This window comes from Triticum dicoccoides, chromosome 3A, assembly GCF_002162155.2.
Source record: "Triticum dicoccoides isolate Atlit2015 ecotype Zavitan chromosome 3A, WEW_v2.0, whole genome shotgun sequence".
NCBI classification, from domain to species: domain Eukaryota; kingdom Viridiplantae; phylum Streptophyta; class Magnoliopsida; order Poales; family Poaceae; genus Triticum; species Triticum dicoccoides.
Window position 1 is genome coordinate 273934967 of NC_041384.1, and position 72089 is coordinate 274007055.

General features: G+C 45.2%; 1 protein-coding gene across 6 annotated transcripts; it reads left to right on the forward strand.

The window, feature by feature from the left end:
* The first annotated feature begins 17816 nt into the window (after positions 1-17816).
* Positions 17817-44620, forward strand: LOC119268061 (glyoxylate/hydroxypyruvate/pyruvate reductase 2KGR-like). 6 transcript variants are annotated; one of them, XR_005132845.1, is made up of 3 exons: positions 17817-18348; positions 18426-20164; positions 22379-23182. XR_005132845.1 is itself a non-coding variant. In XM_037549553.1 (3 exons), the coding sequence occupies exons 1-2, from the start codon at positions 19818-19820 to the stop codon at positions 22494-22496; spliced, it is 492 nt and encodes a 163-aa protein (XP_037405450.1). In that variant the 5' UTR covers positions 19599-19817; the 3' UTR covers positions 22497-22508; positions 22689-23182. The 6 variants fall into 6 exon arrangements, 5 of the variants coding, with proteins under 5 accessions (XP_037405450.1, XP_037405452.1, XP_037405453.1 ...); XM_037549553.1 differs by lacking the exon at positions 17817-18348 and having other exon boundaries at positions 19599-20164; positions 22352-22508; positions 22689-23182; XM_037549555.1 differs by lacking the exons at positions 17817-18348; positions 22379-23182 and adding an exon at positions 32330-32559 and having other exon boundaries at positions 19604-20164.
* Positions 44621-72089: the final 27469 nt, after the last annotated feature.

Consider the following 72089-nt stretch of genomic DNA (forward strand, 5'->3'; position numbering starts at 1 on the left):
TCTGCCCGTGGGATCGATCTCCTCCTGGGGTGAGATGCGTGAGCGTTTCGTCGCCAACTTCCAGGGCACTCGCGACTGCCCGCCTGCCGCGGGTGACCTACGACGCATCAAGCAGTAGCCAGGGGAGACCCTGCAGAAGTACATCCAGCGCTTCAACAGCGTCCGCCTCAAGATCCCCAAGGTTTCGGACGAGGCCATCATCTCGACGTTCTCCGATGGCGTCCGCAATGTTAAGATGAAGGAGGAGCTCGCCATCCATGAGGACCTATGCATGGCTTTTGAGATGTTCAACATGGCAACCAAGTGTGTGAGAGCTGAGCAAGGGCGCCTCTCCCTCCTCGAGCTCCCGGCGGCAGACCCAGAAGACAAGAAGGCCAAGGCCAAGGACGTGAAGCGCAACGGGGCTGCCGTGCTCGCGACGGAACCAGAGATGAAGCGCGGCTACGACCACCCAGAATCATCCAAGGGCAGCCATCCATTCTGTGTCTTCCATAATGTACACAGCCGTAACACCAATGACCGTCAGGAGCTCAGGGCCATACGCGATGGGCGCCTCGATCGACACCCCGAGTGCAACGATCGAGGCTACGACCGCGGAGGAGGCAGAAGTGGAGGACGCTGGGATGACTGCGGCCCCTGCCAAGAGTGGTGCGACCAGCCTCGTGAGGACCGTTGGCAAGGCCAGCCTCACAAGGGCGCCTAGAGAGACCAGCCTCGCGAGGACCGTCCTCAGGGCAATGCCGGCCTCCCTCCACTGCCACCACCAGCAAGAAGGAATGATGACCACCACCAGGATGAGGGGGGTGGGGGCTTCCAGGAGCCTCGCGCCATCGCCTGCATCTTGGGTGGTGCTCAGGCCCCAGCCTCCCAGCACATCTTCAAGCAGTTCGCTCGCGAGGTGAACGCGGCCCTCCCCAGGCTCGAGGCCACGCGTCCGCTCAGGTGGTCCAAGTGAACCATCACCTTCAGCTCGTCTGACCAGCTCAAGTGCGCAGCAACTGCTGGCGCCCTCCCAATGCTTTGCTCGCCCGTCATAAGCAACGTCCTTGTCACCAGGACCCTCATCGATGGCGGTGCAGGGCTCAATGTTCTTTCCATCGAGATGTTCGACCGCCTCCAAGTGCCATACGATCAGCTGCAGCCCACCAAGCCTTTCTATGGAGTGACTGGCGGCTCCACCACCCCGATAGGGCAGATCTGCCTCCCTGTCACCTTCGGCCAACGCGACAACTACCACACCAAGCTCAACGACTTCGACGTCGCCCACAGCCGCCTTCCGTACAATGCCATCCTTGGATATCCGGCCCTGTCCAAGTTCATGGCAGTGACCCACCATGGCTACAACGTCCTCAAGATGCCAGGGAACCGTGACATCATCACGATCGCCTGCGAGGAGAACGACGCAGTGTGCTCCCTTGAGCGTGCCTACCAGGTTGCGGCGTTCGAAGACCAAGACAATGAAGGCGCCATCTACCCTCCCGAGGCTGTCTCCAAGAAGAAGAAGAAGAAGAAGAAGCTGCTCCACCAAGAGCCTCGGGAGAGTAGTGTCTCCATCCGCACCACCTCAGGACCTGCGCCCATGGATGGGGCGCCTCCCTCCCTCGCATTGGAAGCCGCCCCCGGCGCCCTCCTTAGGCTGGGCTTGGGGGCTATCTTTTGGAGGTCCTCTGACTTAGCCAACATCACAAGGGAGGCGCTCGGGCACCACATGGAGGCATGCTTCATCACACGCTTCCCTCATGAGGGAACAAGGCACGGGGTGCCAGGTGCTAAGGAGTTCATCACCGAGGCGATCGAGGAGCTTCAAGAGGTGAGAGCCATGCACGGCGACCGCCGCCTACCACCTGGCACGACCCCTTGTCCTGGCGAGGACAATGAGCTGCGCGTCTGCGTCAAGATTCTAGGGTTCAACAGAGTTGCATCCCAGGAGCACTTCTGGCCTTTGTGCGTTGGTCGGTGTGAGGGTCCACCTCACAACTACGTTCGCATGCCCTTTGGTCTACTGAGCGCGGCTATTACCTTCCAGCGCCGCCTATGAAGCATCATGGCGGCTCATGAGGCCAGACACCACGTGGTCCTGGCGGAGATGGCGACGGCTCTTCACGAGCCTCCCAAGCCTCTAGAGCCTCCCGAGGTTCAGGACCTAGGCGGCTCATGAGGAGCAACCTATTCAGCACCCATCTTCAGCTCCTTCAACATCTCTTCAGCAATGATGCTAGGTGATATTTTCCGGTTTATTCAGCTGGGTGCGCCCCTGGAGCTGCATTATCCCCAGACCGCATGGGCCTGTCCCTGCGGCATGTATCTTTCTTGCATCTTTCAGTCGTTCTGTTGGGGGTGCTCCTCGGGCTGCATCATCCCCAGGCCGCGTGGGTCTGTCCCTGCGGCATGTATCATTCTTGCATCTCTCTGAACTAGCTGTACCTCCTCCCATGAGTTGCTTTATGATTATTATATGCCTGTCCGGTACTTCGATCCATGAACGTCGTACGCCCTTGCAAGCCCACGGACGACCGCCTCATGACTAAGGACTGGCACGGCGTCTGTGCTTGGGTCCATCCCTGCAGCGTCGCTAAACCCAAGAGGCTGAGCTCTGGCTCGCAGGCCAGCTCCCGTGTACGTCACCTCCCATGGACCTTGGTGCCTTGTTCTCGCATGAGCTAATCGCGGGCGGACGAGCTAGGGCGCGCGGCTCGGCGCCTCGCCACCACGGGAGCCACGCTGTTGGATCAAAAATATGTCTAGAGGGGGGTGATTAGACTACTTGACCAAATAAAAATCTAGCCTTTTCCCAATTTTAAGTCTTGGCAGATTTTAGCAACTTAGCACAAGTCAAGCAATCAACCTACACATGCAAGTCTAAGAGTATAGCAGCGGAATGTAAATCATTGCATATGAAGGTAAAGGGAGGAGTTTAGAGGGATAAAACACAATGTAGACAAAGATTTTTGGCGTGGTTCCAATAGGTGGTGCTATCGTACATCCTCGTTGATGGAGACTTCAACCCACGAAGGGTAATGGTTGCGCGAGTCCACGGAGGGATCCACCCATGAAAGGCACGCGAAGAAGCAACCTTGTCTATCTCACCATGGCCATCGCCCATGAAGGACTTGCCTCACTCGAGTAGATCTTCACGAAGTAGGCGATCTCCTTGCCCTTACAAACTCCTTGGTTCAACTCCACAATCTTGACGGAGGCTCCCAAGTAACACCTAACCAATCTAGGAGACACAACTCTCCAAAAGGTAATAGATGGTGTGTTGATGATGAACTCCTTGCTCTTGTGCTTCAAATGATAGTCTCCGCAACACTCAACTCTCTCTCATAGATTTAGATTTGGTGGAAATATGATTTGAGTGGAAAGCAACTTGGGGAAGGCTAGAGATCAAGATTCTTGTTATTGTATTGTAATATCTTGGTCTCAACACATGAGTAGGTGGTTCTCTCTCAGAATTGAATGCTGGAAGTGTAGGCACGCTCTAATGGCTCTCTCCACGAATGGAGGATGGGTGGAGGGGTATATATAGCCTCCACACAAAATCTAACCGTTACACACAATTTACCAAACTCAGTGGGACCAAATAGTTAAACTCGGTCAGACCGATTTAGTTCAAAATGTGAACGTTAGGCTTTTCGATGGGACCGACATGTCAACTCGGTGGGACCGGTTTCATTAGGGTTAGGGGATAATGTAATCTCGGTGAGACTGATCACATAAACTCGTTGAGACCGATTTCTATAATAGGCAAATAGAGAGTTGGTCAGGAAAACTCGGTGGGACCTATCGCTCATTTTAGTGAGACCAAAACGTTACAAAAAGGAAACAGAGAGTTTGCATTGCGAACTCGGTGGGACCGATCGCTCATTTCGGTTAGACCGAATTGTTACTAAGGGAAATAGAGAGTTTGCAATCCCATCTCGGTGAGACCGAGATCCCTATCAGTGAGACCGAACTGATTAGGGTTTTTGGCTATGGCTATGTCAAATGACATCGGTGGTGCCAGATAGATCAAATCGGTGGGGCCGAGTTTGACTTTTGGTTTGAGACATATGTGGATATGAGAAAGTGGTTGAGGGCTTTGGAGCATATCACTAAGCATTTTGAGCAAGCAAGCCATTAAGCAACACCTCATCCCCTTTTAGTAGTATTGGCTTTTCCTATAGACTCAATGTGATCTTGAATCATTGAAATGAAAATGTAGAGTCTTGAGCTTGAGCTAATATGTGTCCTTAGCATTTTGAGGGTCCACATTTCTAGTCCATGCCATGCCAATCATTGAACTTTCTAAAATGATCATCTTGAAAGAGCATTACACTACTGGAATCAGCTTCTTTGCCGTCCGCCATGGCTGACGACAAAGGCATAGATCACGGAGGGCAAACTTCTTTGCCGTCCGCTAGCAGACGGCAAACTGTCCGGATGAATGCCTGCCAGCAAAGGCCTTCTTTGCCATCCGCTTCTTAGACACAGACGGCAAAGGATTACACCATCCGCCATTTGAGGCTAGCAGACGGCAAAGACAGCTGACGACAGTGCGATGGCGTGAGAGCCGTTAGGGGGTTAACGACACTCTTTGCCGCCTGCCAGCGGAGGCAAAGTGTCAAAGATCTTTGCCGTCCGCTGGCAGACGGCAAACAGCCCAGCTAGGCAGCACTGGGAAGCTGCCACGTGTCCAGATATGCCGTCCGCCAGCAGACGACAAAGAGGTTTGAATCATTGCCGTCTGCTGGCGGACGGCATAGCTGGTCACTTTGCCGTCCGCCAGTAGACGACAAAATGACCAAATAGGCAGCCAGTGTTCCCAGTTTGCATAGGTGACTGCCACGTGTCCTCTTTGCCGTCTGCTAGCGGACATCAAAGCTCTTTGTCGTCTGCTAGCAGACGGCAAAGAGGCTATATATCCCCTATTTTTATTTAAATCCCATTAATTAGACATGGTTTCAAACACAGATATACATGCATACATATCCAACATATCCAACAGCATCTCCAACAACATATTTCATCCAATCCAACAACATAGTTCAACAAAGTCCAACATATCCATATATACATAACCCGAAACAAGTTTCCAACAACATATCCATATAGACATACATATCCAAACAAGTTTTCATAAACAACAAGGAAGCACCACAAGAATAGTACACTCCATGAATCCAAGCTTCCTCATGTAAAGCAAATCTGCAAATTGGTAAAGATGAAAGTTAGAAGAAGGAGAAGAAGAAGAATACTGGTTAGAAGAAGAATAATAATAAGAAGATTTTTTCTTCTCTTTCTTTTTCTCCTCTCCTCTTCTTTATCTTCTTCTTCTTCTAACTAAGGTAGGTAAAAATGTCATTTTATTGCTAAGCTAGGTAAAAAATGCTAAGTGTAGGTCATTTTAGAGCTAAGGTAGGTAGATAGGTCATTTTGGAGCTTAGTAAGGTTATTATGTCATTTTCGAGGAAAATAAGCTAAGTCTATATCATTTTGGAGCTAACAAAGATTCTCATCCCATTTTTTACCTAAGTATGCTAAGTATGTCATAAATGAATTGAATAAGCTAAGTATAGCTCATTTTTTATCTAACTTAGGTAATTATGCCATTTAGGAGGAAAATAAGCTAAGTATCCATTCATAAAGCAAAACACTAGAGAAAACTTACCCTAATCAAAACATATGTGATGAAGATCGCAACTAAGGTAACAACTGATCCAACGACATAATGATACGCCTCATTATCAATGGCATATTTACTAATCTTCTTAAGCTTCAGGCGCATTGCATCCATCTTCAAGCGCATTGCATCCATCTTCATCTTGTGATCATCGATGACATCGGCAACATACAACTCCAATGTCATCTTCTCTTCTTCAATTCTTTTAATTTTTAATTTCAAATACTCATTTTCTTTTTCAACTAAATTTAACTTCTCGACAAGAGGGTTCGTTTCAAATTCCGGTTCACATACCTCCTAGATTAAAATATCTCTATGTCAACTTGATGGCCATAATTGTCATAAATGCGAAATGCAACAAATAGTTATTAAAGATAATTTACCACATCCGAATCATAAAGCGGGCGAGGGCCGACCGGGACGGATATCAAGACCATGGCACTATGTATAAGAAACAATCATACAAAGTAAGAAAATTATAAATACCAACTATATAAATCATACAATCATACAAATAACTATATAAATCAAGTACAACGTAAAAATTTGAATACCTAATAATCACTATCGGTAATGACGTGCTCTTCATCATCATCATCATCACTATCGGTAATGACGTGCTCATCATCATCATCATCATCACTATCGGTAATGACATGCTCATCATCATCATTAATAAATGCATCATCATGTGGAAGGCCACCTTTACGTAATCGTTCAAGCATTGACAGGTCATCTGCAACAGTAACTTCTTCTTCTTCCGGCTCTTCTTGTTCCGGCTCAGGGATGAAGTTCGATTCACTATCGTTGTCTACTTCAATGTTCTCGAGTGGAGTAGAGCGGTTCTTGAAACGTTTTTTTGGAAAGACGTGTTTCTTGGAAGAATTCTCCTTTGTCATATGTGTCTTGGTTAATGTGATGTTCATAATCCTTTTCATTGGGGGGAGGTGGCCTAACGCGTGGCGGCACTTCATAAACAATGTCCCAACCACTGAGATTTGGATCACTTTGACAGGCCCACGGTAGATAGAAAAATTGGGTTGCCTATTGAGCCGTAATATAGACATCGGGAACATCCAAATGGGTGCTTTGTTTGATTTTGACTAGCCCTATATGTTCATGAGTCCTTCTAGTCTCCCTCGGCTGGAACCAATAACATCTGAAGACTACAACGTTTGATGGGTTTTCACCATAGAATTCAAGTTCATAAATTGCTTCAACTCTTCCATAATACTCGACACCTCCTTCGACGATAGCAGAGACACAACAATTTGTAGACTTTCGGTCGGCCATAGATAGGTCTTTGCCATAGGTACGAAAATGATACACGTTGATGTCGTATTTGTCAAATGAACGGACCTTATAGTCAAAACCATTAGCTACTTGTCTCAATTCGGCACCCATAGTCTCTAAATTAGCCTACAAGTTTAATACGAAAGGATTGTTGCATTAGTCGCAAATTAGCCAAAGAAAAGAAAGGGTCTAATGGAAATTACCATTTTTTGAACCAAGAGATGAAACTAGGAAATTCGGCTCCTTGTTTTGCGAGAAGCTCATACTCTTCGACGGAATCCTTTTGGATCACTGCTCCATACAAGAAAGTAGCGACATATCGACTTCATCAAATATCCAGGAATAAGAGAAGTTCAAAGGAATTCGAAGTTGTGAAACAATGTACCGAGATCTTAGTCGATGTACGGCCGCACTTCTGTTAGGTTGTTGAAGGGATACAACGAAATGGTTTGCCATTCTTCAACATCCAACCTTACTGGTTTCCAACCACCGGTTGGTGCGAGATTCCCTTTGAATAGGCTGACGTTGGATTGACCCTTTTGAGGTTCGTCAGCATTGTACCGAGGCTTCAAATTATTCAAATGACGATTTTTGGCTTCGTAGTGTACGGTCACGAAGTTTGCCGCCTCCTCAGTGATGAATGCCTCCGCCATCGATGCTTCTATTCTACGTTTATTTTTACATTTTTCTTGAAGCGTCTTCTGCATCCTCTCAGTTGAGTAGCCAACGATTTTGCACGGGCCCCCCAATGTGCCTCGGTCGGGAGATGCAAAATCAAGTGTTGCATTGGATTAAAGAAGCTTGGCGGAAAGATCTTCTCTAACTTGCAGATCAACTCCGGCGCCAACTGTTCCATTTCTTCTAGGAGTCCAGGCGATAGTTCTTTCGCACAAAGAACACGGAAGAAATAACTCAGCTCAGCTAGTACTAGGCATTCATCCTCAGGGATGAAGCCACGCAACATCACCGACATTATCTGCTCAATCCATATGTGCCAATCATGACTTTTTAGACCAAATATTTTCAATTTTTGAAGACTCGCTCCCCTCTTTAGATTTGCTGCATACCCATCGAGGAACATCAACTGCATTTCCACCCACAAAATAATTTCCTACATAGCTGGCCTTCCAAGATTGAACCATGCCTTTCGCTTCGTCTAGTTGATCCCCTTTCCTTTCAGTTCTTTCATGTTTTGTAACGGTCTATCACATAGCTCCTCTTGATCGACTCTAGCCTTAGTATTATCCTTTGATTTCCCCTCTATGCCGAACAATGTACCAAAAATGGCTTCGGCGATATTCTTTTCAGTGTGCATCACGTCGATGTTGTGTGGGCAAAGGAGGTTTTTGAAGTAAGGCAGATCCGAGAAGCATGTCTTGTGAGTCCAGGCGTGTTCCTTATTATACCCCCTGAAATACCGTGGACGCTCTGGATCTGGCTCGAGAGCGTTTAACTGATCTAGGGTCTGTTGGCCTGTCAACGCAGGTGGTGCAGAGTGTTTGACAACTCTACCTTTGATGAAGTTCTTCTTGTCTTTCCTGAACTTATGGCCAGGATGTAGAAATGGTCTATGCAAGTCAAAGCAACTATACTTGCGCCCTGCCGTCGGCCAACGAAACTCAAGAGGTCCCTTACATGTGGGGCACGGGAACCTTCCATGCACAGACCAGCCAACGAATAGCGCATACGCCGGCAAGTCATGTGTCGAGTACATGTACTAGGCACGCATTATGAAGTTCTGTTTGCTAAAGGCGGCGTATGTCTTGAACCCATTATCCCAAGCTTCTTGCAATTCGTCCTTAAGCGGCTGCATGTACACATTCATATTCTTCCTCGGATAGTTGGGCCCTGGAATTATCAACGTCAGGAAAATATTCTTTCGTTGCATAAACTGCTCGGGGGGAGATTGAGTGGAATGACAAACACGGGCCAACAGCTGTATGGGGCTGCCATCTGACCAAACACACTAAACCCATCTGGACTGATGGCGACTCGAGGATGCCTTGGATCTGCCATTTTTTCCTTATGTAATGCATCGAAGTGCTTCCACGCTTCACCATCCGATGTGTGCACCATCATCACATTCCCATCTGCATCTAGTTTGGTTCTTTTGCCTGTTTTGTGCCATGTCATCTGTCTGGCCATCTCTTTGACCATGAAAATACGTTGAAGTCTTGGTATGATTGGCATATACCGAAGAACATTAATGAGTATTTTGGTCCGCGTCTTCTCACCCATACCGTTGTCTACCACAACATACCTGGAAGAATTGCAAATGGGACAATAGTTCAAGTCCTCATACTGAAGCCTAAATAAGACACATCCTTTCTCACAGGCATGTATCTTCTCATAGGGCATCTTAAGAGCACGGAGGATTTTGTCTGACTGGTACAGATTTGGAGGTAGCACATGGCCTTTGGGTAGAAATCGGCTGAATACTGTCATCATCGCGTCATAGCATTCTCTGCCCAAGTTGAATTGAGCCTTCAAAGCCATTATTTGTGAGATGGCATCCAGCTGACAAAGCTCAGTTTGCTCATAGAGAGGACGTTTTGAGGACTCCAACATTTCAGTGAAGGCCTTTGCAGATTCCTCCATCTCCTCGTCCGAGTCCCGAGCATCGTCAAAGTCTTGCACCATGTCTGCGGTCCCGGTACCATGCTCGTCGGTGCGACGACGAACCTCGGCTCTGGCACATTGGGCACACTCACCATGTAATGTCCAGACTGTGTAACCAGGCGTAAAACCGAACTTTTGCAGGTCTTTACTCATTTTAAGCTCGTCCCTCTTTTTATAGTTGTCGCAACGGGCACAGGGGCACCAGCTAAATTCCTGGCCATTTGCAAATGTGGCTCTAACAAACCCCTTGGTTCTTGTTAACCATTCCTCGGTCCAAACTTTCTGACTAGTGTAACCGGTGTACATCCATGCACGATCACTCATATTGACTTCATACTGGACACACAAGAAATATATACATAATTAAGCAAACCATATCCATCAGTTAATGGAGTTTGTTAGTTTTATTACGTCCATGCAACCTACATGCTAATAGGTAAAGATAGGTCCTAATCCCACCCGAGTATGTGTAGATCGGGTTCGTTTTCCCATGCTCTGCTCCGGATCCGATGCAAAATTTCGGCAGCACCCCCCCCCCCCGCTGTTCTCCTAATACACGTCTTGGCAATAAGCAGAGAGAATGTGTACCCGGAGAACAACAGGGAGGCACCGACGAAATTCTGCATCGGATCCGGAGCTGAGCATATGGGAAAATGAACCCAATCTACACATACTCGGGCTGTCCATGGATAACGTTGGACAATTCGAAAGAATCATGATTATAAATATGCAAATGCATGCATATTTATAGATGTAACCCTTTCGAACGGGAGACGCATAGTGGTTACGCATACTGATGATTGACACCTATAGCTAGCAAGTTTCATCGGCATGAAGACCGGAAAAAAGCAAGTGAAGGGGGGAGGAGGAGATGTCATTTGTGCTCACCAACGAACGCAAGGGCGGAGCTCGTCGAACACTAGACCCTCGCAGTGATGAAATACCTGCATATTTAAATTGAAAGATGAGTAACATAGCAAGTATTCGACACCGACGACCACATGTACCTCGCACTGACGATACTTGCTATTTACGGTACCATCGACATCGAGGAACCCTCTAATCCGCTCGTCCCTGGGTAAACTAAATAGCAACTACCATCGGTGCAAGGTACATGATGCGATTGGCGTTGAACACTAGATCAACATCCCACAAGTGAATCCAGCGCCTGGCGTCCCGCAACAATAGTTCTGGTGGCCGATGACGGTCGAAAACCTTGGCGAATTTGTCTGGCAGCCTCTGTGATGAGGCTTAATGCCAAGGTTTGAAATTTCAAACAACCAAACTGACTTGAGTTAGTTTGGGTGTTTCAAGTTTCAACACTTAGCTTTCAATCGTCATCTCTAAGGTTGCCAGACAAATTTGCAATGGTGTTCGACCGCCATCGACACCGAGAACTGTTGCTGCTGGACGCAGGACCCCTGTGTCACTTATGGGACGTGGATGTAGTATTCAACACCGACGGCCACATGTACCTCGCACTGACGATACTTGCTATTTAGGGTACCATCGACACCGAGGAACCCTCTTCTTCTTCTTTCTCTTTTTTCCTTTTCTTCTTCTTCTTCTTCTTCTTCTTCTTCTTCTTCCTCTTCTCATTTTTCCTCTTCTTAAACCTAGCACTAACCTAAACCGAAAAACTCAAAACTACACCTAAACCTAAAAACTCAAAACTACACCTAATTAAACATAGCACTAACCTAAAACAAATCAAGAAAATAGAGAACAAAAAAATAGAAAAAAATCACCTCTTGCTCCGGCGAGGTCGGCCGATTGGGCGGGGCGGCGCACGGGCCGTGGGGAGGAGGATGGCAGCGAGGCGGGGCGGCGCAGGGACCTCGGGGAGGGGTCCGGCACCGGGGCGGCCCGGCACAGGCCACTCCGGCCATGGGGCGTGGCGGGGCGACTGGGCGACGAGGCACAGAGGGGCGGCGGGGCGACGGGGCGCGGTGGCGCGGCGGGGCGGGGATGGCCGGCGGCGGCCACAGAGGAAAGAGGCGGGCGCACATGAGGGAGGAAGAGAGAGAAAGAGAGAGAGAGGGAGACGGCTTGGCCCGTTAAGTGGGCCTTCTTTGCCGTCCTTTAGCAGATGGTAATGAGGGCAATCGTTAGGGCTGGCCCACGTCTCCTCTTTGCCATCTGCAAGCAGATGGCAAAGGACTAACATTGACGTCCGCCAGCAGACGGCAAAGTAATCACCTCTTTTGAAGTCCGCTAGCGGACGACAAAGAATCTGACCTAGCCACGCCGTGCCCTGTGGGGCCCACCTGGCTCTTTGTCGTCTGCCTTATAGCTCTTTGCCATCAGATGGCCGACGGCAAAGAAGCAGCTGACGGCAAATAGCATTTTTGCCATCTGCCCTTTCTTTGTCGTCCGCTTTGTGGAAGCGGACGACAAAGAGGCTTTTTGCCGTCAGCTAGCGGATGGCAAAGACCTGGCGGACGGCAAAGAAGCTGATTCCAGTAGTGTTAGTGCAATGATTTATATGTTGTTAGGAATTACCAAAATCACCCAGGGATAGTTGCACTTTCAATCTCCTCCTTTTTGGTAATTGATGACAACATATAGATCAAAGCTTCGACAAGTGATAATAAGATTTAAATATATCATCGCTTTGAGAAGTATGTGATAAGCAAGAGCACCCTCTAAATTTGTGCATTATATAAAAATTTGCTTTTTGAATGCAAATGCACAATCAATTATAATCATGGGTTACTCTTCCATGTCACATACATCTTGGTGGAGCGCTCAAAATGATAGAAGGTAAAATATGCACTCATCACCAAGGCAAAGTGAATGATCATATATGAGAGATAAGTAGTAGCATCATTCAAGTACAAGCATTAAGGTATGATATGATCAAACACATGATCAAACAAGTATCTCACACACACATAAAGTATCATCCAACCAAGCACACAAATAAGTAACAACCAAGAAGCAAACGAGATAGCAAAAAGAAACAAGCTCTCTCTCTCTCTTGAAGCCTATGATCTATACACTTTCTCCCCCTTTTGGCAACAAGTTATCAAAAAGCTCGAAAATGCATAGTGTTATGCGTCTCTCTAGGATTGATCTTTGGGAGGAGGCGTTGAGAGGACTCTAAGGACGAATGTATCGGTTGAAGTTGTTGGAGCTGGTGGAGTGGCAACTGGAGGTGCTACTGATGTTGTGGCTGCAGGTGCTGATGTAGTAGCTCTTGTGTCAGTCACTGGCACTGTAGCAGATCTTTGTCCCCTAGGCACTCTCTAAAAGGCATATGTGGTAGCTTTCCCTTTCTTCTCCTCAGCTTCTTCCTGGAGCTGCTCAACAGTTGTCTGCATCTCTGTCACCTTCAAGTCAAGATCATAGAACTTTGTTTCAATGATCCTCTCCAGGCTTTCTTGGTTATGAGTCAGGGTGGCCAATCCCTTCTCAATCCTCAAGGTGCCTTGAATAAGATATCCAAGTTGATCTTGCTTTGACTTGAGAAACACTTGAGAAGCCTCTTCAACACTTGGGATTTTGGTTGCTTTCTTAGCCTTTGCTTTCTCTCTCTTCTCTTGAGCCTCTATAGAAGTAGGATCTTCAGCATTCATGACAACTATGTTGTCCTCAAAATCAGGCCTCAAGGGAAGATGTTTCTTGTCTAACAAGTATGTGCCTGTGCCCATCTTGGAGTTGATGAGCATCTGGATGTGTGGAGCATACCCACATGACCTCTTCTGATCAGCAGCTGTCCTCTTGATTGTCTCAACAATCAGACTCATCACTTTGAACTTTTGGGGCACATCAAACAACTGCAACAAGTTTATGGAATGGTCTCTGATCATCCTATGATCGCCTGACTTGGGCAACAAGGTGTGCGTCAAGATAGTGTTGATGGTGGTCAGAGCAGACAACAGATAGTATATAGAGCCCATCTTGTGAGTCTCCAAGGCTTTGTCAGGAATCTCCTTATACGTGTTAGCCATGGAGTTGTGATCTTTCTTCTTCTTGGCATAGACATATATGTCATCATCATGCTCTGCAGGGGCATTTATCAGCTTGGCCCATTCAGCAACTGTCGATTGGTACCTAGTACCTTCAGAGATCCAGACAATCCTTCCATCAGGATAGAAATGAGCTGTAGAGTAGAATTGCATAATGAGCTCATCATTCCACTTGATGAGTTTCTGACCCACAAAGGTGTCTACTCCACATAGTCTGAGCTCTCATGCACTCCTGGAAAGTGGTCTTCATTGTTATCAATGTACTTCCAGTCTACCCACTTCATATCACAAACAATTGGCTTCTTATCTAGCAGAATAGTATCATAGAAGTCATGCCGCTCCTTGGTGTGAAACCAATAATCCATAGCAGTCCTTCTCCTCACAGCATATGGATCAGATTCTCTCCATAGTCTGAGGCCTGCATATTTTCTGATCTTCATATTTTCTGCCACTGGATGATTGTCATCATGGTCAGGAATCTTGGTCTTCTTCTTCTTCTTCTTCAATCTCAGGCACTAGGCCCTATTCTTCTCAACAGCTGGTATATTCCTTGTGCTACTCTTTGGTGCAGTCTTGGGGGCCGGAGCAGAAGCTTTGGGGGCAGTCTTGGGCTTAGAAGGGGCAGCCCCAGACTTGATGGCATCCCCCATAAGCTTTTGAGTTTTGGGTGCTAGTGTAGCATCCTCTTCCTCTTCATCCTCAGCTGGGTCTTCCATCATAGAGGATCTCTGATGCGGAGCATCCTATGGACATCACCATGTCAAGAGTCCGTTTGGCAAGTGACACGTGCGACATCTACTTCACATACATAAAGGTGAATCATCTCCTTTACACGTGCTCACTTGACCCCTTCGAGGATGGTATACTACTTGACACTCCACTCGTGTGCATGCATAGGTATTGTCGGAACGGTATGGATGAGGAGGAGGAGTGTGAGCGCAAGTGTACAACTACACCATCCGCGAGGGAAGCGTGGAAGCGAAGACAGAAGAAGACGGAAGATGCAGAGTCTACAGCGGCCGGACGTCCGACGTGCCACCGGACGTCCGACACTCTATAGCGCCCAGACGACCGGCGTCCACCGGACGTCCGACACACCCTCAACCAGCCGCAGACCGAGCCTTGCGAACGGACGACCGACGCCGACCGGACATCCGATGCCACCTGTCCCGAGAAGAATCAGCGGACGTCTGACGCGCGCCGGACGTCCGGACCGCCCCGAGCAACCGGACGTCCGACCCCGACCGGTCATCCGATACCTGCCTGTGCGCAGCCGTGGGCCTTTGGCCTTGTATCCCTCTCCCACTTACCCCTTGGTGGCTTAGACTATAAATAGACCACCTCCACCTCCTTTCTAAGGTTAGTGTTGGTTTAGCTCATACTTAGAGATAGAGCTTCGCTCATCCACATCGGATCTACTCCTCGTGAGAGACCGCGGCCTCTTCGGGGAAGATCCCTTTGGATTCAAGACCTCCTTTTGGAGAAGAACATCAAGACCTCCTCACGAAGAAGACCGGCTACCTTTGTATCGTCCATTGTTGATTTTGGATCTTGTATCTCACCTTTGTGTTCATCGATCTAGCGCATGTGTGATCTATTCTTGTTGGTTGAGTGATTCTCTCGTGTTTCCTCTTGTGTTTTCCCTCGTGTTCTTCACGTTCTTGGACGGGATCCGCTCCTTTCGTGAAAGATCGGCCCCTAGGGTTCCTACCCTACATCAATCTCCCAACGACTTTGGCCATGGTCTTCTTGACCCTTTACTTCCTTTTCTTGCCTTCACCAACCTCTTTTGGTTCAAGAGTGAACTCACTTGTTTCTTGTGTTGAGGCTCTGGCTTTAGACATGGGCACCCTCTTTGCAGGAGCCTTAGGAGCCTTCTTGTGCATACCAGGCTTTGTAGATGCAACTGTGCCAAATTCTTTCTTGACAACCCTTTTCTTGGAGCTGACCTCCTCCTCAGGACCTACATAGTCTTCATCTTCAGACTCAGAATTTCTCTTCCTCCTCTGCCTAGTAGCAGCCTTAGACAGGTTGCTATGAGTACTTCTGCTGCCATCATCATAACTGTCAGAGGGACTAGTGCCCTCACTCAGATTCACCTGCTCTTCTGACCTGTTCTGGCTATCACTCTGATAAGACATTCTGGCACTGCAAACTGACAGCTGACCCTGTGAATAATTATAGATGAGACTAGTAAGCTTGCATGTGCAACACACGTATCATAATTTATAATGAAAACATTCTGTATTTGATGCTTATTTTCCTTTTTAGTCATTTTTTACCGAATCATTTAAATGCCTCATTCCCAACAATGTAAGCGGTGTTAAAGGATCCAAAATAATGACACACCATAAAATAATTAGTATTATGATACGATACAAAATATACCTGATTGGGGGTGTCGGATCCAAAATATACACATCATGAAATAGTTAGTATGATGATTATTATTCACCAAAGAAAATTAGTATGATGATAGGATGCAAAATATACCTCTCTTGGACAAAATATCTCCCGCGGAGTACTCCATAAATTTAACATCCAGAAGACCACAAGATAACTTGTATGATGACTATAAGTGTTAATAGTTTTATAAAACTATTATCCTTTAATTCTTTTTATAAAACTATCAAAATAATAATGACTGAATATTTATTTAAACCATTGTGACAGTATAAATAAATCGCACCATACAGCCGAACCTAACTCTCCCGATAAAAAAGGAATTAAAAAATGTCCGATGCTAATATTAGTATTACTAGGAAAAGTGCCCGTGCGTTGCAACGGGAGAATACAGTAATGTGTAGCGCAACGCTACTGAGAAAATGCTAGAGTCCAAGTAAAATGTATAATTATGTTCCATTTTCACTTGGTCACGTAATATCAAAAGAAAAGCCATCCGCTTAGGAAAAAAAATCAGAAGTGTGTGCTTTTGTGGATATGCTTGAACAAAATATCACATTTGAATATCTCAAGTCAGTTCAAAGATGTAGTAAAAAGTATCATATTGAAACACGAAGTTTCTGAACCAACTTGCATACATACTACTGAACATTGAACAATAGTTGAACCTGAAGTTGCTGGGCAGCAATTTGTGGCTCCAATTTAACCATCCGAGCTACTATATGAGAGATCATGAGTTTGTCTAATAGAAAATCTTTTCTGGCGTAACATTATTCCCTGATTGCTTTGGTTGTTGGAGGTTGCCTCTACCATCAACCAATCCAAAGAGACGCGAGGCTGGATATTTTGGCAACACAATTGGTCAGGCAACTGGGATGTAGGCGTGTAGCACCATCTCCGGTTCTATGATTTCGCAAACAATAAAGATAATCTGAAAGGTAAGACTCTATCCGCGGCTTTGATGTTGGACACAAAGTTTGATGGTGCTGACTTAACAGAAGTTGTCATGTTCAAGGCCTATGCTGTTGGTGCAAGTTTCAAAGGTAACAAAAACATAACTATAGACCTTGATTTGTTCTATACAACACTGCTTTGTTCGTTGTCTCATTGCTTTCAAATACCGACCCTTTCATATGTCCTTTGCAGTCCATGCGTTGCAACAGAAGAAAAGAAAATAATGTGCTTTACTGGAAAGCAAAACACCAATTATCATTAATCAAGCTGGCAGGTACAAAATAAATTTGATGATGACCAAAATAATGATTCAGTTAACTACAAAATTCTTTGGGGCGTTAGTTTGAAATATGGGACATGAATCCTAGTCAGCTAACCGAGTGAACAACTTTATCTTTAGACAACCGTACCGATAATAAAAATGTCGCACACGCAATGCTTATTTTAAGCTACCATCAGACAATAAAAATGTGGTATACTTTGTTTGGATGTAGATCAACTAAAGACTCTATTGCCATGACATGTAATTGTCTGTGTTTTGACATCAATAATGAAATAAGTTATTTTTTATTTACTTTTTAGCTTTCGCGTCTTAGTAGCCCGTCACTATGAGTCCATGAGGGACATAAAAAGAGTCAAATTCAATCTTAAAACAAAAAGGCAACGTTTGTGTAGCTCAGAGAAACATGTGCATGCTAAGACGTCCATGCTAACACATGTGTGACGAATCCAGACCGCACCTTTATTTATATTAATTCATAAAAAACAAAGAAACAACTGGCCATGTGTGCCACGCTATGACGCTAGCTACGTAACAACACGTCGGCTGGCTAGAAGAATCCAGAGCGCCTCGTTGGCGCTCGTATGGACTCGCTCGTAGGCTCGTAGCCTTCCTCCGTTTTCTCTACCACAAGGCTCTGCTCAGTTATCCGTATCCCCCGACCTCCTGCCACCAGCATACCAGGACCTTCCCTTGGATGCGACGCCGCTGCCGTCTGCGCCCACCGCCGCCGGGATCCTGCCCCATCCCATCCCATCCCCCACAAAGCTCCGCCACCCGCTGGGATCCCCCCTCCCCTCCCCTCGAACGGGAGGTTCTGGCAGCGTCGGCACGTTTGCTCGGACGGGGTGGCGGCGGCCTGCTCGTCGGCTCACAGGGCTGTGGTGGCGCCCCCCTGCCGTGGTGGTGTGCCCCCCTCATTCCTGGTGGGTGGCTGGTGGCGACGGCGGTTTGCGGGGCGGGTGTTTAGTGGCTCCGTTGCTCGACAGATCTGGGGCCGGCCAGCAGCGCGGGGGCTAGCTGGGCCTATGGCGGAGGGAGGCGGTCTGGTGGTGGTGCTGCTTGCCTGCTTGTTTGCCGGTGACGCAAGGATTCTGGGGCGGCTTGGATCGTGGCCCATCATGGCTGCATGAATTTTTTCTGCATCTTAAGATTGGCTCCCACCGCCGGTGAGCTACCTCCTCCTCATCCCCTTCTACCACCGGTGTACTACCTCTCCTCACCCTCTCTCTTACCTCTCGAACAGGAAGCAGCAGCTCCACCACACAACAATGGCGCTGCGGGTGTCGCTCTCGAGCGCCAGTTCATGGTCCCCGCGCCCATCTACCTGTGCAGCGCGACCGCTAACATGGGCAGCTCGATGAGGAACACCGGCGGCGCCGGCGTGCACTCGTGGATGGCCAGGCTCAGCCGGCCGCAGCGGTGCCCGAAGAGCGCCACCGCCGGTGCGTGGTCCGCGAGGAGGGCCCTGCTGCCGCTGTGCTGCCTGAGCAGCGCGCCCATCTTGAGCACCACCACGGCTCGCCCCATTCCTGGGCTCGGGCGGCGCGGACCCCCGCCGCGACGCATCACCCCTTCCTTGGCTCCTGCGGCGTGGACGCTGGCGGCAAGCCGCGACGCGTGCCCTCTCCGACCTACCTCGCCGTCCTTCGTCCGTTCCCGCCCTCTCTATCTCTCCCCTGTCTCTCTCTTCTCTCTCTGAACTCTCTCTATTTTCTTCAACAGGAAGACCACCATGCCCGCTGCAGAAGCTTCGAGCCGACCCCGCAGCATGGAGACCGCCACCGCCCATCCGTCGTCGGGAATCGCCGGATCCGGCCCCTCTCCGACCTGCCTCGCCGTCCTTCGTCCGTTCCCGATATCTTCCCGGCGCCAGGAGCTCAGGCGAGCGCCGCCACGAGACCCTGCCTCCTCTGCCCCGTAGCCAGCCATGGAGGTTGTCGCCTCTCCTTCTCGATTCGCCCGCCGCGGGATCCACGATGGTCTCCTCCAGGGACCCGCCATGGAGGTTGCCGCCGGATCCACGGCGGAGTAGCCGAGATCCGCCGCCCGTTCCGCGGCGCCTCGGCCCGCCAAGGCCAGCGCCGAGGCCGACAAGGCGCGCAGGAAGGTCAAGGCCCTCACCAAGCAACGGGAGGACTTGCGGGCTAGGCTCGCCTACCGCAAGCGCGCCCACGAGCTCACCTCCATGCCGGCCAAGGCCACCGCCGTGACGCCATTTTTTTTTTATAATGAATAGTTTCCCAGATCCACTTAATAGGGACTGCGGGTTGATTTCGCAGAAACAGAGGGACTTTTTTGTAAAATTGGCGACGACATACCACCAGAAACACTCGCTGCTGCTTTATTAGTAGGTAAAGACTTAATTATTACCTCCACTGTCTCCCCACCGCTAAAGAAAGAAAGAAAAAAGAGCCATCGATATAGACATGCCCGACGTTCTTTGCCTCGTGCCTCCCTCTTACACCTCACACATCACCAAATCTTATCCTTCCACTGGCTCCCCACCGCTACTGGAAAAGGAGAAGAAAAATAAATTGCCAGCAAAAGGCCGGCGCGGACCTCCGCCACCTACCACACAACAGCCAGCTGCTGCCGTCCTCGGTGCTCCCGGCGGTCGGCGAAGGCGACCCTGGGCATGCTGCAGCTGCTGCTCCGGAGGAACGATTACCTGGAGCAGGAGCTCGACCTTCGCTTCCGCCTCTTCCGCTCCTGGGACTCTCCTTCGCGCCAACGCCTCCGCCATCGGTGCCGTCGTTGGCAACGCCGATGCCGCATCGGCGCCGCCGTCCTTCTCCGTGGGGACCGACCGCGTAGACCTCCCAAGTGCCGGGAGCACCGAATCCGCGTCACCAACACCCCCAACTTCCTCACCGACGACGTCGCCGGCCTCGCCATCTCCGTGCCAAGGAAGACCACGCAGGCTGACCGTTACGTGCGCGCCGGCTTGTGGAAGGCAAGAGTGACTACGCAGCCACCACACGGGTTGGTATTCGATGCTTTTCCATTGACTTCCGTTCATATTTTTCTATCCAGTGCATTCTTTAATATAAATGAAACACAGATACAGTATATCTAAGTCGATACTTTTTGTGGATACATGGTCGATGGCACAAGTTATTACTTACTGGTGAGGCCCGTCGAGATGGCGAGGCTTCTCTTGGACATACACATACCTCTATGTGCCCAAATCGTTAGGGTCAAATTCTTCCATGATGCCTTTCAAAAAAAAAAATTCTTCCATGATGAGCATTGTGTACTCATCCGCTTGCTCCTTCATCTTGGAAAGTTTGTTTGCTGATGCACTAAGGGCGATAATCTGCGAAAGCGTGTCATCATTTGCTTAATTAATAGTGGAATATATGCTTCACTTTCCGTAAAAAAAAAGGAATATATGCTTCACATTTACACACTAAGACTATATTTTCAGTTTAGGTTCTTGTGACTGACCTCCTTAACATCCTCAGATGTGATTCTTCCATCAACATTTTGTCAACCCTGAACAAAGTGCACCTATATATCAAGAGTGAAGGAAACCATGAAAAAACATTTAGCAGGAGTGAACTACTAACATGTCAATGCATGTTTGGTGACGGTTGTCGAAACCCTGGTGACTGAGTTGCTCCCAGAGCTCTTTCAGCTCCGCCTTGGTCAGCACTTCACTGCCCCTCTCTTCCTTGATAGTGAATCGAACATCTGCACTGCAAACTCGTCGGGCCCTTCCATCCCTCATCCCTGCACACACAATCAAAAGTAATCACTACTTGAACTATACTACAAATTATATCCAAGGAATACTCACTGAAACTGTTCAAGTTACGTACCAATGCATTTCCCAAATCTGGAATGGAGCAGGACACCATCAATGTGTAGGTGACTGAACGATTTCTCCACAGCAGCGCATCGTCAGCGGCAACTTTGGCAGTCACAAACTGCAATCCCTTAAGTGCCACTGCAGCGATACTCTTACTTCTGTCGTATCTCTTCCTCGTGTCAGCCACACAGCCTCCGCAGGCACTGCCCTGACACCTTGGACCGACACTGAATCGCGTTGTACATCGAGCGTGATCTCGACAACCTCATCGTTGTCTCTGAACCAGGTGGTCTTTGTGGCCTGTTGTTGCTTGAACCTTCTAAGCTTCCACTGTTTGTGTTTGGGATCAGCGTTACAGTGTCAGAATCAGTGGCTCGCTTGCCAGCTTCAGTGTCAGACATTTCTTTCTTTACCTACCTCTAGGACAACTTCTCCCTGCTCAAAGGAGAAGTTGGTCACTAACTGTCTTTTTCAGCGAATCAAAACTTGCAGCAGACGTGTCTCCACAAATAGAAAGGTAAATAAAAATAGAAGTTACAAGTGTACTTGTAATAACTTAAGAAACAGGAATAGAAATTACAAGAGAAGAGATCTCCCTTTCTATTTTCGAAGTGCTCAGATCTAGCTAGCTCAATCAAGGTCTCATCTCTCCATTGGGGGGCGTCATCAATTGGAGTAAACGGAAATTGGACCAAACCCCAAGCGGAGAAACAAACATACACTAACTAACCATCAAGCAGAAGAAGAGAAGTAACTCTTTTTTTACCTCGAAGGGGAAAAGAGCAATGCCTTATATTTTGAGACAGAGGGAGTACAAACCAAGTTGTGTGGGATCTAGACGCATGAGGGAAAGCACCAACCAACACTGGCACTGGTCACTGGTGTCTGCTCTACTCCTTCGAATGTGACTCGCTGGCCTCGTGGCAAATGACACAGGGGAAATTGGTTAGTGCATGGTTGCACTTCAGCTATAGGAAACTTAAGGGGAAAAACCAGGATATTCATAATTTTTCTCTCTTTGAATCAGATCTAGAGGTATTTTCCAAAAGAAACTTTGAAGAGAACAGAAACAACAGTAAAAACTGTTGGCAATCTGGATCACATATCCAAAAGAAACTTCGAAGAGAACTAACCAGCATCTTCGTTTGTGCAATCTGGATCACGTATTCTGCTGAGTTTGGGTATCTTAACCCCAGAAATTTGGATGTTAGGCCCTACATTCACCATTTTTCAACATAGAAAACCATTAATTAGAGATGTAAAACAAACGGTTATAGCATTCTGTTGTGCAACTGTTTATTTTTTAGAAACTCCGTTCTCAAAATTCTAATCCTGAGTAATGTTGCAACATGTCAAAGGAAGAAGTCTAACATGAAGAAGTGCAGGGAAGAATTACAACTGCGTGTGGCCGGCTGGTTCAAGGGACGTTCATGGTGGGCGCGGCGGCTCGTGTGCCGGGGTAGGCTCGTGTGCCGGGGCAGTGGCGATCTCGCGGACGGATAGTAGAAAAAAAAGGTGAGTTTTTTTGCTGGAAAAAAGAGAAGGTGAGGTTGTATCTCGTTAGTTGGGTTTCCACTGTTGATGAAAATCATACCTGGCCGATCTGACGGGGCTGCCTGCAACTTCAGAACTCGAGCGGATTGCTACATAATAGTCTTGTTGTAGCCTGGCCGATCTGTGAATATTTGATTGTAGGTGAAGGAGGGGCGGCCGCCCACTTGACGGTGCTGATCAGGGCGGCGAGGGAGCCCGGCAGGGGGGCGTCGATGTAGTGCTGGGCGGCGACGATCCGATGTAGGGATCAAGGTCGCCGTGCAGGGAGGCATCAATGCAGTGCAGGGCTGGCGATGAAAGGCAGGGAAAGGGGCGAGGGACACGATTAGGTTGAGTTTCCTTTTTTGCGAGTTGGTTAGATGGTTAGATTACCGTGATTTGAGGGGCTGAAGAGGTGGGACGGGGAGTTTCATATTTTCATCTGGTGGAGTACGGTCAGTCTATGTAAACTGCTAAGCGCACACCAGATCTTGAATAAATCAATGATGGTTGTTAGATGGGGTTGTGCGGGCTTGATCCTGTGGTGGTGATATGGGCGACGAGGCTGTGGACATTTTGTGGGGTGCACGTAAGAAAGTTTTTGTTTGATTGTTTAATAGTAGTGAAGATAGAATGGATGAGCATTACAAAGTGCAGAGGTTTTGCAAAATAGATGAGTCAAAAACTTAGTTTTAGTTTTCCATAGAAAGCATTTCGGAGCTACCGATTTAAACTTGGTGACACCTAAGCTACTTTTGTAGTCTAAACTAGTGGAATCGATCAGACCGAGGCACAGTTCGGTGAGTCCGAGATTGCTAGGGTTTCACTGAGAGTTGAATTCGGTCACACCGATTTGCAAGTTTTGGTCAGACTGAAAAGTGCAAGTGTAATGGCCAAAGCCAAATTGGTGAGACCGATTTCCACAACTCGGTCGGTCCGAGATGAGTTCGACAGAAACCTAACTCTGAATTTTCGAATCAAATCTAGTCTAAAGAAGGTTTTTGCTGGACAGGATGATCTCATACGTGGTAAGAAACATGGCACTTGCTTTGTGCTAAGAATCAGAGGAAAGAATTGCACACAGATTCGAACTCATACCCTAGTTCGGTGATGAGCTCGCTACAACGACAACGGCGGCGTAGAATTCTGTTGACGGCAACAGAAACTAGCGGCGGGAGGTCGTTGGCGACGAGAGGACGATCCGGAGACCCGAGACGACAGAGAAGGACACGCGCGGGCGAAAGGGTTTTGGAGGAATTTCCAAAATTTGACCCGTCGGTATATATATCGTGACCTTGTCGGTGTGACCGAGTGGAACAACTCGGTGGCACCGAGATGCAGAATTGCAAGTTGTTACTGCAACTCGGTGTGACTAAATGGTTTTAATCGGTTGCATCTAGATTAAAACTAGATCAAGGCAATGAACTCAGTTTGACCAAAAAGAATGAATCGGTCGGACCGAAATGCACACAGAGATTTTGGAAGTTTAAGTCTATGATGAATCGGTGACTCTGAGTGCTCCTCACACAGAGGGTTCGAATCTGACTTGATCAAACTTTGTGATATAGCATGAATATAGTTTGAGACGAGAAAATCATAGATAACTATAGGAAGTTCTTAGGCATTTTTGTTCATCCATTTGGCAAAAGAAAAAGATCCAAAAATCAAAGCAACAAATGGATGTCCTTGAATGAGTAAAATATGCAACCAACATGCTCACACAATAAAATGTCAAATAAAATATGTGAGAAAGCATTCACAAACACTCTAGAATCTATCAAACAATTGGCGATGACTAGGTCATCTATATATGAGTATATTGACTTAGGAGTCAAATGAAAACATTTAATCATAGGTCATATTCATCGTTTGAGCATAAGTGGGGTTACCACTTTTACATAAAGTATTATTGTGTTCACATCATTAGAGTTGCTTTAGCTCAATATTTAGAGTAAATCTCCTTCTAGATGTGATGTCCCCCCTTAAAAGGGATAAACTAACCTTGGGTTTTGTCAATGATGACTTCATGTAGATGTTGAAGATGTGGATGCTCAATGTTGATGTAGATCATTTGGAGCAATCCATTGGAGTAAGTTGCACTTTCAATACCTACACGGGTTAGTTCCACAAGGAACAAGCAAGGATATCCATAGACATAGAGTGAAGTGCACACAAGATGATGTCCATGAAAGCATTAGGTTACCTTGTCCCTTGACTTACCAACAAGAGGGTTTGTGAGTCCTTGAACTAGTGCAAGATGTGAAAGTTGTTTGCACTTGTCCACGCCAAAGTGATATGAGTGACGTATGTTGGCGGAGTCACCCTCAAGAACTTTCTAGTTCTTCTTCAGGATCCACATCAACTTGATGGGAATCCTTGGAGTTGTAGTCATACTTGATAAGGTGAAACTTGATGTAGTCTTGGAAACCCACTTGACCAAGGCCTTGTGAGCTTCTTCAAATGCATCAATCTCCTCTTGAATCTTGTTCTTGCTTTTTTGCTTGTGGTTTTGTGTTGGAAGATCATCTTGAGCTTGTGTCCCCTTGAAAGAAGTAGGATCATACTTCTCTTGTTGAGGAACAAACTTCGTCTTGGGGTATTAATCTTCTTCCCATTCAACTCCATTAGCATTGAACTTTCGTTCAAAATCAACACCTTGTTTCTTCTGGTGCCTTCCTTGCTTGCTTATAATTTCCTCAAATTGCTTACTTCCAGCAAGGCTCTTGTAAACACCTTTCTTATAATTCCCTTCAATAAGCTATTTTCTTGCTCAAGTATAACTTGGCTAAGAGAATCATTAGTGAAATCAAGAGAACTACTAGAAGCAACAATAGTGGATTTAACATGATTATTGTTACTACTAGAAGAAAAATCTTTCTTGCTCTGGTTGCTAGATTTTACTTGTGGCATGGAAGTAGACAAGAGTAAACAACGCTTGGCAATGTAACAAGAACTTTTCTTATGAAGATCATCATTGATTGCCTTTAAGAACCCATGCTCGTGCTTAAGGTTGAGCTTTTCAAAGCATAGCTTCTCATGAATCTTTAAAAGCTCTCGATGATCTTCCAAGATAGTTTCATGAGCTAACTCAAGAGTGTTTAGTTCTTTAGTTAGACGCTTAATCTCCTTCTTATCATCGTCATTCATTTTATCTTGATTAGCATGATTAATAGCAAGTTCATCATAGTTTTCATCACTAGAGTTGTCAACAAGTAAATCATCATCACCTAGCAAATCATCTTCATCACTATTGACATCAACATACTCGGGGTGTGATACCTTTGGGCCTTTAGCCATGAAGCATCTTCCAATTCCTTCATTTGGTGAGTCAAATATGTCATAGGAGTTGGTCGACACAAGTGCTAGACCGGCAACACCTTCATCTTGAGTATATTCGGATTCGGAGTGATAACTTCTCTCAGGGTGATGGTCGGTGTCAGAGTCGGATACCCATTCACCAATGTGAGCTTGATGTCTTCGTTTTTTGTAGCTCCTTGATAACTTGTCCTTCCTTTCCAAGTCCTTACTTCTGCAAGAGGTTCTTCATTCATAACGATCATCTCTACCCCTTCTCTCTCTTGGAGATGATTCTTCTCTTCTACTTCTCCTTTTAGGTGAGTCTTGTTTTATTTTGTAGGGAGCCATACATTCATTGGAGTAGTGTCCGGGTCTTCCACAATTATGGCAATTACGCCCACGACTAGAATATCTTTTGTCATTATAGGACCTTGACTTGGAACTCCTTTCCTTGCTTTTACTTTTGTAGAACTTGTTGAAATTCTTCACCATTAGGCTCAATTCTTCATTGAAGGCTTATTTCTCACTTGACGATGTAGGAACATCACATGAGGCTTTGTAAGCACCACTAGACTTGTTGTGCAGCTCTTCTTTATCACAATTCTTCCAATGACTTCCGTTGGCTTGAGATCTTTGTAGTAGGGCATCATTTGGATCAATGTGCACATGGTATCATATTTTCCATCCAAGGCTCTTAGGATCTTTTTGATGATGAATCTGTTAGTCATCTCTTCACTTCCCAAGTCGGCAATCTCATTTGTGATGAGAGCAAGCCTAGAGTACATTTCAGCGACACCTTCAACATCCTTCATTTTGAACTTGTCAAGCTGACTTTGAAGCATGTCCAATTTGGATTCCTTGACGGAGTCGGTACCATCGTGCATATCAATCAAAGTATCCCAAATTTCCTTAGCATTCTCAAGACGGCTGAGTTTGTTGAATTCTTCGAGGCACAATCCGTTGAAGAGGATATCATAAGCATGAGCATTGTATTGTAGCATCTTCAACTCTTCCGCGGTAGCTTCACGATTCAGTTCTCTCCCATAAAAGAATTCACCTTATAAGCCAATACACACAATAGCCCAAACGGCGGGGTTATGTCCAAGAATATGCATTTCTATCTTATCCTTCCGATTAGCAAAATTAGTACCATCAAAGTAAGGACCTCTACGGTGATAATTTCCCTCACTAGACGCCATACTCTCCTAGGTTGTGAAACCAACGCTATGATCACCAAAGCTATGGAAATCAAGGCAAAATGGAGACAAAATCTCTAATACCACTTGTAGGATCAAAAATATGTCTAGAGGGGGGTGATTAGACTACTTGACCAAATAAAAATCTAGCCTTTTCTCAATTTTACGTCTTGGCAGATTTTAGCAACTTAGCATAAGTCAAGCAATCAAACTACACATGCAAATCTAAGAGTATACCAGCGGAATGTAAATCATTGCATATGAAGGTAATGGGAGGAGTTTAGAGGGATCAAATTCAATGTAGACACGGAGATTTTTGGCGTGGTTCCGATTGGTGGTGCTATCGTACATCCACGTTGATGGAGACTTCAACCCATGAAGGGTAACAGTTGTGCGAGTCCATAGAGGGCTCCACCCACGAAGGGTCCACGAAGAAGCAGCCTTGTCTATCCCACCATGGCCATCGCCCACGAAGGACTTGACTCACTCGGGTAGATCTTCACGAAGTAGGCGATCTCCTTGCCCTTACAAACTCCTTGGTTGAACTCCACAATCTTGACGGAGGCTCCCAAGTAACACCTAACCAATCTAGGATACATCACTCTCCAAAAGGTAATAGATGGTGTGTTGATGATGAACTCCTTGCTCTTGTGCCTCAAATGATAGTCTCCCCAACACTCAACTCTCTCTCACAGATTTGGATTTGGTGGAAAGATGATTTGAGTGGAAAGCAACTTGGGGAAGGCTACAGATCAAGATTCTTGTGATTGGATTGGAATATCTTGGTCTCAATACATGAGTAGGTGGTTCTCTCTCAGAACGTGAATGCTAGAAGTGTAGGCACGTTTTGATGGCTCTTTCCAGGAATGGAGGATGGGTGGAGGGGTATATATAGTCTCCACACAAAATCTAATCGTTACACACAATTTACCAAACTCGGTGGGACTGAATAGTTAAACTCAGTGAGACCGATTTAGTTCAAAATGTGAACGTTAGGCTTTTTGGTGGGACCGACATGTCAACTCGGTGGGACCGATTTCATTAGGGTTAGGGCATAACATAATCTCGGTGAGACCAATCACATAAACTCGGTGAGACCAATTTCTGTAATAGGCAAACAGAGAGTTGGTCAGGCAAACTCGGTGGGACCGATCACTCATTTCGGTGAGACCGAAATGTAAAAGAAAACAGAGAGTTTGCATCGCTCATTTCGGTTAGACCGAAACGTTACGAAGGGAAACAGAGAGTTTGCAATCCCATCTCGGTGAGACCGGGATCCCTATCAGTGAGACCGAACATATTAGGGTTTTTGGCTACGGCTATGTCAAATGACCTCGGTGACACCGGATAGATCAAATCGGTGGGGACGAGTTTGACTTTTGGTTTGAGACATATGTGGATATGAGAAAGTGGTCGAGGGCTTTGGAGCATATCACTAAGAATTTTGAGCAAGCAAGCCATTAAGCAACACCTCATCTCCTTTTAATAGTATTGGCTTTTCCTATGGACCCAATGTGATCTTGGATCACTCAAATGAAAATATAGAGTCTTTAGCTTGAGCCAATATGTGTCCTTGGCATTTTTAGGGGTCCACATTTCTAGTCCATGCCATGTCAATCATTGAACTTTCTGAAATAATCATCTTGAAAGAGCATTAGTTCAATGAGCTATATGTTGTTAGGAATTACCAAAACCACCCAGGGATAGTTGCACTTTCACGCGCGTCGGTTGTCTTTCTTCAGGATTTTCGCATGAGAAGACTGGGCACGGTGTCTGTGCTCGGGTCCGTCCCTACAGCGTCGGTAAACCCAACGACTGAGCTCTGTCTGGCGGGTCGGTCCCGTTCACATCACCTCATGGGGTCGTTGGTGTTTGGCCTTTGTGATGCCCCGAGACCGGTGCGCTTGGTGTCTCCCAGATATTCTCTGTCGTTGCCATGTCATTCTGCTTGCGTGTTGCATTTTGCCATGTCATCATGTGCATTGCATCCTCATGTTTTCCAAAACTTGCATCTGTCCTGGTCTCCCTTTTCCTTCCGTTGTCCGTTTCGAGCCCAGACACACTCGCATGCGCCCGCGGCACGTCCGAAATATTATTTTATAAGTGGCGGGAAAATGTTCTCGGAATGGGATGAAAGTTGGCGTGCGGTGTTGTTATGTTGTCAGTAGGCCGCCTGCCAAGTTTCATCGCATTCGGAGCCCGTTTGATAGCCCAACCATTAAACATATACCGACACTAGCCGGTCCATCGTCAGACATTTTCGGTCTCCGAAAACTTCTGCCGGGTCTCTCTCTCTTTTCTCTTCCACGACCCAAGGCATCTCCACACAGCCACAATCAGCCAACCTGCAGCCCGCTAAAACCCTCCTCTGACCGGAACCGTTCGATTGCGATGGGACGGTCCAAAAACGACCTCAAACCCACCAAAACCTAACCCCTTCCTTATATAAACACCCCACATGCCAATTTTGGCCTCCTCCAACCCCCACCTCATTTTCCGCGCCCCAATCATCTGCCGCCGGCGCCCTTTTTGTGTTCCGCGCCGGCCACCTCCTCAGCGCCAGTTAACGAGTCGCCAGTGGGCGCGTCGCCTCCAGCCGACCCCCTCCAGCCAATCAGAGAAAGCCACGCGCCCCCTACCTCCTAGCGCCACCGTGGCCCGCCCAGGCCTCGGGAAAGCCCGTGGAGCCCATCGGGGCCCGCCCCCAAGCCCGCGCGTCGCCGCCTTCTATCCAGATTAGGAGAGCCTCGATCTCTCCTCCCGCTCACCCCCGACGTCCACCGCAGGCGACCAAGGCCGTCGGAGCTCGCCCGCCGCGACCTCGTCGGAGCCGACGCCGGCGACCCCATCTTGTCTCGCCGCCAGGTCGGGCCCCCATCCCTCTCCTCTCCCGTTCTCTCTCTTTTCTCTCTTTCTCTCCCTAACCTCTCTGCTCTCCTTCTTGGTCAGCGCGGCGCCAGGGCTCCCTCGACGTCGCCCCACGACGAGCCGCCGCCGGATCCGGCCATCTCCGGTCCATCCCCGCCGGATCAGCGTCGTCACCGCTGTTCCAAGCCCCGCCCTCGCGGGAGCTACCTAGCGCCGCCGCCCCTTGCCTACTGTTCATGAGCCAGGCACTAGGAGGGCGACGAGCGCGTTGACTGCGCGTGGTCTGCGCAGGGCCTCGGCCTCGCCCGCCGGCCCAACCGGACCAGTCGGCCTACCTCCTCCACAGATCTGGGCTTTTGGCGCATGGTGAGCCACCCACACCCTAGCGCCCAAGTGCTTTGTACGCCCAGTTTTGGCCCGTTCCTATTTTTTTACTGTTCGGTGAATTTCCTAAATAACCAGTGCATGTATATTATAGTTTTGCCATCGCTTTAAAATGCTCATACCTAGAGAACCGTGCATCGGATTTAAACATGTTATATATGTAAACTACTTAGATTCCTGTCTAGTTTCATAATCCGCATAATTCATCCATGTTAAAAATGTTGTTTGATAAAATTTGTATATTGCCATGTTAAAATGATTTAATTCATAACTAATTAACCGTAGCTCGGATTTAAATAAACTTTATATGCAAATGGGGTAGAAAAATGCCTAGTTTGACATGGTGCACTCATCTTGCATGTTTAACAACTCTAAAATATGGTTTAGGGCAGAACAATACCAAATTCATAATATGCATATGGGGATTTTTCGGAATTGTTGTTTGTTATTTCCGGCCTCATTTAAACTTGCCTAAATAGTTAGTTTACTTATGCCTCACCTCTTGCCATGTTAACCAACATTTAATACTGTTGGGTACATAAACAAGAGCAAACTAAATAACTTGAATGTGGGGTTTCGTCAATATGCAACTTGTCACATATTGAGCTCCACTTAACTTGTAGTGTTGTTTGTGCACTTGCCATGCCATGCATATTTTAACCGGACATGCATCATCCTTGGTTGTGCATCATGCCATGTTTATGTTTGTGTGTTTACCATGTTGCTTGCTTCTTGCTGGTTTGCTTCTATCGTTAGCTTCGGTTTCGTTCCGGAGTTGTGAGGATTCGTTCGACTATGTCCGTTTTTCTTCTTCATGGACTCGTTCTTCTTCCTTGCAGGATCTCAGGCAAGATGACCATTACCCTCGATATCACTTCTATCTTTGCTTGCTAGTTGTTCGTTCTATCGCGATATCGCGCTACCTACCACTTGTTTATCATGCCTCCCATGTTGCCATGTCAAGCCTCTAACCCACCTTCCTAGCAAATCATTGTTTGGCTATGTTACCGATTTTGCTCAGCCCCTCTTATAGCGTTGGTAGTTGCAGGTGCCTTGTAGGTTGTTCCATGTTGGAACATAGATATGTTGGGATATCATATCTCTTATTTAATTAATGCATCTATATACTTGGCAAAGGATGGAAGGCTTGGCCTTTTGCTCGGTGTTTTGTTCCACTCTTGCCGCCCTAGTTTCCGTCATACTGGTGTTATGTTCCTTGATTTTGTGTTCCTTACACAGTTGGGGTTATGTGACCCCCCTTGACAATTCGCTTTGAATAAAACTTCTCCAGCAAGGCCCAACCTTGATTTTAACATTTGCCTAACAACCTAAACTTTTCCCTTGGGAGTTATAAACCCAAGGGTCATATTTATTTAACCCCCCCAGGCCAGTGCTCCTCTGAGTGTTGGTCCGAACTGGGCGATGTCCGGCGCCCCCTGGGCAACCAGGGTCTCAGCTAACCTGGCGTCTTGCCCATCCGGTGTGCCCTGAGAACGAGATACGTGTGACTCCTATCGGGATGATTCGACACATCAGGCAGTCTTGCCGGTATTGTTTTACCATTGTCGAAATGTCTTGTAACCGGGATTCCGAGACTGATCGGGTCTTTCCGGGGGACATAATATCCTTTGTTGATCGTGAGAGCTTGTGATGGTCTAAGTTGGGACCCCCTGCAGGGTATAAACTTTTGAGAGTCGTGCCCGCGGTTATGTGGCAGATGAGAATTTGTTTATATCTGGTTGTAGAGAACTTGACACTAAACTTAATTAAAATGAATCAACCGTGTGTGTAGCCATGATGGTCTCTCTTCGGCGGAGTCCGGGAAGTGAACACGGTTTGAGTTATGTTTGAACGTAAGTAGTTTCAGGATCACTTCTTGATCACTTCTAGCTTCACAACCATTGCGTAGCTTCTCATCTCACTCTTATATGCGTATGTTAGCCACCATTTTTTGCTTAGCGCTTGCTGTAACTCCACTTCATTACCTTATCCTACCCATAAGCTTAAATAGTGTTGATCTCGCGGGTTTTGAGTTTGCTGAGTCCTCGTGACAAACAGATACAACCAAAATAGTTGCAAGTGCCGATCATACCAGTAAAGGTGCCGCAACCGAGCTCAAGTGGGAGTTCGACGAGGACCTTGGTCGTTACTATGTTTCATTTCCTGATGATCAGTAGTGGAGTCCAGTTGGGACGATCGGGGATCTAGCATTTGAGGTTATCTTCTTTGCATTTGGTTTTGACCGTAGTCGGTCTATGTGTGTGTTTTGGATGATGTATGAATTATTTAACTATTGTGTGAAGTGGCAATTGTAAGCCAACCCTCTTTATCACTTTCTTGTTCATTACATGGGACTGTGTGAAATGACCCTTCTTGCGATAAAACCACAATGTGGTTATGCCTCTAAGTCGTGCCTCGACACATGGGAGATATAGCCGCATCGTGGGTGTTACAAGTTGGTATCATAGCCATCTCCGACTTAGGAGCCCCCTGCTTGATCGAATCGCTGATGTTGTTGAGTCTAGAACAAAAATGTTTTGAGTCTTAGGATTATATATATCAGAGAGTAGGATTATTTTTACTCCTTAGTCCCTTCTTCTCTCTGGTGAGGCCTCCTGACGTAAATGTTTTGACTTTCCTCTCCTCAAATTTCACGAAAAAATTAGGATCACGCGGGTATATTGGAATCATTCCGATATTCTTGTGATGAGAACATTGTTCTTGGTGCCTCCTTACATTTAGGGGTTGTGGCAGTGTCCTAGGGAGTTGAGCTCTGAGGTGTTGTCGTCACAATTTTATTATTGCAGTTCTGGAATACCTGAGTTCGCCGACATCGAAAATCTGTTTTATGCAGTTGTTGGTGAGATAACCTCGACGCCACCCAGTACTGGGTCAGGAATTCGGGAATATAGCCATAACTCGTATAAAGGATGCTTTTCGAAGGTTTAGGTACATGATTTCCAGAGTTTTCTTGGTTATGTGTTGACGGATGGATACAGTTGGAGCATAGGGCTTGTTAGTTGTGTGATATATATTGTGCCACTCTGTATCCCCAACACCAGATTGCATAACCAGAAAGTTTCGGGAGTTAATAGGTGGGATTCAAGTAGCTCCTAGAATATCTTTCTGACAGATGCATGATATGGGATTGGGTAAATCTCTATCATATGTATTTGTTTCGGCTTATTCTGCAAGCCAAATCTTTGATTTGTTTTGAGTTGTGGTATTCGAGTTGCTTCAATGTCAAGTGTTGATTCCATATCTTTCCTAAGTGGTGTTGTCATATCCCTATGTGAATACTAATCCTTCTTATTTATCGAGATTGTCATCCCAATTCTATTTCCAACCGGTGCGCTTCTCTTCGAGAGGATCCCATCATTCTCCCCACCCGCAAGATCAATTCTAAGTTTTCTCAAAGGTGTTTCTTCCATCAGTCCCAAGTTGCCTTTGTTTCTTTCCCGCCCTCCCACCCTTTTCTTCAAGGACTCATATATATCTTAATCATGTATCCTTTTATTCAGGTGAAGCCCCTTCATTCTTTTCAATCAATGATCTTATCTAGTGATTCTCTGGAAGATGCTTAGGAGCTATAAGTTTATCATTCTTCGTTCTCTTTTCTTCTCCGGTGGATTCAATTCAAGCTTTTGGTGTTGATCATATCCCTTTCCTCGTTTCAAATGCTTTCTCGTGTTGGAAGTTCTTATCCAAGCATCTCTGGACCATTAACATTACGATTCTTGTATCCGGAGTGCTGAAGATATCTCAGAAGATTCACGTTTCCATTCTCAATCCGTTCAAGTTATTTCGAGGTTGTTATCTCATTCGACCATTTAGTTCAACTGGTGCAATCTCTCTTTATATCATTCAATGGTGTATCTTTGAGTGGGCCCTAACCCACAGGTCTTTTCCCAGGATCTTACCCGACTCTTCTAATTTTGTCAGAGCTATTCCCTAATTTTTTTCGAAGTTTGACGTAAGAATGAATTATCATCAGCCAGATGCCTTCTCCAGGATCGCTTTCAAATTCTTTTCATCGCTGATTCAACCTTTATATTCATCATTATCCCGGAGTGTCTCGGCAATTAATGGTGGTGTTTCTCATCGTCATTCTCAACATTTGAAGACCAAAGAAGAGTTCCTCTTAAATCCTTGCCCGTTCTTCCAAAGATTCATGGTTCTAGCTTTATGCCATCCTCATAATTGCTCTAATCATCAAGGATTCTTTTCAAACCCATCTGTGGCATTTTAGGAGTTATTCGCTTCTTGATCATCCAAAGGCCATCATTTCAGAAGATTTATGCATTCTCAGCATTCAGCTTGCATTCCCCAATTCTACCGGCGCATCGTCGAACTATCCTCTAATCAGTTCATGATCTCTTAGTTCTACTGTATCTAATTTCCCTCAAGTATCAACGTTGTTTTCTAATTTGTAATACCCACGATGCGGCTATATCTCCCACGTGTCGGAGCACGACTTAGAGGCATAGCCACATAGTAGGCATGTCGCAAGAGGGGTAATCTTTACACATCCCATGTACTGAATAAGAAAGGGATAAAGAGTTGGCTTACAATCGCCACTTCACACCATACATAAACATAGCATTACATCATCCAGATACAATCAAGGTCCGACTACGGAACCAAATAAAGAAAGACAACCCCTAATGCAATAGATCCCCGATCGCCCCGACTGGGCTCCACTACTGATCAACTAGAAACGAAACAACACAACAAACACGATCTTCATCGAGCTCCCACTTGAGCTCGGTTGTGTCACCTGCATGGTATCATCAACACCTGCAACTGTTTGAAGTAATCTGTGAGTCACGAGGACTCAACAATCTCACACCCGCGAGATCAAGACTATTTAAGCTTATGGGTAGGAAAGGGTAGTGAGGTGGAGCTGCAGCAAGCACTAGCATATATGGTGGCTAACTTACGCAAACGAGAGCGAGAAGAGAAGCAAAACACGGTCGTGAACTAGAAGTGATCAAGAAGTGATCCTGAAACTACTTACGTTCAAGCATAACACAAGAACCGTGTTCACTTCCCGGACTCCGCCGAGAAGAGACCATCACGGCTACACACGCGGTTGATGCATTTTAATTAAGTTAAGTGTCAGGTTTTCTACAATCGGACATTAACAAATTCCCATCTGCCCATAACCGCGGGCACGGCTTTCGAAATTTCAAAGCCCTGCAGGGGTGTCCCAACTTAGCCCATCACAAGCTCTCACGGTCAACGAAGGATATTCCTTCTAGCGGGAAGACCCGATCAGTCTCGGAATCCCGATTACAAGACATTTCGACAATGGTAAAACAAGACCAGCAAAGCCACCCGATGTGCCGACAAATCCCGATAGGAGTTGCACGTATCTTATTCTCAGGGCAACACCGGATGAGACTAGCTACGAGTAAAACCAACCCTCAAGTTTCCCCGAGGTGGCCCCGTAGGCAGCTTGGTTCAGACCAACACTCAAAGGAGCACTGGCTTGGGGGGTTTAAAATAACATGACCCTTGAGTCTGCAGAACCCAAGGCAAGGTATATGGTGGTAGGTAGGCAAATGGTAAAACCAAGGTCGGGCCTTGCTGGAGGAGTTTTATTCAAAGCGAACTGTCAAGGGGTTCCCATAACACCCAACCGCGTAAGGAACGCAAAATCAAGGAACATAACACCGGTATAACGGAAACTAGGGCGACAAGAGTGGAACAAAACACTAGGCATAAGGCCGAGCCTCCCACCCTTTACCAAGTATATAGATGCATTAATTAAATAAGAGATATTGTGATATCCCAACAAATATCCATGTTCCAACATGGAACAAACTCCATCTTCACCTGCAACTAACAACGCTATAAGAGGGGCTGAGCAAAGAGGTAACATAGCCAAACAACGGTTTGCTAGGACAAGGTGGGTTAGAGTCTTGACATGGCAATATGGGAGGCATGAAAAAGCAAGTGGTAGGTATCGCGGCATAGGCATAGCAATAGAGCGAGCAACTAGCAAGCAAAGATAGAAGTGATTTCGAGGGTATGGTCATCTTGCCTGAGATCCCGCAAGGAAGAAGAACGAGTCCAAGAAGAAGACAAACAGACGAAGTCAAACGGATCCTCATAAATGCGACGTTATCGGAACTAACCCGAAGAAGCAACACCGGAAAGAAGCAAACAACATAGTAAACAACCATCACATAAACATGGCATGATGCACAACCAAGTATGATGCATGTCTGGTTTAAAAAGGCATGGCATGGCAAAGTGCAACAAACAACACTACAAATTAAGTGGAGCTCAATATGCAATGAGTTGCATATTGATGGAACACCACATCAATTATTTAGTTCACTCTCGTTTAGGTACCCAACAATATTAAATGTTGTGAAACATGGCAAGAGAGTGAAACATAACAAAACTATACCATCTAACAATTTAAATGGGGCCGGATATAACAAACAGCAAATTCGGTAAAACCCCATATGCATTTAGCAATTCAAAGCAACAACAATTTAAACATTCTTGATGTTGTTATCATGATGCGGATGACATTTGCAAGTTTTATGCAAGTTTTATGAAAATATTGATAAGAGCATTATGAAGCATTTGTCACCGTGGTGGAAATAAAGGGTGCCACGACGACGAATCCGAAAATGATGCCACGACAACATATCGGTTCCGGTAGCTCACGAAGATACCGGTGCAAAGGAAGGGTGGCGGGAGCGTGCAAAAGATGGTGGGGTGATCCCGGTTACCGGGTTCCCACGGGTGGACGGCATGGCAACGAGGAGGACCGAGCAAGTGACAACTCGGACACGGTGCAAACATAGGGTGCATCTCATACAACACATCACATGCATACGGTCCACGGACGGCCGTCTCGGGGTTATACCTTTGAAGCGTGCGAACGGGACAGTTCTCGTGACGGCAGTAGTGGAAGTAGTCATTCTCGCATGCTCTAGGGTCGACGGTAGAGGTTCTCGCGATCTCGGTGACGGTAGTGGTACATGTTTATCGTTGCCCGAGTTTCCGTAGATGTTCATGTCATCGGTGACTTTCCGGACTTTCCGGTCTTGCGACGGTAGTCGTTCACGTTCTTGCGACGGTAGTCGTTCACGTTCGTTCGGAGCGGTACTTGATGACTCCAATTCCTTTGGGAGAAAAGCACGTCGACGGTAGTCATTCTAGGTAGGAAACGGTAGCTGAACACAGTTCGTAGATGTTCATGTCGCCGTAGTGGTACTTGGTGAATCCCAAAACAGTCTTGGCGTCTTCGCGCGTAGGGGTACTTGGCGTTTTCCTGTGGTACTTGTCAAGCAAGAAGCGAAGTCATGGTACTTGGGTCGTCGTGGAACTTGGCGCATCATCATGGTACTTGGCAAAATTCTCGGAGAAAAGCTTGACAGTCCGGGGACGCTCAGGTCGGTAGATGTTCTTGGTCTTGCAGTTCGGAGGCCGGTACAAAGAGCTGCGGTTCATGGCACTGGTCATAGTGGGCGAGCAGAGGCGCGTCCTCCTCTCTGCTCGAACGAGGTAGAGGCGGAGCAGCGGCTTGACGAACTTGAGGCCATGGCTGCGGGCTGAGGAACGAGGTCCGACGAGGGTGGCGACGCTGCTGGTGGAGGACGGCGTGGGCGTAGAAGGAAGGGGCACGAGGAGACGAATCAGAGAACGGGGAGGCCGGAGGAGCTTCTGAAGTGTTGGAGAAAGGCATGACGATGGAGGCAGGTTCGGCAGCCATGCGGCGACGCGCATGGAGGGCTCGAGTCCATGGCGCGGCAGAGAGGCTGGGAAGCGACGGGGCCGCAGCGCCATGGGGACAAAGGCGGAGCCTCCAGCTCGGGGAGGAGGTCGAGGCCGACATGAACGGGAGCGCAGCTTCAATGGCCGGCCGGCGAGGCCATGTCCTTGGTGCAGAGGATCCACACGGGAGGAAGGAGAAGGAGTGGAGGACGACGGGGTTTGGAGGAGGATGAGCGAGGGGCGCTCCTCTCCCTGGCAATGCGATCAAGAGGAGGACGAGGGAGGCTGGCAGCGCCGTGGGAGGCAGAGAACGAGAGGAGGAGGTCGGGCACTAGGGTTAGTTGTAGGTGGGCTGTGGGAAGCCTTAGGGAGGTTGGGCCGGCGCTTGTGGGTTAGGCCCAAGAGGTGGGAGTGGGGCGCTGGGAAAGCTGGCAGGATGCAACTGGGCTGGGAGGCCGGCGCTGCTAGGAGGCCCAAGTGGCCAGAGGCGGCTGGGCTCCCTTCTCCCTCCCTCTTCTCTTAAAACTTATTTTCTTTAACAGAAAAGAAATTAGAGAGAGGAAAAGAAAGAGAAGGTTAGGGAAGGATTTTGCGCATGGGGATAATATTTCTGGACTCACAAAAATGTGAGGAATTTAAATAAAATGAAAAGAGGATTTTTGGATAAAAAAGGATTCGCACATGTTGAATTTAATTCAACATGTTTGAATTTTTGAAACCCATTCGAAAGGACTCTAAAATGGGCTGAGCTTTTTCAGAGGAGCCTCGATAAAAGAGATGAGAGATATTGGCAAGGTCTGAAGGTCAAACTCGAAGAGGAATAGACATGGGAATTATTTTGCACGTGTGTTATGATGATTCCAAATTAATGGAATATTTATAATAGCTCCCTAAAATATTGGGAGGATATGTTATATAGAGAAATCACCATGTGAGTTCCCTCGATTTAAATGGACCGAAGATCCATGCAATTTATTTAGTTGAGTTGCAAAAGATTTATGAGAAGATGGCATGATGACATGATGCAAAGCAAAAATAAAAGGGCAGGCACAAATGAAACACACGGGGAAACCCGGAACATATGGAAGTCTTCTCGAGTATCAGTCTCGGGGCGTCACATAATTCCTCCTGGTGATTCGTCCATTTGCTGCGTTCATTTCAATTTATTACGGTGGTTCGTTAAAGATTCATTTTACTTTGTTATCGTATCAATTCATTTGTTGTTTCAATCCTACCGGCCGTTCATTGAAGACCTTCTCAAGTTTGCGCTATATATCTCTTCAATCTTTTAAAGAAGAATAAGTAGTATGCCAAATCTGTTGCTTGTCATCAATTTAAATTGGTGAAGGATACACATAACGTAATTCTTATTACTGTTTCATCCAAGTGATCTAATTTCTTCTTTCCAGAGTTGTTTACCATGTCACATTCTTGGTTCGAGATGCTTCATCTTTTATTTTCGGAGTCACAACTCTCTCAATTATCTCGTCGCGAAGGTCCATCTAAATCATTGCAAGGCTTCACCTTGTTCTTTCAACTTCTCTTTCTTTCTATCGTACTTTTGTTATCGGAGTTCTTTATGTAGGCTCTACATGGTGGTTCGTCAAGGATTCCTTTCATTCTTCAATTGTTATTCAATATTCCCTCTCGAAGTTAAGTTCCGCCAAGCTATACTCTAAAATTAACATGGTGCTCAACGCATGTTTTGTTTTGAGGAGTTCAAGCATTCTTCATCTTGCATTCCAAAGTGTAGTTCTTTCTATGTCATCTTTTGAGGTGGTGTTATGTCATTCTTGATAATTTCCCTTCGTGTTTCATGATTCAACAGCTGTCAAGAATGAGATAGTTAAACCCAACAATTTCTTCGAGCATGAGCTATTCTTAATCCATCAATCTCTTTGTTGGAGTTAGCTTGGGTTATATTTCACCTAAAGCTTTCCCTAAGGATTGTTGCTATTTATGGTGCTTATAAATGACCCAAGTTCTTCATTTATCCTCCCGGTGAAATAAGTTTCCGGTCCCCGTGTTGATATCAATCCAATCTATTGTTTCCGTTAGTGGTAGAATTTGACCTCATAATTTTGAGATGTTTTACATAAGCCCACAACAGCCTTATTCTTTTGTTGTTTAATTTTCAACAACTCCATTCAAATCCTTCTTTCTAAGGATGCTTTCAATTTCATTTGCGGTAGGATTTGTCATTTGTTCACCGTTCTTTTCTTTACATCAATCCAGCTTCTATTCTTTCATTCCGGAGGCATGATGATGTTGCTCTCTTTGACCCATCATCTCATTTTGTAAAGATCATGTTTTTTCCTTTCCTTATCCATTCAACCGGAGTGTCGTGCCCTCCATTCAAGTTCTCTCATCTTATCATGTTTTGCTTCCCTTCTCAACCGGAGTGCTGTCTGAAATCTTTCCTACCCCTTGTGCCATTCTTTCAATAGTTCCAGAGGCACTGTGTTGTTGATTTCATCAAGTATCCTCTCATCTTGTCAAGTTCATGTTCAATTCTTTCCATTTACAATCGGAGTGCTGTCCAAATTATATCATTCTTATTCCTTCTCTATCTTGTTTTAACCGGAGCGTTGTGTCTATCATTCCTCTTCTATCCGGAGTCTCATCCAAGTGCTTTCATTTTGCCAAGTTCATATTCTATGCCTTCCTATTTCCAACCAGAGTGTTGTCGTAATTGATCTTTATTGTTCCTTGTACATCTCGTTTCAACCGGAGTGCTTGCATGTACTTCTTGTCCGTTGTACTCGTCATTCATAGCTTTGCAAACTCCAAGGCTCACATGGTGTTCCTTGTTTCTCTTTTCTACCGGTGTGCTTTCATATTCTTTTGGACCGTTAAGCTCTTGTTTCATGTCCTTCAACCTACAAGGTTCTCGCAATGTTCCTTGTTCCTCTTTTATAACTGAGTGTTTTCAACTTCTTGCATCTTTGTTGGATTCCTTCTTTCAATTTGTTTAACCTCTCAAGGTTCGTTGGTTTCACTCTTTTGTCAAAGAAGAAACTTTGTTTTACCTCTTGCTCTTCCGCTTCTCTCCGGTGCCATTCTTAGATCGCGGGACGAGATCTCTTGTAAGTGGAGGAGTGTTGTGACGCCCCGAGACCTATGCGCCAGATGTCTCCCAGTTATTCGCCGTCGTTGCCATGTCATTCTGCTTGCGTGTTGCATTTTGCCATGTCATCATGTGCACTGCATCCTCATGTTTTCCAAAACTTGCATCCGTCCCGGTCTCCCTTTTCCTTCTGTTGTCCTTTCTGAGCCCAGACACACTCGCATGCGCCCGCGGCACGTCTGAAATATTATTTTATAAGTGGCAGGAAAATGTTCTCGGAATGGGATGGAAGTTGGCGTGTAGTGTTATTATGTTGTCAGTAGGCCGCCTACCAAGTTTCATCGCATTCGGAGCCCGTTTGATAGCCCAACCGTTAAACATATAGTGGCACTATAACTGGTCCATCGCCGGACGTTTTTGGTCTCCGAAAACTGCTGTCGGGCCTCTCTCTCTTTTCTCTTACACGGCCCATGGCCTCTCCACACAGCCACAATTAGCCCAACCGCAGCTCGCTAAAACCCCCCTCTGACCGGAACCGTTCGATTGCGATCGGAGGGTCCAAAAACGGCCTCAAACCCACCAAACCCTAACCCCTTCCTTATATAACACCCCCACATGCCAATTTTGGCCTCCTCCAACCCCCTACCTTGTTTTCTATGCCCCAATCATCAGCCGCCGGTGACCTCTTCGTGTTCCGTGCCGGCCACCTCCTTAGCGGCACTTGGCGAGTCGCTAGTGGGCGCGCCGCCTCCAGCCGACCCCCTCCAGCCAATCGGAGAAGGCCATCCGCCCCCTGCCTCCCCGCGCCGCCGTGGCCCACCCAGGCCCGGGGCAAGCCTGCAGAGCCCAGCGGGGCTTGCCCCCAAGCATGTGCACTGCCGCCTCCGATCCAGATTGGGAGAGCCCCGATCTCTCCTCCCGCGCATCCCCGACATCCGTCGCCGGCGACCAAGGCCGCCGGAGCTCGCCCGCCATGACCTCGTCGAAGCTGACGCCGGCGACGCCATCTCGTCTCGCCACTAGGTCGGGGCCCCGTCCCTCTCCTCTCCCTTTCTGTCCCTTCTCTCTTTCTCTTCCTAACCTCTCTACTCTCCTCCTTGGTCAGCGCCGCGCCAGGGCTCCCTCGTCGTCGCCCCACGACGAGCCGTCGATGGATCCGGCCATCTCCGGTCCATCCCCACCGGATCCGCGTCGTCATCGCTGTTCCAAGCCCCGCCCTCGCCGGAGCCTCCTAGCGCCACCGCCCCTTGCCTCCTATTCGTGAGCCAGGCATGAGGAGGGCGACAAGCGTGTTGATCGCGCGTGGTCTTCGCATGGGCCTCGGCCTCGCCCGCCAGCCCAACCGGACCAGTCGTCCTACCTCCTCCATCAATCTGGGCTTTTGGCCCATGGTGAGCCACCCACACCCTAGCGCCCAAGTGATCTGTACGCCCAGTTTCGGCCGGTGCCGGCTTTTTACTGTCCGACGAATTTCCTAAATAACCAGTGCATGTATATTACAGTTATGCCATCGCTTTAAAATGCTCATACCTAAACAATGGTGCATCGGATTTAAACATGTCATATATGTAAACTACTTAGATTCCTGTCTAGTTTCATAATGTGCATCATGCATCCACGTTAAAAATGTTAAAAATGTTGTTTGATTAAATTTGCATATTGCCATGTTAAAATGATTTAATTCATAACTAATAACCGTAGCTCGGATTTAAATAAACTTTATATGCAAATGGGGTAGAAAACTTCCTAGTTTGACATGGTGCACTGATCTTGCATGTTTAACAATTCTAAAATATGGTTTAGGGTAGAACAGTACCAAATTCATAATATGCATATGGGGATTTTCCAGAATTGTTGTTTGTTATTTCCGGACTCATTTAAACTTGCCTAAATAGTTGTTTACTTATGCCTCACCTCTTGCCATGTTAACCAACATTTAATATTGTTGGGTACATAAATGAGGGCAAACTAAATAACTTGAATGTGGTGTTTGGTCAATATGCAACTTGTCACATATTGAGCTCCACTTAACTTGTAGTGCTGTTTGTGCACTTGCCATGCCATGCATATTTAAACCGGACATGCATCATCCTTGGTTGTGCATCATGCCATGTTTATGCTTGTGTGTTTACCATGTTGCTTGCTTCTTTCCAGTTTGCTTCTCTCGTTAGCTTCGGTTTCGTTCCGGAGTTGTCAGGATTCGTTCGACTACATCCGTTTCTCTTCTTCATGGACTCATTCTTCTTACTTGCGGGATCTCAGGCAAGATGACCATTACCCTCGATATCACTTCTATCTTTGCTTGCTAGTTGTTCGTTCCATCGCTATGTCGCGCTACCTACCACTTGTTTATCATGCCTCCCATGTTGCCATGTCAAGCCTCTAACCCACCTTCCTAGCAAACCGTTGTTTGGCTATGTTACCGCTTTTGCTCAGCCCCTCTTATAGCGTTGCTAGTTGCAGGTGCCTTGCAGGTTGTTCCATGTTGGAACATGGATATGTTGGGATATCATATCTCTTATTTAATTAATGCATCTATATACTTGGCAAAGGGTGGAAGGCTTGGCCTTTTGCTCGGTGTTTTGTTCCACTCTTGCCACCCTAGTTTCTGTCATAGTGGTGTTATGTTCCTTGATTTTGCGTTCCTTACGCGGTTGGGGTTATGGGACCCCCTTGACTGTTCCCTTTTAATAAAACTCCTCTAGCAAGGCCCAACCTTGGTTTTAACATTTGCCTAACAACCTAAACTTTTCCCTTGGGAGTTATGAACCCGAGGGTCATCTTTATTTAACCCCCTCGGGCCAGTGCTCCTCTGAGTGTTGGTCCGAACTGGGTGATGTCCGGCGCCCCCTGGGCAACCAGGGTCTCAGCTAACCCGACATCTTGCCCATCCGATGTGCCCTGAGAATGAGATACGTGCGACTCCTATCGGGATTTGTTGGCACATCGGGCAGTCTTGCTGGTCTTGTTTTACTATTGTCGAAATGTCTTGTAACCGGGATTCTGAGACTGATCGGGTCTTTCCGGGAGAAGGAATACCCCTCGTTGACCGTGAGAGCTTGTGATGGGCTAAGTTGGGACACCCCTGCAGGGTATAAACTTTCAAGAGCCGTGCCCACGGTTATGTGGCAGATGGGAATTTGTTTATATCCGGTGTAGAGAACTTGACACTAAACTTAATTAAAATGAATCAACCGCGTTTGTAGCTGTGATGGTCTCTCTTCGGCGGAGTCCGGGAAGTGAACACAGTTTGAGTTATGTTTGAACGTAAGTAGTTTCAGGATCACTTCTTGATCACTTCTAGCTTCACAACCGTTGTGTAGCTTCTCATCTTAGTCTTATATACGTATGTCAGCCACCATTTTTGCTTAGCACTTGCTGCAACTCCACTTCATTACCTTATCCTACCCATAAGCTTAAATAGTCTTGATATCGTGGGTTTTGAGATTGCTGAGTCCTCATGACTCACAGATACTACCAAAACAGTTGCAGGTGCCGATGATACCAGTGCAGGTGACGCAATCGAGCTCAAGTGGGAGTTTGACGAGGACCTTGGTCGTTACTATGTTTTGTTTCCTGATGATCAGTAGTGGAGTCCAGTTGGGACGATCGAGGATCTAGCATTTGGGGTTATCTTCTTTTCATTTGGTTTTGACCGTAGTCGGTCTACATGTGTATTTTGGATGATGTAGAATTACTTAAGTATTGTGTGAAGTGGCGATTGTAAGCCAACCCTCTTTATCTCTTTCTTGTTCATTACATGGGATTGTGCGAAGATGACCCTTCTTGCGACAAAACCACAATGCGGTTATGCCTCTAAGTCGTGCCTCGACACGTGGTAGATATAGCCGCATCGTGAGTGTTACAAGTTGGTATCAGAGCCATCCCCGACTTAGGAGCCCCCTGCTTGATCGAATCACTGACGTTGTTGAGTCTAGAACAAAAATGTATTGAGTCTTAGGATTATATATATCAGAGAGTAGGATTCTTTTTACTCCTTAGTCCCTTCGTCGATCTGGTGAGGCCTCCTGAGTAAATGTTTTGACTTTCCTCTCCTCAAATTTGACGAAAAAAATTAGGATCACGCGGGTATATTGGAATGGTTCCGGTATTCTTGCGACGAGAACATTATTCTTGGTGCCTCCTGACATTTAGGGGTTGTGGCAGTGTCCTGGGGAGTTGAGCTCCGAGGTGTTGTTGTCACAATTTTATTGTTGCTGTTCTGGAATACCTGAGTTCGCCGACATCGAAAATCTCTTTTAAGCAGTTGTTGGAGAGATAACCTCGACGCCGCCCAGTACTAGGGCGGGAGTTCGGGAGTATTGCCATAACTCGTATAACAAATGCTTTTTGAAAGTTTAGGTACACGATTTCCGGAGTTTTCTTGGTTATGTGTTGATGGATGGATATAATTGGAGCGTAGGGCTTGTTAGTTGTGTGATATATATTGTGCCTCCCTGTATCCCCAACACCAGATTACATACCCAGAAAGTTTCGGGAGTTAATAGGTGGGAATTCAAGTAGCTCCTAGAATATCTTTCTGACATATGCATGATATGGGATTGGGTAAATCTCTATCATATGTATTTGTTTGGGCTTATTCTGCAAGCCAAATCTTTGTTTTGTTTTGAGTTGTGGTATTCGAGTTGCTTCAATGTCAAGTGTTGATTCCATATCTTTCCTATGCGGTGTTCTCATATCCCTATGTGAATACTAATCCTTCTTATTTATCGAGATTGTCATCCCAATTCTATTTCCAACCGGTGCGCTTCTCTTCGAGATGATTCCATCATTCTCCCCACCGGCAAGATAATTTCTAAGTTTTCTCTATGGTGTTTCTTCCATCCGTCCCAAGTTGCCTTTTTTCCCGCCCTCCCACCCTTTTCTTCAAGGACTCATATATCTTAATCATGTATCCTTTTATTCATGTGAAGCCCCTTCATTCTTTTCAATCAATGGTCTTATCTGGTGATTCTCAGGAAGATGCTCGGGAGCTATAAGTTTATCATTCTTCTTTCTCTTTTCTTCTCCGGTGGATTCAATTCAAGTGTTTGGTGTTGATTATATCCCTTTCCTTGTTTCAAATGCTTTCTCGTGTTGGAAGTTCTTATCTAAGCATCTCTGGATCATTAACATTGCGATTCTTGTATCGAGAGTGCTGAAGATATCTCAGAAGATTCACGTTTCCATTCTCAATCTGTTCAAGTTATTTCGAGGTTGTTATCTCATTCGACCATTTGATTCAATCGGTGCAATCTCTCTTTTAAATCGTTCAATAGTGTATCTTTGAGTGGGCCCTAACCCACATGTCTTTTCCCAGGATCTTACCTGACTCTTCTAATTTTCCCAGTGCTATTCCTGATTCTTTTCGAAGTTTGACGTAAGAATGAATTATCATCAATCAGATGCCTTCTCCAAGACCGCTTTCAAATTCTTTTCATCGCTGATTCAACCTTTATATTCTTCATTATCACGGGGGCTACACTCAGGTCACGCCTGGCGCACGCCACCCCGCCAGGTCCCTCGGACCTGGTCGTCGCGCGCCCATCCCGAGCGGGACCTCGGTGAGGAAAGGTGAGGAAAGACATGGAGGTTTGTTTGTACGTCAAGGGGGACTCCTGAGCATCGCGACTCAGGAGCCTAACTGTTCACGTAGCCCTCACCCCTTGGTCTCGGCCTGTGTAATACCCTACTCCAGCTTTGTGATGGATTGCCTCGAGGGGCCAAGGATGAACTAGTATAGTGGATGAACAACCTCAGGAGGTGAGGTGTTCTTGGGCTCGATGAGATAGTGGGTGTTGGGGTGGTCTGAATGATCCGTCCCCTCTATTGTGGTGGCTAAGTCCTATTTATAGTAGCCTTGGTCCTCTTCCTAAATGTAGGGGGAAGGGATTCCACAATGGCCAAATTCAAAGGGGGACAACTAGTACAAGTTATCCTGACAAAAGTAGTCTTCGCCTGCAAAGGCTCTGGTGGTGGCGCTGTAGTGGGCTCCACGATGACCTCCGTCCTGTCGTCCTAGCGGTGTTGGTCTCGTTGCACCAATATGGAAACCTTTTCTTGATTCCTCAGGACTCCGTGCCTGCGCTTGCCTCCTTGGCACCAAAGAGGAAACTGGTACACTGTGCCCGCTGGTGCCTGCCTGGCCTTGGTCATCATGGCTCACGTCACGTGAACCTCGTGAGGTGCACCTTGCCTTGATATCTCCGCTCCTCGGGAGCCAGCCTAGTGAGGCCGCCCCCAGGGAGGTCTTGGTGTCATCCGCCTCGCGAGGCTGGGCCCCTCGCGAGAGTCTTGGATAGTTGTTGCTGAAACTGGGCCGTACCGAGCCGTCGATGGAGCCACGTTGTGGGCTGCAGGCAGGCAGGTCTGGGTACCCCTGTTCCCAGGACGCCGAAACATGACAACTATTTTGTAGCTGATTCCTTTATGCATGTTCGGTAAAATTTACATGGCAATTATCAAAGAAGTTCACCGCATTTCTAGTTCTTAGATCATTTAATGGCAAATCTAGTGGATTTCACATGGCAACTATAATAAATTGCACATGGAAAATCGAGTACATTACACATGGCCAATCTAGCACATTACACATGGCCAATCTAGTGGCTTCCACATGGCAAATATAGTGGATTCCACATGGAAAGTCTAGTGGATTCCGTATGGCGGATATATTTGGATTACACATGGCAAATCTGGTGGATGACACATGGCAAATGTAGTGGAATCCACATTTTAAATCTAGTGGAACCCACATTGCAGATGTAGCATTTTCCGCATGATAAATCTAGTAATATTTTCACATGGCAACTAGATTTGCTGTGTGGTTTACATGGCAATTAGCATAGAAATTTCACTGCATTTTTACTTACTACTGTAAGAGGATGTAGGCGTGTCCCCCATTCTTAGTGCTAGCATCATCCAAGTCCCTACTCCTAAAGTTTTTTTTTTGCGATTTCTTAGTCCAACCTTCTTTTCCTCCCCATGATATCCAAAAGTGATCGTTTTATATTTATTGTTCAATCTTTTGCTATTTTGGTTTTTTGATATAAAATAATATATGCAGATGGCAATTTATGTTATATTTGCATGTAAACTTGTGAACAAACCACATTTCAACATATGACCACACTACATGGCACCTACAAATTTCCTTTTTCGGGTGCCCTACCATTTTTTGTTGAAATTTACATGGCAATTATGAGATCAAGTTCACTGCATTTTTCAGTGCTTACATCACTAGCTTTATCTAACCTCGTTTTTACGTTCTTTTATGTGTGCAAGCAGATTTTGGTTTTATAGCATAAGAGGTTGATGGCATGTCTCCCATCATCAGCCGATGCCATGTGCTACCTCCCATTCCTGCATTTTTAATTTGCAAGTTTTCGGTTCATTATTTTTGTTGTTTTTTTGCATTGCTTTGTATTGTTATTTCACTCTTTTTTACCACTCTATAGTTTCATATCCGCTTTTTTCCATACCTTGATTTGCTCCTGCGAGTTGATGTTGGTGTCCCGAATCTGGAGAATCCGTAGTTCCTTCTGCTATAGTTTTTCCATGGGACTCCTAGTGGTGTAGTTGTATTGAAAGCCCATGCAAACAAATTTTTTGGTTATTCACGTCAGAAGCCAACAATCATACATAATGGCACCTATTTTGGGTCTTTTAAGGTTACAAATTACTGGAAACTCTCACTCAAAACATCAAACAATTACCATCTTATTACTACAAGCATGGCAAATCTTTTATTTGTAGTTTGTACCTATGTCCGCATATTGATGTAGTAGTGGCAACAACAATCTAGTTGAAATGAGTTCCTCATAGTCTAGCGCATCCCATGTGAGTGCTCCCATCGGTCCGAATAACCAAGGATTAGACCCGTCTCCAAGATCCATTTGCTTCTTGTCTTTTTTGTTTTACCCTATTGAATGAACAAGCATGACATTTATGAGCAAGCATATTCTGGAGTTTAAATTAAAATCATATGGAAATTTTTGAGCCAACTAAGGGTGGCAAATATCACTAGAATGACATGGCAACTAGAAGCAGCAACTTGTGGCCATTTTTTCACTGTCTTCCAGGGTGGCAACTATAGCTTAAATGGCACGATAATGAAGTGCAAATAGAAATAGCAAATTAATTATACTGTGGGTGGCAAATATTACTAGAATGACATGGAAAATTAACTGCAACGAGACTACACTACAAAAAAAATACACTTCTGTGATGATACGTGTTTGTCACAGTAGGTCACATTTTCTATCATGCATGTACATCCATGACGATTTTATGAAAGAATCAAGATACTCATACCTGTGTTGTCATAGAAGTGTTCCATGACATTACCAAAATTATCATCACGGAAGTGCCCACTTCCATGATGATAAATCGCGCATCATAGAAGTGCTTTCATCAATGGTAAATGACACGTGGCATCCACCGTAACGGGTCACCGTTAAGCTATCGGGTTCCGATTTGGATCCGATAACCCGTTAACAGCCCGGACCAATCGGGATTTTCCACGTGTAAAATTCTCAATGGCCAAAGGAAACCACATGTTGGCTCACGGTTGGGACGGATGTCGTCCACTCATTGGTCCGCAAGCACCTATGATACATCTAAATGTGGCACGACCCAACAGAGGCCCATTCCGGTGAAAAGGCCGGCCCGTTTGACTTAGTCAAAAAGTAGCGGGCCGGCCCATGGAAAGCCTGTTAACGGCCTGTTCGCATATAGCCCATTTACAGCCCGCTAACTCATGACCCGTTATGGCCTATCCGAATTGGGCCCAGTAGCGTCATCTGGGCCATCCAATATGATTCCAGCCCGTTCTAACTTCCGTCCCATGTATGGCCCATGACGTCTTTCAGCCCATACGAGGCCCTTTGTAACTCTGGGCCCATTAAAGGCCCGAGGTGAAACTGGCCCATAATGAATAGTGTATCACTTTATACCCATTAATGGCCCATTATTCTGTAGGCCTTCTCCAGCTCGTGTTACCTTTTAGCCTTCTAAGGGCCCATTTATTCTTGGGCTAATTTCTAGAATTCAGTTACTCATGGTTCGTTACTGGCCTGTTCCGCTTGTGGGCGAAATTTGGCCCGTGGTTACAGTCGGCCCGATTGTGGCCTATTGACCCGTTGGGCTGTTTTCATAGTGTCATCAAATACGGCATGTTAATGGCCCGTTATGGCCAGGCCACAGACAGACGATTTCCACTCTAGCTTTTCGGTCCATTTTGTGGACCGTTATTGGTCCATGAATAGTATGGCCCATGTGTGGCCAAATGATTATTCGGCTCATAGAAGGCCCATGGATCCTACGGCCCGTAAGGGGCCCATGGTCACTACATCAGGTAGCAGGACCATGGTTACAACGGCCCGTGTGTTGCCATGGTTATTGTGGCCTAGTTATAAAAATAGGTTATTGTGGCCACTAGAAAAACGCAGAAAAAGAACTGAAGTGACTACAAGCAAACAACTAAACAAGACAATAAGGAAATAAATAAATGAGCAACTAACGCTAGGCTATTACGGCTGTTACACATATTACATCCACTGGGCATCAAAGTTCGCCACCAGTGCAAATATAGGAAACAAAGCAGCATATTACATACACTGGTCGTCTAAATTGGCCACCAGTGCAAATAAACGCGGCAACAAAACAAGTCCATAACTGAAACAACTTCAGAAGAGCTCAAGAAATGTTATCTTGGGTATCCACCATGCTGGCAATAAGCTTAGCAAGTTTATTAGCTTTCTCTTGTTTGGCACTAAAATCCTCCAACGCTTGCTGTTGCACCAAAAAGTATGCATCTGAATTCCACAGGGACTTCCGCAGTCCTTCGGCTTCTTGTCGCAGCAAAGCTGATCGATGTCTTTCAGCTTGTAGTTCACACTCAAGAAACCGAACTGATTCAGATAGTGAGTTCGAATAGCTTGTGCCAACGGTAGTGGCTGTCGGCATTCTGGGAACCGGGGTACCTAGACTTGCCTACCTGTGGCCCATGGGGTGGCTCCATCAGCGGCCTGGTACAGCCCACCTCTAACATCGACAACACAAGACCCCTGCGAGGGGCCAAGCCTCGCGAGGCAGACGACATCAAGAACTCTAGAGGCTGGCTCCTGAGGAGCGGAGACTACTATGCAAGCGCCCACCTCGCGAGGTCCGGAGGAGCTGTGCGGCCTCTTCATCGCACGCTTCACGGCACCAGCGCCCCATGCTGTCATGGCCCTCCTTGGCAGCTCGTAGGTGCCGGCCTCGGACTGCCACATCAAGCAGTTCTTCCGTCAGCTGGGAGCCGCACACGCGCAACGGGGAGCTCCTCTAGGCTAGGGGGCGCCTAAGGCTGACCTCACCTTCGACACAAGGGACCACCCCGCGACCACGGCTGGCGCCGGCGCGCTCCCAATGCTCTGCACCCCCACCATCTGCAACATAGCAGTCACCAGGACCCTCATTGATGGCGGCGCTGGCCTCAACGTCCTCTCCGTGGAAGTGTTCGGCCTGCTTCATGTGCCCTACGACCATCTCCTCCCCACCAAGCCTTTCTCTGGGGTCGTTGATAGCTCCACCTGCCCTCTAGGGAAAATCCACCTCCCCATCACTTTTGGCACACGCGACAACTACCACACTGAGCTCATCGACTTCGACATCGCCCACATCAGCCTCCCGTACAATGCCATTAATGAGTACCCAGCCCTGACCAAGTTCATGGCGGCAACCCATCCTGGTTACAACCTCATGTAGATGCCGGGGAGCAGCGGTGTCCTCACCATGGAGGGGGATACCAAGGATCCACTCTCAGCCCTCAAGATCGCCTTTAGAGCCGCGGTGGCCGTGTGGCCTGGCAGGGAAGGGGCTTCGGAGGGCCTGGGGGCTGCGCTAGCAAAGAAGCAGTTGTTCTCTCAAGACAAGGCTAAAACAACGCAGGTGCCGGTCGACTAGGACACGTAGTCGGGCTCTACTTTCGCCATAGGCGGCAACCTCCCTTAGGACCAGGAAGAGGCGCTGGTCAGCTTCCTCCGCGTGAACAAGGACGTGTTTGCATGAGAGGCGGTGGACCTGGTCGGGGTTCCGCATGGGGTAATCGAGCATCACTTGATGGTGTGCCCCAACGCACGCCCAGTAAAGTAGAAGGCGCGGCGGCAAGCCCCAAAGAAGCAGTTGTTCATTGTTCAGGAGACCCGCAAGCTGCAAGAGGCCGACGTCATTCGGCAAGTACGACATCCAGATTGGATGGTGAACCCGGTTATCGTCCCCATGAAGGGCGTGAAGGAGCGCATGCGCTTCGATTTCACCAACCTCAACAAGGATTGTCCTCAAGACCCGTTCCCTCTCCCACGCATCGATCAGATCGTCGACTCCACCTCCGAGTATGATCTACTGTGCTTCCTGGATGCCTTCTCGGGCCATCACCAAATCAAGATGGCGGTGCAGGATGTTGAGAAGAGAACTTTCTTGACCCCGTGCGGGGTATACTGCTACACCTGCATGCCGTTTGGAATGCGCAATGCCGGAGCAACTTTCCAGCGGCTGATGCACATCACCATGGGCTAGCAGCTCGGGAGGAATACCGATGTCAGGACCCCGATCCTAAGTCACACCGATCTAGCATGTAACACATCATATCGCTTTGCGGCCTCACACACGGTATTCCCACGAGTTCCACCTTACCTGGCCCGAGACCGTTTGAGCCTTTTGGCTCACGTATATGATAGTGTCGCTAGCATCCATATGACAGAGAACCCGGTCCGACATGTCTAGTCGTAAACCCAAGGTGGCACTAACTTACAGGGACATGCATACATGACCCAGCAACGAACGTGTCGGTCATCAATGTATGAACCCAAGTCATAGCAAGCTACAAGGACTTAAAGGAACAACACATGTCATTTCCTCGAAGGGACAGACACATGAACGAAGAAGGACACATGCCGGCCATCCTAAGTGTTCCAGAGCAGTAGCAAGCTACCATGGCTCAGTGGAAGCACTAGGAGACATTTCCCCATAAGAGAGGCTACCAAGAATAAACAACTAGGTTGTCGGATCCCACACATACCAAGCATTTCAATAACATACACACAATATGCTCGATATGTGCAAATACAACATGGCATCACAACAAAACTCTATGACTCAAAGTATTTATTCATTAGGATCCGAAGAGCCAGATATTACAAACATGGGTCTGATGACTCAGCATTCAAGTCATACAAGCAACAAGCATAGGGGGAAGCATAAACATGTCTAAGTATAGACATCTGAAAGGAGAGAAGGCTAGTAAGCCTATCTATCTACAAGAACCTCTAAAGGGTACAAGATCGTAGCTGAGGTAACAAGCTAAATGTCAAAGTTCACACGGAACTACTAGTAAGATTGAAGTCTCTCTGCAAAAACATTAATTAAGCAAACATGAGTACAAATGTACCCAACAAGACTTACATCATAACTAGCTACATATGCATCAGTATCAACAAAGGGGACGGTGGAGTTTAACTGCAGCAAGCCAGCTTTGACTCAGTGGCTATCATGAACTACGTCTGTAAGTAACTCTTTTGGGGTGGCGCACATGAGTCCACATATTTACCAAATCAATACACCACTATGGATCCACTCCTGTCTCCCTATGAGAACGCCATCCATAGCACTCACACTTATCTTGCACATTTTAGAGTATCCACTTTCACTTGTCTATGAATTGTATAAGCAACCAACTAGTCCTTTACCGCGGACACGGCTATTCGAATAGATGATGTTAAACCTGCAGGGGTGTACTTCTTCACACATGCTCCCGCCACTTACCACCATGTACACGTCGTGTATCTCGACAACCTTCAAGCGGAAGCCTGGCGAGGGAGTCGGCCACGACCTGACTAACCACACAAGTCTCTAGTCCAGGTTTATCGCCTATTCGGGTTCCATCCGCAAGGAGATCCGGCCGAGGTTTCACTCACAGCCCCAAACAATGAGAGCAGGGTTCCCGAGGCACCAAACGGGTGTCTCGGTACACCGTGCCTCGTGTCTCTACGACATCATAGCCCACCCGTAGGGTCAACACTATGCACGGCCCCCAACACGTATCCTACAAACACCAGAAACTAGTTGCAACTCCTTGACAGAGAACAAGGGCGATTAATAAGTCAAGAGAGTCAATTAAGGATCCCAATGTGTGGTAGTTGCTGATCTTAAATCACACATATAGATCTCAGTTCCTAAGGACGGTTCCAATGAAACAACCCACCATGTACTCCTACATGGCCTCTCATCGATACCTTTACCAAATCGTGTTCACGCACTTAGCTCTCAATAGTAGGACATGTTCACACACCTCCAATTCATCCCTGATGAATCAGACCTAACTCAACTCTAAGCAGTAGCAGGCATGGCAAACAAGCATGAATGAGTAGGCACATCAGGGCTCAAACAACTCCTACTCATGCTAGTGGGTTTAATCTATTTACTGTGGTAATGACAGGTCATGCAGAGGAAAGGGGTTCAACTACCGCAACATGTAACAGATGAATCATTGTTGTCCTAATGCAGTAAAAGAGAGCAGGAGCGAGAGAGTGGGATTGTATCGGAATTAACAAGGGGGGTTTTGCTTGCCTGACACTTCTGAAGATAGTATAGTTCTTCATCAGTGTCATCGATCTCATCGTCGGAACCATGTCTACTAAGAGGGGACAAATACCGGCAACAGAGAAGAAACACAATCAATGCAATGCAACAATATGATGCATGATCATGACATGGCAGTATGCTGTGGTTTGAGCTAATGCACCTAGCAACAATTTAAATGAAGTTGGTTTGAATCCAAGATTAAAATTCAAACTCCATATGTGGATATGCAAATGCCATTTATTTGATTTGTCCTAAACAGAAGCCATAAGTTGTTCTAACATGCATGGAAATGGTACAGATGGATAGATTGGATTTTTCTGGTAATTTTTCATATATAAATCTTTTCCATTGGAGTTGTAGATTATTTTCTATGTTTTTTAGAAGTTTTATGCATTTTCTAGAATTTTCTGAATTATTTTAAATCCAAAAAACCATTACTACGTCAGCATGACAACAGCATTGCGTCAGCAGGTCAACTGGGTTGACCCAGGTCAAACCTGATGGCAGGGACCTACACGTTAGTGTCTCAGGGCTAGTTCGGGTGGATGACAGGTGGGGCCGTTCAACGTTGACTTGGACAAAGTCAAAGCTGACACGTGGGGTCCGCAAGATTAGCACTAATCTAAATAGGAAATTTAGACTAACCTAATTAGGCTCAGGGACCCACATGTCATCGACACAGGGCACTAACTAAACATGATTAGCACCTAAGCTAATGGTGCCACATCAGCTGCCGGCGTTTAGTCGCCGGCGACCACAGACCGCGACGGTGCCCGTGTTGGGTTTGCTCTATGGGGCCACCGTTCGACACACAGAAGGACACGTTTGAAAGAGGGGAGTGAGACGCATCCGCGGGTCGTTGTGGTTCGAGCGGGGGTGGACGGAGTCAACGTCGATAACCAAAATGGCGGCGGCCAGAGTTCGGGCGGGGTCGGGTTTGGCGCTACGGTGCACGGGAGGAGGAGCTGGCGAGGTCCGCGACTTCTTGGGAGTGACATGAGTGCGGTGACACGCTCGGTTTGGACGGAGGCAAGCCAAAATGACAACGACGACATGTACGGCGTGGCGCGGTCTCGGCCGCGATGGAAACGAGGTCTACGCTGAGCTATTGAGAATGGGGGTAGGGGGGTTCGGTAGAGGAGCTCACAGCGAGTTGGATGAGGGTCTCAGCGAGCTCGAGAAGGTCTGGAGTCGTCGGGCCGGCGGGTGCGATCTTTGGCGTCCGAGCTTGAAGGCGATGATGATGAGGACGTTGCGGTGCGTCCAGTGACGTGCAGCTGGTCGAGGTGGTCGAGGGAGTCGAGGCAGAGCTCGTGGACGCGTTAGCGAGCCGATAGGTGGATGGTGGCCGTGGCTACGGCGAGCGGTGGCGACGGCTGCACTCGGTGGAGAGAGCAGGGGAGGGGAGAAACACGGGGAGAGTGCGAGGTGGTCGGGGAGGTTGCGTGGCATGCGCGGAGGCATCCAGGGCGTCGGGGACGCAGGCAGGCAGGTGGCATGGCAGCACGGCCGTGCACGCGCGTCGGGCACGCGCTCAGCGTCCGACTGGCGCGGTGGAGACGATGACTGGAAGTTGGGCCAGTGGGCCGCACCGTTGGGCTAGGTAAGTGGCCAGGTATTCTCTCTCTCTCTCTCTCTCTCTCTCTCTCTCTCTCTCTCTCTCTCTCTTTCTAATTCATTTTGTTTCCGTTTTCTATTTTATTTACTCTGTTCTGATTTAGTTTAGGCACTAAATCATTTAAATAAATTCTGAAAATTATTTTGGAGGTTACCTGAATTATTTCAGAGCTCCACAAATAGCTTCAGAATTATTAGAGCCACAATTTATTTTATAGCATTTAATAGCTCCAATTCAAATAAGTAATGAATTAAATCAAAGACCACAAATGCCATGGAAAAATGTGCATAATCTCTGCATAAGGTTTCCACCCCTTTCCCTAAATTATGAACATTTTTGAAGGGCATTTTGTGTCATTGAAAATGATTTTGGATTGAACCTAGTTGACTTCTGATATGTCTCCAACGTATCTACTTTTTCTCACGCTTTCCCTCTTGTTTTGGACTCCAATTTGCATGATTTGAATGAAACTAACCCCGGACTGACGCTGTTTTCAGCAGAACTACCATGGTGTTGTTTTTGTGCAGATATAAAAGTTCTCGGAATGGAACGAAACTTTTTGAGGAATTTTTATATCAATAATAAGAATTTCTGGAGCAAGACCTACCGGAGAGGGGCCCATGGGTGGGCACAACCCACCAGGGCGCGCTCCCCTCTCCTGGCGCGCCCAGGTGGGTTGTACCCACCTGGTGGCCCCGCTGACGACCCCCGTGATACTATAAAATCACATATTTCCTAAAAATCAGGGAGAAAGAATTAGCACGATCCACGAGATGGAGCTGCCACCAAGCCCTATTCTTCCTCGGGAGGGCAGATCTGGAGTGTGTTTGGGGCTCTGGAGAGGGGGATCTTCGTTCTTCGTCATCACCAACCCTTCTCCATCACCAATTCCATGAAGCTCCCCACCGGGAGTGAGTAATTCCTTAATAGGCTCGCTGGTCGATGAGGAGTTGGATGAGATTCATCATGTAATCGAGTTAGTTTTGTTAGGGTCTTATCCCTAGTATCCACTATGCTCTTAGATTGATGTTGCTTTGACTTTGCTATGCTTAATGCTTGTCACTTTGGGCCCGGGTGCCATGATTTCAGATCTGAACCATTTATGAATTTATCATTATATCCATGTTCTAGATCCGATCTTGCAAGTTATAGTCACCTACTACGTGTTATGATCCGACAGCCCTGGAGTGACAACAACCGGGCCCGCTCTCGGTGATGACCGTAGTTTGAGGAGTTCATGTATTAACTATGTCTTAATGCTTTGTTCTAGTTCTTTATTAAAAGGAGGCCTTAATATCCCTTAGTTTCCAATATGGACCCCACTTCCACGGGAGGGTAGGACAAAATATGTCATGCAAGTTCTTTTAATAAAGCACGTATGACTATTTACGGAATACATGCCTACATTATATCAATGAACTAGAGCTACTGTCGTATCGCCCTAGGTTATAACTGTCACATGATGAATATCATCCAACAAGTCACCGATCCCATGCCTACGAACTTTTCCATATTGTTTCTGCTAAGTTACTACTACTATCATCGCTGTTACACTTGCTACAAAATTACTGCTATCACTGTTACTATTACTATTGCTGCTGTCACTACTATCAAAACTATCAAACTACTTTGCTACTGATCACTTTGCCGCATGTAATTAATCTCAGGTGTGGTTGAATTGACAACTCAGCTGCTAATACCTTCAAATATTCTTTGGCTCCCCTTGTGTCGAATCTATAAATTTGGGTTGAATACTCTACCCTCGAAAACTGCTGTGATCCCCTATTCTTGTGGGTTATCAAGACCTTTTTTGGCGCCATTGCTGGGGAGCATCGCTATATTTGTTGAGTCACTTGGGATTATTATCATATTAGCACTATGAAGAATATGAAGGATCCAAAGACTAAGATATTTCCCTCAAAGACGAGGGGAGGTAAGGAACAGCCATCCAGTTCTGCTTTAGATTCACCTTCTGTTATGAGTAAACTTGCAACACCACCACATGCTATTAATTCTGATATGTCGCAAGTTATTGATGATGCTACTCCTACTATGAATGATGCTTATAATGATGCTAGTACCTTGCTTGATAATGATGATGTGCCACTTGGTGAATTTGTTGATAAACAAATTGCTAGAGTTATATAACATGATGTTGTTGAATCTGATGATGAGCTTGAAACTGGATCTCCTGAAACACCTGCTAGAACTAGCCCTCCTAGATATGAATTGCCTAAGGTACCGGAAGGTTATGTTATGAGTGAAGAAGCAACTAGAGATATTCTTGCTTGTAATGATAGAGATGATCTAGAGAAATTACTACACAAGTATAAAGAAAAATCTCTGAATGCTAGAATGAAATGTGATCCTAAGTTTGCTATCACCTATCTTTATTGATGATAAGGATTATGAATTCTCTGTTGACCCAGAGTTAATTACTCTGGTTGAATCTGTTCCTTTCCATGGTTATGAAACTGAAACTGTTGTGGCACATCTTACTAAGTTGAATGACATAACCACCCTTTTCTACTCATGATGAGAAAATCCGCTATTACTTTATTCTCACATTATTTATGTTATCATTAAAGAGTGATGCTAATGCTTGGTACGATACTCTTGCTCCTGGTTGTGTGCGTAGTCCCCATGATATGATTTATTACTTCTCTGAAAATTATTTTCCTGCTCATATGAAACAAGCTGCCTTACAGGAAATATTGAACTTTGTGTAAACTAAAGAAGAGAGTCTACCACAAGCTTGGGGGAGGCTTTGCCTGATCACCCTCTTAAGAAAAGTGAAATACTTGATATCTTATCTAATGGACTAACCGATGCTTCTAGGGACTTCCTAGATAGTTGTACTGGTTGTGTTTTCAGGGAACGAACTGTTGGACAAGCTGAAGAAATATTGAATAACATATTGGAAAATCATGATGATTGGACTATTCCTGAACCACCGCCTAAACCCACTCTGAAGAAGAGGGGTATATTATATCTCTGTCCTAAAGATATGCAAGAGGCAAAGAAATATATGAAGGAAAAAGGTATTAAAGTTGAGGATGTTAAAATTTTACCTCCCATTGAAGAAATACATGGGCTTAATACACCACCAATGCCTAAGGTGGTAGAGGTAAATTCTCTTATGAAGTTTAATGATAATGATAATCCTCACAATATGCATCCTAGTCAATGCCTTTATGAGTTTGAAAACTACATTGGAAAACAAGATCACTTCAATGCAAATGTTTTCAAACAATTGAAATACAATTATGATATGATTTCTTGCTTGAGTGACTTGTTCTTTAGAATATCAAATGATGTTAGAGGTGTTGGAAAGCATGCTTCTATGGTTCAAACTCAATTAGAACAAGTAGTTAAATCTCAAAGAGAATTGCTTGATGAAATGAATAATAATATGCATGACTTTGTTGTTAGAGTTGCAACTAGAGGAGGTAAAATGACTCGGGAACCACTTTATCCTGAGGGACACCCTAAAAGAATTGAACAACATTCACAAAGAGCTAACACTAGTGCACCTAGTCCTTCTAGAAAGAAAAAGAAAAATGATAGGACTTTGCATGCTTCTAGTGAACCTGAAATAGAGAAACCTACTGATAATGATAATGAAATTTCTATCTTTGATGCTGAAACTCGATCTGGTCATGAACACTCACCTAATGATAAAGAAAAAGATAATGATGAGGCTCATGAAGACTCTCAACCAATCGATAATAAAGAACCAGAAAATGATGTTGAGATAGAACCACCTGTTGATCTTGATAACCCACAACCTAAGAATAAAAGATATGACAAAAGGGACTTTGTTGCTAGAAAACACGGTAAAGAAAGAGAACCATGGGTTCAAAAAACTATGCCTTTTCCACCCAAGTCAACTAAAAAGAATAATGATGAAGAATTTGAACGCTTTGCTGAAATGCTGAGGCCAGTCTTTTTGCGTACTCGCTTGACTGATATCTTGAAATGCCTCCTTATGCAAAGTATATGGAAGACATCATCAGAAATAAGAGAAAAATACCGGAAGCTGAAATCTCCACTATGCTTTCTAATTATACTTTTAAAGATGGAGTGCCTAAAAACCTTGGAGATTCGGGAATACCAACTATACCTTGCTCTATCAAAAAGAATTATGTGAAAACTGCTTTGTGTGATTTAGGAGTTAGTGTTAGTGTTATGCCTTTCTCTTTATACAAAAGAGTTGACTTGAATAAACACACACCTACTGAAAGATCTTTGCAAATGGCTGACAAATCGACTGCCATACCTATCGGTATCTGTGAGGATGTGCCCATTGTTGTTGCTAATGTTACTATTTTGACTGACTTTGTTATACTTGAGATGCCCGAGGACGACATCATGTCAATTATGCTTGGTAGACCCTTCTTGAATACTGCAGGGGCTGTTATTGATTGCAATAAAAGCAAGATCTCTTTTCATATTAATGGTAATGAGCATATGGTGCACTTTTTGAAGAAACAATTCCAAGTGAATGGTATTAATGTTATTGAAAATTTCCGACAATCAATATTGGAAGTTTTCAAATACTTCTACCTACTATCAAAGAGAAATATGAAATGCTTATTGGTGGGGAAATGCATATCCCCATTGAGGTAACTTAGTGATTTATGAAAGTTCTTCGGTTTCATGCTAATCGAAAGTGGTTGTTAATAAGACTTGATCAACCTTATTAATGGATCATTTTTGAATGGTATGAAGTTGATTAATTTACTAAGCACTACTTTGTGTCCCTACTTTTTATTCTCTATTTTTATTAGTTAAATAAAATAAAATACCATGTTTTATCTGTTTTCTGAATTCCCCGTGCAATAAAAAATGACCCAAAAATAAAAGTTCTCAGAATGCCGTGAAAATTTAATAAGTTTTTTTTCTGAATATTTGAGAATTTTTTGTGCAATAAACATCAGAGGGAGGTGCACCAGGTAGGCACAACCCACCTGGGCGCGCCAGCACCCCTTGATACGTCCATTTTGCATCATGCTTTTATATCAATATTTATTGCATTATGGGATGTTATTACACATTATATCACAATACTTATGCTTATTCTCTCTTATTTTACAAGGTTTACATAAAGAGGGAGAATGCCAGCAGCTGGGATTCTGGGCTGGAAAAGGAGCAAATATTAGATACCTATTCTGCACAGCTCCAAAAGTCCTGAAACTTCACGGATGATGTTTTCCAAATATATAAAAAATACTGAGTGCTAGAACTTCACCAGGGGGCCACACCCTGCCCACGAGGGTGGGGGCGCGCCCTACCCCCTGGGCGTGCCCCCCTACCTCGTGGGCCCCCTGGTGGCCCTCCAATGACCATCTTTTTCTATATGGACTCTTTCGATGGGAAAATAATCATAAGCCATCTTCTCGGACGAAACTCCGCCGCCATGAGGCGGAACCAATCTAGGGTTCTGGCGGGGCTGTTCAACCAGGGAAACTTCCCTCTCGGAGGGGGAAATCATCGCCATCGTCATCACCAACGCTCCTCTCATCGGGAGAGGGCAATTTCCATCAACATCTTCATCAGCACCATCTCATCTCAAAACCCTAGTTTATCTCTTGTATCCAATTCTTGTCTCCAAGTCCGGGATTGGTGCTAGTAGGTTGCTAGTAGTGTTAATTACTCCTTGTAGTTGATGCTAGTTGGTTTAATTGGTGGAAGATCATATGTTCAGATCCTATGTGCACATTAATACCCCTCTGATTATGAACTTGTTTATGCTTTCTGAGTAGTTACTTTTGTTCCTGGGGACATGGGAGAAGTCTTGCTATTAGTAGTCATGTGAATTTGGTATTCGTTCGATATTTTGATGAGATGTATGTTGTCTCTCCTCTAGTGGTGTTATGTGAACGTTGACTACATGACACTGCACCATTATTTGGGCCTAGAGGAAGGCATTGGGAAGTAATAAGTAGATGATGGGTTGCTAGAGTGACAAAAGCTTAAACCCTAGTTTATGCGTTGCTTCATAAGGGGCTGATTTGGATCCATATGTTTCATGCTATGGTTAGGTTTACCTTAATACTTTTGTTGTATTTGCGGATGCTTGCAATAGAGGTTAATCATAAGTGGGATGCTTGTCCAAGTAGGGCAACACCCAAGCACCGGTACACCCACATACCAAATTATCAAAGTACCGAAGGCGAATCATATGAACATGATGGAAACTAGCTTGACGATATTCCATGCGTCCTCGGGAGCGCTTTACATCATATAAGAGTTTGTCTAGGCTTGTCCTTTGCTACAAAAAGGATTGGGCCACCTTGCTGCACCTTATTTACTTTTGTCACTTGTTGCTCATTACAAATTATCTTATCACAAAACTATCTGTTATCACTTATTTCAGTACTTGCAGAGAATACCTTGCTGGAAACCACTTATCGTTTCCTTCTGCTCCTCGTTGCGTTCGACACTCTTACTTATCGAAAGGACTATGATAGATCCCCTATACTTGTGGGTCATCAAGACTCTTTTCTGGCGCCGTTGCCGGGGAGTGAAGCGTCTTTGGTAGGTGGAATTTGGTAAGGAAAAATTTATATAGTGTGCTGAAATTTACTGTCACTTGTTACTATGGAAAGTAATCCTCTGAGGGGCTTGTTCGGGGTATCTTCACCCCGACCAGTAGAGCAAAGAGTTGCTCCTGAACCTACTGAAAATTAAAATGATTGCTTTGAAATTCCTTTGGGTATGGTAGAAAAACTGCTAGCTAATCCTTTTTTAGGAGATGGAACAAAACATCCTGATGATCATCTAATATATGTGGACGAAGTTTGTGGATTATTTAAGCTTGCAGGTGTACCCGGAGATGTTTTTAAGAAGAAGGTCTTCCCTTTATCTTTGAGGTGAGATGCATCGACATGGTATAGGCTATGTGATGATATGGAGTCTTGGAACTACAAACGATTGAAATTGGAATTTCATCAAAAGTTTTATCCTATGCATCTTGTTCATCGTGATCGCAAATATATATATATAATTTTTGGCCTCGCGAAGGAGAAAGCATCGCTCAAGCTTGGGGAGGCTTAAATCAATGTTATATTCATGCCCCAATCATGAGCTCTCAAGAGAAATGATTATTCAAAATTTTTATGCTCGGCTTTCTGGTAACAATCGCACCATGCTTGATACTTCTTATGCCGGCTCTTTTATGATGAAGACTATTGAACTCAAATGGGATTTATTGGAAAGAATTAAACGCAACTCCGAAGATTGGGACCTCAACAATGGTAAGGAGTCAGGTATGACACCTAGTTTTGATTGTGTTAAATCCTTTATGGATACCGACATTTTTCGTAAATTTAGCACTAAATATGGACTTGACTCGGAGATAGTAGCTTCTTTCTGTGAATCTTTTGCTGCTTATGTTGATCTCCCCAAGGAGAAGTGGTTTAAATATCAACCTCCCATAGAAGTAAAAGTAGTTGCACCTATTAAAGTTGAAGAAAAGACTATTACTTATAATGATCCTATTATTCCTACTTCTTATGATGAGAAACCACCTTTCCCTGTTAGGATAAAGGATCATGCTAAAGCTTCAACTGTGGTTCGTAAAAGCAATATTAAAACATATACACCTCTTGATCAAGTTAAATTTGAACCTAATATTGCTATTGTTAAAGATCTCTGGTTTGATAATATAGATGGGCATGTTATTTATTTCTGTAATGAAACTGCTAGAATTGCTAAACCCTGTGATACAGATAAACCTAGACCTGTGGTAGGCATGCCTGTTATTTCTGTTAAAATAGGAGATCATTATTATCATGGCTTTGTGTGATATGGGTGCTAGTGCTAGTGCAATACCTATTGAGTTATACAAAGAAATTATGCATGACATTGCACCCGCTGAGTTAGAAGATATTGATGTCACAATTAAAATTGCTAATAGAGATACTATTTCACCAATGGGAATTGTTAGAGATGTTGAAGTCTTGTGTGGGAAAACTAAATATCCTGCTAATTTTCTTGTTCTTGGTTCCCCACAAGATAGTTTTTGTCCCATTATATTTGGTAGACCCTTCTTAGATACTGTTAATGCTACCATAGATTGCAAAAGGGATGTTGTTACTGTCGGTTTAGATGATATGACTCATGAATTTAATTTTTCTAAATTTAGCAGACAACACCGTGAAGAAGAATTACCTAGTAAGGATGAAATTATTGGTCTTGCTTCTATTGCCGTACCTCCTAGTGATCCTTTAGAACAATATTTGCTAGACCATGAAAATGATATGTTTATGAATGAAAGAAGGGAATTAGATGAAGTATTCTTTAAACAGGAACCTATTCTAAAAAACAATTTACCTGTTGAAATCCTAGGGGACCCTCCTCCACCCAAGGGTGATCCCGTGTTTGAGCTTAAACCGTTACCTGATACTCTTAAATATGCTTATCTTGATGAGAAAAGGATATACCCTGTTATTATTAGTGCTAACCTTTCTGAACATGAAGAAGAGAGATTATTGAAAACTCTGAAGAAGCACCATGCTGCTATTGGGTATACTCTTGATGATCTTAAGGGCATTAGTCCAACTCTATGTCAACATAAAATTAATTTAGAAGAAGATGCTAAACCAGTTCGTGATCATCAACGCCGTCTAAATCCTAAAATGAAAGAAGTGGTAAGAAAGGAGATACTAAAGCTCCTTGAGGCAGGTATAATTTATCCCGTTGCTGATAGTAAGTGGGTAAGTCCTATCTATTGTGTCCCTAGGGAGGTATTACTGTTGGTCCTAATGATAAAGATGAATTGATTCCTCAAAGAATTATTACTGGTTATAGGATGGTAATTGATTTCCGCAAATTAAATAAGGCTACTAAAAAAGATCATTACCACTTACCTTTTATCGATCAAATGCTAGAAAGATTATCCAAACATACACATTTTTGCTTTCTAGATGGTTACTCTGGTTTCTCTCAAATACCTGTGTCAGCCAAAGATCAATCAAAGACTACTTTTACATGCCTTTTGGTACTTTTGCTTATAGACGTATGCCTTTTGGTTTATGTAATGCACCTGCTACCTTTCAAAGATGCATGATGGCTATATTCTCTGACTTTTGTGAAAAGATTTGTGAGGTTTTCATGGACGAGTTTTCCGTCTATGGATCTTCTTTTGATGATTGCTTGACCATCCTTGATCGAGTTTTGCAGAGATGTGAAGAAACTAATCTTGTCTTGAATTGGGAAAAGTGTCACTTTATGGTTAATGAAGGTATTGTCTTGGGGCATAAAGTTTCTGAAAGAGGTATTGAAGTTGATAAAGCCAAGGTTGATGCTATTGAAAAGATGCCATGTCCCAAGGACATCAAAGGTATAAGAAGTTTCCTTGGTCATGTCGGTTTTTATAGGAGGTTCATCAAGGACTTATCAAAAATCTCTCGGACTCTGACTAATTTATTACAAAAAGATATACCATTTGTCTTTGATGATGATTGTGTAGAAGCATTTGAAATACTTAAGAAAGCATTGATCTCTGCACCTATTGTTCAGCCACCTGATTGGAATTTACCCTTCGAAATTATGTGTGATGCTAGTGATTATGTTGTAGGTGTTGTTCTAGGACAAAGAGTTGATAAGAAACTAAATGTTATTCAATATGCTAGTAAAACTCTAGACAATGCTCAAAGAAATTATGCTACTACTGAAAAAGAATTCTTAGCAGTTGTATTTGCCTGTGATAAGTTTAGACCTTATATTGTTGATTCTAAAGTAACTATTCACACTGATCATGCTGCTATTAAATATCTTATGGAAAAGAAAGATGCTAAACCTAGACTTATTAGATGGGTTCTCTTGCTACAAGAATTTGATTTACATATTGTTGATAGAAAAGGAGCTGAGAACCCCGTTGCAGACAACTTGTCTAGGTTAGAAAATGTGCTTGATGACCCACTACCTATTGATGATAGCGTTCCTGATGAGCAATTAAATATCATAAATACTTCTCATACTGCTCCATGGTATGCTGATTATGCTAATTACATTGTTGCTAAGTTTATACCACCTAGTTTCACATACCAGCAAAAGAAAAAGTTCTTTTATGATTTGAGGCATTACTTTTGGGACGACCCACATATTTATAAAGAAGGAGCAGATGGTGTTATTAGACATTGTGTAACTGAGCATGAACAGGAACAAATCCTACGCAAGTGTCACTCCGAAGCTTATGGAGGACACCATGCTGGAGAAAGAACTGCACATAAGGTATTGCAATCTGGTTTTTATTGGCCTACTCTCTTCAAGGATGCCCGTAAGTTTGTCTTATCTTGTGATGAATGTCAAAGAATTGGTAATATTAGTAGACGTCAAGAAATACCTATGAATTATTCACTTGTTATTGAACCATTTGATGTTTGGGGCTTTGACTATATGGGACCTTTTCCTTCCTCTAATGGTTATACACATATTTTATTTGCTGTTGATTAAGTTACTAAGTGGGTAGAAGCTATTCCAACTAGTAGTGCTGATCATAGCACTTCTATTAAAATGCTTAAAGAAGTTATTTTTCCAAGGTTTGGAGTCCCTAGATATTTAAGGACTGTTGGTGGCTCACATTTTATTCATGGTGCTTTCCGTAAAATGCTTGCTAAATATGATGTTAATCATAGAATTGCATCCCCTTATCACCCTCAGTCTAGTGGTCAAGTAGAATTGAGTAATAGAGAACTCAAATTAATTTTGCAAAAGACTGTCAATAGGTCTAGAAAGAATTGGTCCAAGAAACTAGATGATGCATTATGGGCCTATAGAACTACATATAAAAATCATATGGGTATGTCTCCGTATAAAATGGTCTATGGAAAAGCATGTCACTTACCTCTCGAACTAGAACACAAGGCTTATTGGGCTATTAAAGAACTTAATTATGATTTTAAACTTGCCGGTGAGAAGACGTTATTTGATATTACCTCACTTGATGAATGGAGAACCCAAGCCTACGAAAATGCCAAGTTGTTTAAAGAAAAAGTTAAAAGATGGCATGACAAAAGGATACAAAAGCCTGAGTTTAATGTACGTGATTATGTATTGCTATACAACTCTCGTTTAAGATTTTTTGTAGGAAAACTTCTCTCTAAATGGGAAGGCCCTTACGTTATCGAGGAGGTCTACCGTTCCGGTGCCATAAAAATCAACAACTTCGAAGGCACAAATCCGAAGGTGGTGAACGGTCAAAGAATCAAACACTATATCTCAGGTAATCCCGTAAATATTGAAACCAATGTTATTGAAATCGTAACCCCGGAGGAATACATAAAGGACACTTTCCGGAATGTTTCAGACTCCGAAAAGGAATAGGTATGTCGTACGGTAAGTAAACCGACTCCAAAATAGTTTTTAAGGCAATATTTCTCTGTTTTGGAATATTTAGAAAAATAAGAAGCAGCACGGAAAGGACACGAGGGCTCCACGAGGGTGGAGGGCGCGCCCTACCCCCTGGGCGCGCCCCCTACCTTGTGGGCACCTCGTGTGCTCTCCGGACTCCGTTTTCTTACATGACACGTATTTTGGTCGGTAGAAATTCATTAGATAACCTCCCGGGGATTTTGACTCCCGTGTCACGCAAAAATCTCCTGTCTTTGTTTCGAGTTGTTTTTCTGACAGATCTAGATTATCATGACGTCTCCAAGTGCTCCCAAGGACAAGTTCTTCGAGAAGGTCGTCAACCCTTACCTCGCGGAGGTGCAGCGACACCCTCAAACCATTGAGATGCGTGATGGGTTGCCGCACATCCGTGATGCTGAGGGACCGAAGGGGAACAAAAGCGTGGAGACGAGGCTCGAAGCAATGGAGCAACAAGTTTTCAAGTCTCAGGGGATGGTGGAGCATGGACTCAACTCCAACTACATGATGATCGCAGAGTTCACCAACAAACACAAGCTGGATGCCGACAACATCGGGGAGACCATCTTCAAGCTTCACGAGAAAATCGAGCACCTTCAAGCTCAGATCTATGACCTACAAAACCAAAACTGTGAGTATGAATATAGATTCAAAAGGATGAGTTTGGCTGCAGATTTGAGGATCCCGGAGACTCGGTCATCCTTCTATGATGGTGAGCGTATGCCTTGGAAGTAGGACGACAAGCCTACGCCATCAACAAAATCACCACCATCTCCTCAAACAAAGAAGAATTGAGTATCTGGTATGGGCACTCCTGTTGGCAACTGGCAAGCTTGGGGGAGTCCCCCGGTATCATATCACCATCACTTTTATCTTTACCGTTTTTCTTAGTTCGATCCTTTTGGTAATATCTTGATCTAGTAGAATAAAAGTTCTTAGTATGATCTACTTGTGAGTTTTGCTTTATTATCCTTCTATGTAATCGAGTCTGTGGGCTATATAATAAAGATTAGTGTTGAGTCAAGGGCTTGACTATTTTGCCATGATCTAAGTGAATAAAAGGAAAGAGAAAGAAATAAAAATAAACAAAGATATCATGTGACTCTTATGGAGAGTAATGAGCTCACATAGAAAGAGTATGATGAATAGAAGTTATTGAGGATTGACAAACATAGTTTTGGTCATCATTGCAATTAATAGGAAGTAATAAAGAAAGAGAGGTCTTCACATATAAATATACTATCTTGGACATCTTTTATTATTGTGAGCATTCATTAAAATATGACATGCTAAAGAGTTGACATTGGACAAGGAAGACAACGTAATGGGTTATGTTTTCTTACATCTGAGATAAATTATATTGTCTTGGATCCTCCAACATGTTGAGCTTGCCTTTTCCCCTCATGCTAGCCAAATTCATTGCACCAAGTAGAGATACTACTTGTGCTTCCAAACACCCTTAAACCAGTTTTTCCATGAGAGTTCACCATACCTACCTATGGATTGAGTAAGATCCATCAAGTAAGTTGTCATCGGTGCAAGCAATAAAAATTGCTCTCTAAATATGTATGATTGATTGGTGTGGAAGAAATAAGCTTTATACGATCGTGTGATATGGGAGTAATAAAAGCGACAGACTGCATAATAAAGGTCCATATCACAAGTGGCAATATAAAGTGGCGTTCTTTCGCATTAGGATTTTGTGCATCCAACCATAAAAGCGCATGACAACCTCTGCTTCCCTCTACGAAGGGCCTATCTTTTACTTTTATCTCCTACATTGCATAAGAGTCATGGTGATCTTCACCCTTCCTTTTTACATTTTATCCTTTGGCAAGCACAATATGTTGGAAAGATCTTGGTATATATGGCTAATTGGATGTGAGTTTTCATGAACTATTACTATTGACATTACCCTTGAGGTACAACGTTGGGAGGCAAAACTATAAGCCCCTATCTTTCTCTGTGTCCGATTAAAACTCCATACCCATAAGTATTGCGTGAGTGTCAGCAATTGTGAAAGATTATATGATAGTTGAGTATGTGGACTTGCTGAAAAGCTCTTATACATTGACTCTTTCCTAAGTTATGATAAATTGCAATTGCTTCAATGACTGAGATTATAGTTTGTTAGTTTTCAATGAAGTTTACGATTCATACTTGATATTGTGATTGAATTATTACTCTAGCATAAGAAATCATATGACAAGAATTATATAAGTTGCTGTTCTAAGAATGATCATGATGCCCTCATGTCTGTATTGTATTTTTTATCGACACCTCTATCCCTAAACATGTGGACATATTTTTCGATTTCGGCTTTTCGCTTGAGGACAAGTGAGGTCTAAGCTTGGGGGAGTTGATACGTCCATTTTGCATCATGCTTTTATATCAATATTTATTGCATTATGGGATGTTATTACACATTATGTCACAATACTTATGCCTATTCTCTCTTATTTTACAAGGTTGACATAAAGAGGGAGAATGTCGGCAGCTGGGATTCTGAGCTGGAAAAGGAGCAAATATTATAGACCTATTCTGCACAGCTCCAAAAGTCCTGAAACTTCACGGATGATGTTTTCCAAATATAAAAAAAAATACTAAGCGCAAGAACTTCACCAGGGGGGCCACACCCTGCCCACGAGGGTGGGGGGCGTGCCCTACCCCCCTCGGCATGCCCCCTACCTCGTGGGCCCCCTGGTGGCCCTCCGGTGACCATCTTCTGCTATATGGACTCTTTCGATGGGAAAATAATCATAAGCCATCTTCTCGGACGAAACTCCGCCGCCACGAGGCGGAACCAATCTAGGGTTCTGGCGGGGCTGTTCTGTCGGGGAAACTTCCCTCCCAGAGGGGGAAATCATCGCCATCGTCATCACCAACGCTCCTCTCATCGGGAGAGGGCAATCTTCATCAGCACCATCTCATCTCAAAACCCAAGTTTATCTCTTGTATCCAATTCTTGTCTCCAAGTCCGGGATTGGTGCTAGTAGGTTGCCAGTAGTGTTAATTACTCCTTGTAGTTGATGCTAGTTGGTTTAATTGGTGGAAGATCATATGTTCGGATCATATATGCACATTAATATCCCTGTGATTATGAACATGTTTATGCTTTCTGAGTAGTTACTTTTGTTCCTGAGGACATGGGAGAAGTCTTGCTATTAGTAGTCATGTGAATTTGGTATTTGTTCGATATTTTGATGAGATGTATGTTGTCTCTCCTCTAGTGGTGTTATGTGAATGTCGACTACATGACACTTCACCATTATTTGGGCCTTGAGGAAGGCATTGGGAAGTAATAAGTAGATGATGGGTTGCCAGAGTGACAGAAGCTTAAACCCTAGTTTATGCGTTGCTTCATAAGGGGCTGATTTGGATCCATATGTTTCATGCTATGGTTAGGTTTACCTTAATAATTTTGTTGTATTTGAGGATGCTTGCAATAGAGGTTAATCATAAGTGGGATGCTTGTCCATGTAAGGGCAGTACCCAAGCACCAGTCCACCCACATACCAAATTATCAAAGTGCCGAACGCGAATCATATGAACATGATGAAAACTAGCTTGACGATATTCCCATGTGTCCTCGGGAGCGCTTTACATCCTATAAGAGTTTTTCCAGGCTTGTCCTTTGCTACAAAAAGGATTGGGACACCTTGCTGCACCTTATTTAGTTTTGTCACTTGTTGCTCATTACAAATTATCTTATCAAAAAACTATCTGTTACCACTTATTTCAGTACTTGCAGAGAATACCTTGCTGGAAACCGCTTATCGTTTCCTTCTGCTCCTTGTTGGGTTCAACACTCTTACTTATCGAAAGGACTACGATAGATCCCCTATACTTGTGGGTCATCACCCCCATGCGCGCCCTGGTGGGTTGTGGTCCCCGCGTGGCCCTCTCACTTACCTCTTCATACCACATAATCACTTACCTCCACACAAAAATCCCCATTGCTCTCTCTCACGTGTTCTTGAGCTCAAACCCGCGGATTTTGATCTCTTTGCCCGAAGCTCCGTTTCCGAAACTATTTCGGGGGATTGTTGCTTGGTATGTGACTCCACCATCTGTCCAATTAGTTTTTGTTTTAGTGGTTCGTACTTTGAATAATCAGCTACTCTTGGTGCTGCTGTAGATGTGCTCGCATGTTGAATTCTTAGTGTTCTAAGTAGTTTGATTGCTTGGTATGGCCTCTATGTATCCCTATAAGTAGTTGGTATCAATCTTACAAAGTTTTGTTGAGAAATTTTTGTCACTCAAATTTTTTTATTTTCAGAAAATTGTACGCGGACATGAATATCTTCGGGAAGTTTGGCTCTAAGAAGAACTCCAAGGGTGTTATTGGGGAGTCTTCGGACAATGATCTCCACTCTCGGAGGTTGGTGAAGTACGAC

Bases quoted from the DNA above. Each gene is read 5' to 3' on its own strand.
- LOC119268061 (XM_037549553.1), top strand. From the start codon at position 19,818: ATGCTGCAGCTGCTGCTCCGGAGGAACGATTACCTGGAGCAGGAGCTC. The intron at 20,165-22,351 runs GTTGGTATTCGA...AACATGTCAAAG, and splicing joins ACTACGCAGCCACCACACGG to GAAGAAGTCTAACATGAAGA.